Source organism: Balaenoptera ricei, chromosome 14 (genome assembly GCF_028023285.1).
Source record: "Balaenoptera ricei isolate mBalRic1 chromosome 14, mBalRic1.hap2, whole genome shotgun sequence".
Classification (NCBI taxonomy): domain Eukaryota; kingdom Metazoa; phylum Chordata; class Mammalia; order Artiodactyla; family Balaenopteridae; genus Balaenoptera; species Balaenoptera ricei.
Window position 1 is genome coordinate 14,515,513 of NC_082652.1, and position 71,453 is coordinate 14,586,965.

General features: G+C 47.3%; 1 protein-coding gene across 1 annotated transcript; it reads left to right on the plus strand.

The window, feature by feature from the left end:
• The first annotated feature begins 1,303 nt into the window (after window positions 1-1,303).
• On the plus strand, window positions 1,304-43,912 carry TBX5 (T-box transcription factor 5). The gene is made up of 8 exons (XM_059894445.1): window positions 1,304-1,450; window positions 3,084-3,178; window positions 5,297-5,416; window positions 6,256-6,403; window positions 10,005-10,157; window positions 17,905-17,996; window positions 33,912-34,138; window positions 43,335-43,912. Exons 1-8 carry the CDS (start codon window positions 1,304-1,306, stop codon window positions 43,910-43,912), a joined length of 1,560 nt encoding a protein of 519 aa, XP_059750428.1.
• Window positions 43,913-71,453: the final 27,541 nt, after the last annotated feature.

Consider the following 71,453-nt stretch of genomic DNA (forward strand, 5'->3'; position numbering starts at 1 on the left):
CTTCTCCTCGGCACCATTTCTGGGTCTCCTGCCACTGCAGACCCGGGGTGGGATCCAGCCTTTTGCCCAAGCGGCTGCTAAGATTTGGGGGAGGGGGGAGGCATTTCTTGCGCCTCCTTCCCAGTCTTCCCGGGTTTTGAGGGAGGAAATCCCTACTTGGGAACGTAGAGGATGTTGGAAGGAGATCAGAGCAGGAGGCAGGCTCCTCCGGGCTTGAACCGTTCTGCAGCTGTTATTTTGCGTGTTCCAACCTCACATGCTTGTAACCCCGGGCCATTTTGCAAGTTGTGTCGGACCTCAGTGGCCGGTTCAACGCCGGAAGCCCAGGATTTATCCGGGCACCACTTTGGCGTCGCCAACCCCGAGCTTGGGCCTGCAGTTCCAGCGAGCCAGGCCCGACGGAAGCTCGGAGAAGCTCCCCTCGGCCAGGCCGCTCGACAAAATGCCCGTCTCGGGCTGGAGAGCCGAGAAAACGAGGAGAACGCGCCCCCAGCGCTGGCCTCCGGCACCCAGCCGCGCACCGCCCTCCGAACCGCTGCGCCGCCGCTTTCCTGCCCTGTTTGGCTCCTTTTTACTTTTCATGTTGCTTACAGTTGGGGGAAAGGGGAGGACTCAATGTTAAAGGACTTTTAATTTCAAGGCCTGTGACCGATAGAAGATGAACGTGAATTCTCAAGACCTGGTTTCTCGATCAGCAGATCTTTCCTATGTTTTTGGTTTTTGCGAGAGGCGGGTTATTTCAGGCATTTTGCCTGCTGCAGAAAAATATTCCTCTTGTGAGTTTTCATAAACAGGGCTCTGCTGGCCTCTTGTAATTTGACGAAGAAAAAAAAAATCTCAGAAGGGCACCAGGTTTGTGTTTTGTTTTGTTTTTGGTTCGTACCCAATGGCTTCCAAAAATACCCAGGCCTTATCTTTATTGGCTCTTCCAGAAGTCCAGACAAATTTGACGGGCAGCTCGCTTATCGCGGGGGAGCCTGCGAAGGGGAGATGCGGGCCTCGCCTCCTCCCGCTGTGACGCGGGTCTTTCGCAAGAGGTTGTGCGTGGTCTTAAAGTAATAGTAATGATAATCATAACGGGACCTTCTGCAGCCTCCTTCAGCTGGGGACGGAGGTGCTGGTAGCTGGAAACTGCGGCTGGCAGCCTACTCACTACTCACTGTTCCCTCCTGTCACCAGAACTGTGCTTCCAACCTTCTCTTTTTCTTCCTCTGCGCCCACCCCGTCCCCCGCCATCTGTCTTTCTCTTTCCTTCCCGTCCTCAGAGCAGGACCCCGAGCGGTCACAGGGCCCCGGGCTCACCATGGCCGACGCAGACGAGGGCTTTGGCCTGGCTCACACACCCCTGGAACCAGACTCCAAGGATCTACCCTGTGACTCAAAACCCGAGAGCGCGCTAGGGGCCCCCAGCAAGTCCCCGTCGTCCCCGCAGGCCGCCTTCACCCAGCAGGTAAGAAGGGCCTTGGGGACCTTTGCAGAAACCAAAGCCCCTCTTTCGAGTGTTTGGGCAAGGGGGGCGGGCAGTGCCCATGATTTGCCCCTTTTCTTTTTATCCTTGCGCAATTCCACCCTTCTCTGCCGTGCCTCCCTAAATGCCAGTATAGTGCCATCCACTTTATTGTGACGATTATCTTTATGGCCAGAGGATTTTTGAAATACGTTGAAGTTGTTAGGGGAGCCTCAAAGATCCGGCTCTTTGGGGCCAGCGAACAATGGCCCAGATCATTTCTTTCCTGCTGCACTAGGTGTAAACTCGGCTTGGACGCCTCATTAAGGGTCGGGTCAGCGGCCGCTTCAGGCCGGCATGAGCGATGGCTTGACCCCTCTTCAGATCTTTCGTAGCCTTCGCCTCCTCCCGCCTCCTCCGCGTCACCGCGCAGCCGCGCGCGCTGCACCGTTTGTCTGGCGGCCGGGGCCTGGTGGGCTGGCTCCGCGGGGCCGGCGGCGGGGAGCGCGCGCGGCTGGGCCGGGAGGGCGCGGGGAGCCCGGGCTCGCCTGGCTGGAAGCTGGGCCCGAGCCGAGCGTGAAGCCTCGCCTTTCGCTCTGTGCCCTTCACCCCCGGCGCCCTGGGCGCTCAAGGCGTCGTCCGCAGACCTTGATGGTTTTGGAATAGGGTGTCAGAGGGCTGGAAACGGGGTGTCTTGACAAGAAAAGATGTTTGCACACAGCTAAAACCCTTCTTTGGGTTTTCGATGTCCTTCCTGGCTTTTTCATTGTCTCTCTCCTTTGCCCTTCACATCTCAGGAAGATGCGCGTATATTTGTATTGAGACAGTGGGCACGCGTTTTCAGAAACTTAAAGAGGTTTTCTTTCAAGGAAAAACAAATCTACTTGTTAGACGTTTACAAATTATTGCAAAACGAAGACTTTGTATGTAATTTTTTTGTATGGGTTTTGTAAAATAACTTGTAGTTGAAAGTAGAAATGTTAAATCGCTTCGCCCATAACCCAAACAGCTTGAAATGAACGAAGCTGGATGTGAGGAGGGCCTAGGAGGTATGTTAATATAGACATTTGGGAATTAATTTTTGTTTGGGATTGTGGAAACCTATTATATAAATATTTAAAATTTTATATTTCACCTATGTCTACATATGCACCGCCATGGTGAGAATAAACACGCATGTATACAGTGCACATCTGTCTATTTTCGTGTGGACATCTGAGTGTCTACATAAGAATATCCTGGGTGGGTTTTTCAAGATTGAGGGTTTTTTTTTTTTTTTTCCTTTTAGCTGCCCCTTGGCTAAAGCGGATTGGGATTGGTCCCATTTTTTTCTCAGTCCCCCTCCTCCCCATGCACATTCTGGAACACCCTGATGGCTGGGGTTTTTGCTCTAGCCTTGTGTTGGTGGCATTAGAAGGAGACAGCTCTGCACTGTGGGATTAAGACCTGCCCGGGAGAGAGCATTCACAGGGATTCCTGGGCAGGGGCTGCTCCAGAGCCCAGACACTGCTGCAGTGGGCTGGGGGCAGATTTCAGCCTACGAGCCCACTGCCTCGAGGGGGAAGGAAGAGAAAGCTCTGTGTTTTGGGGGAGTTTGGGGAGGCAAGCCTCACTGACTTTTCTCTCCTTCTTATAGGGCATGGAAGGGATCAAGGTGTTTCTCCATGAAAGAGAACTGTGGCTGAAATTCCACGAAGTGGGCACGGAAATGATCATAACCAAGGCTGGCAGGTGAGATGGTCACCTCTGTGGAGGAGGTACAGGGAACTTGTGGGAGAGACTAAGAAAGGTGTGGGAGACCAGAAAAAGGGGAGAATAGAAACAGAGAGGGAGGGAGAGAGACAGAGAGCGAGAGCGAGAGAATATGAATATATCTTATTTGACTCTATTCTGGTTAAAGAGGAGAATGGTGAATTCCTCCAGTGATCTCCACCGGTGTGACGGGAAATACCTGAAAGATTCAACTCAGGGAACTGGGTGTTTCTTCCACCTCGTATATAAGAAGAAGCAAGAGCTTGGGAGGCTGTGCTATCTGGATGGATTAGTAATAAGAGAAGGAGGGATGAGGTGGGAGAGCCAACGGGAGAACAGAGAGTTGCAGAGACACACAGAGATGAGACGGGGTTTGGGTTTCATGGGATCTCAGACTTGATTCCTGGCCCAGACCCTCCTTCCCACCCTCCCTGACCTTGGAGCGGTTCCAGAGTCCCACCCGATCGCCAAACTCGGAATCGTTGAATGTATTCGCTACCTCTTTCATTGTTTATAGAAAGCAGGCGAAGCCTTTGAAAGTGAACCGGGGCTCGGCAGGTCTCTATATACAGACACCGATAAACACGGCCGTTTCATCAAGACACTCACCCCGGAGTTCCTCTTAAAAGCTCACAGTTTTAGCTAGAAATGCGAGACTTCTGGGGGAGGGGGTAGGAGGGTCGTGCAACTCGGTATCTCAGCGTCTGAGTGCGCCCGGGTGCGGGGACAACCCCGCCACGTCCCTACCGGCGCTGGACTGGCCCTCCGCGTCCCTGAGGGCAGAAAGTCCCAGTCTGCGCACAGCAGGCGTGTGAAGCCGAAGATCCGGTAGGCCGAAGCCACCGAGTGTGTGAAAGGGGCGGGTGGAGCCGCCTCGCCAGACGCCCACCGCTTGTGCAGCCCAAGCCTCCCGCAATAAACTGACAACAGTGACATTTATTATTATTTGAAATTAAACAATGTGTGCTCCCCCGCTCGGCCCGAGCGAGCAGGAGGCGAGTTCTGTTTATACCAAAGAACTCAGGTCCTCTTCCCATTCCGCCGAGGAAGGAAAGGGCGGCCGGGGCCTCCTTTTTCCCTCCCAAGCCTGAGCCAACGGGATTTAACTATAAAAGGCCTGCGAAGCCTCCGGCGCCTCCGCCCCCAGGCGCGCTCGCTCGGGCAGATAAACACCGCGAGGCGAGGCTCCAAGGCCAGAGGGAGAGGTCTCCACTCACCCCTTCCCGCCATCCTTGAGCGAGCCAGGTTCCAGCAACTGGTCCTTGCGCCCCGGGCGGCCTTGGGAAGGCTTGCTTTGCGGGGCGCCCTCCTCCCGAGGCCGGATGGAGATGGGGAGCGCGCCCGGCACACGCGGGGCGGCGGAACCTCCTTGCAACCACCCGATCCTCGCGCAGGGCCCGGTTCCGTCCGAAACTAAATTTCTTTGAGGAGGGCCAAAGCGTTTGGACTCTCTAAGGAGGAGTGCCAGGCGCCTCGGAGATGTGGTGGGGACATTTAGGAAGAAGCTCCTGCGCGACACTCGTGTCAGAGGTCACGCACCGAGCTGTACCCTGGGGGCGGAGTGAAGCCAGGACGTGCCGTGGGTATCCACGCGCGGGCAGCCCCAGGGAGCACCCAGGTGGGTGCCCACGTGACGCGCAACGCTGCTCAGAGCGGCCAAAGCACCTGGCTGGGCGGAGGAAGCCAACTTTTTTCTTTTTCTTTTCCTTTTTTTTTTTTAAACAAGTCTTTTCCTGCCCCCAAATAAAAAAGTAGGTGTCTGGTTCTGAAAAGAGTCTTTAGCAAGAGTTGAAATGAGGGGTCCCTTTCAGGGCTTCCTCGAAACCGGTCTCTTGAAGTCCTCGCCGTCTGCTTTCTATTTCCTCCTATAGATAGGTATAGTCCCAGCCTGCTTTCTCATCTCTTGGCCTTTCTCCTCCCCATAACTTGGAGGGAAACCTGGGATGGATCTTGGCAAGAGCGGAGCAGGGGCCGCGTTTCTCGTCCACGTTTCTTAAAAGATCGATTCTTCCATCAAAATTTGTGGACGCGCTCTTCAGAATATTTGCATTAATTCCCTCTGCCTTTGTGTCTCCTCCTCCTCCCCGTCTCTCCTAGGCGGATGTTTCCCAGTTACAAAGTGAAGGTGACCGGCCTTAATCCCAAAACGAAGTACATTCTCCTTATGGACATCGTTCCCGCCGACGACCACAGATACAAGTTCGCAGATAATAAATGGTAGGCACCGTAGCGGCTGGCGGGGGGGGGGGGCGGGGAGGACCGTGCAAACCAAACTTCCCTCTCCCCACGGAACCAATAAACATTGTTTTGAGCTCCTACTGTGTGCTAGAGGTTTTTGCTGCCCCTTCCGCTGCATCCTCCTGACCTCACCCTGAGAAAAAGAAAGAGCAGCCATTAGCCCCCCTTTTATAAACGAGAAAACTGCGGCTCAGAGGAAGTAAAGTGTCGATGTCTGTTGCTGCATCGGAGGGTTGTGGATTTTTAAAAAGGGTATTGTTACCAAGCGTTGGAGCTATTTCTGGGGGCATAAACCATTAACAGTTATTTTTTATGAGTTACCTGCTTTGAACATGCCTCTTTTATGAAATTGCAAAATCAGTCCGGGGTATTTGAGTTAAACAGGCAAGAGAGGAGAGGCCCATTCCTTGGGTACATTGCTCCGGCGGCTGCCAAGAGCGCAGAGGCTTGAAGACGAAGCCCCTTTGGAAAGCCCTCAAGGAGTCTTCCCGAGACTTTTTTACACATCCAGGCTTCCAGAACCCGCCAGTTGTTCATGGGCAGAGAGACGCTTCGAGGCTCCCCACGGCGCCCTTGGTGCTGGGGGAGTAATTAGGTGGAAGGAGAAAGAGCCGGGCGGCGGTGGTGGTGGTGGGAGCGCTCGCCTGGACACCAGCTCCAGGCTTTCTGCGCATCTGGCATTGCAGATGCCCAAGCAAGACCTGAGGGTCAGGCCATTTCCAGATCATTCTCGTATTCAGCAGCCGTTGCTTTGCTCAAGAACCAGCCGGCACCACGGTGCACTAAGTCTAGGGGGGTGGCGCCTCTCCTTGGTCTAGGTCTGTGACGGGCAAAGCGGAGCCCGCCATGCCGGGCCGCCTCTACGTGCACCCGGACTCGCCGGCCACTGGGGCGCATTGGATGCGGCAGCTCGTCTCCTTCCAGAAACTCAAGCTCACCAACAACCACCTGGACCCATTTGGGCATGTGAGTACCTCGTGCAGATCTTCCTTGTATCTTCAGGTTCACACCTTCTCTTCCTCACCTGACTCTCCTCTCCCTCTTCTCCAGGACTTTCTCTCTCTTCTTGGCTCCTCACGCCGCCCACCCACGCTTCTTTCTTTGCTCCAATTTCACCTGCCTTGGTCTTTTACTCTCTCTCCCTTCTTGACCTGGCCTTCCTTTCTCTTCCCCTTTCTCTCCTCCTTCTCATCTCTCTTTCCTTTTCTCTTATTTCTCACACCTTCTAATTCTTCCTGGCTGTGTCCACCTCTCTCCTACCCAGACATCTGCCCCTTGCCGTCCACCCCGTGGTCCACTAGTTCACGGTCTGGGTGTGTCTTTCCTGGGTGGCTGGCGATCGAGCCCCCTAGGTCTCCTGGCCTGGGGCTCTCACCCTGCATCCCTGCTGCCAGCACCCAACCCACCTGCCGTTGCTGAGGGACAGGGGTCATGGGGTGACTAAGGCAGTTCACTCTGGGCCTGGAATTCCTGTTCGTTCAGCCCCATCTGTGATGAGCGGTGGGGAGCGGTGTTTGAGTCCTGCCGAAAACATGGGCCCTCTAGCTCGGCAGGTACTCAGCACAGACTGCAGAGGCTGGACCACGATGGGAGCTGTATACCTTACCTGCTTCCTTCCAAATCCTGCCATATTATGGGGATGTTCCGGCTGAAAGGGAGACCTTAGGCCCCCTGCTTCCTCTTTTACAGATGGGGAAACCAACCCACCAGAGGCGAACTCCCGTACTCGTGCCCCTTTTAGCTCGACACTCTTGGGTTTATCTGTTTTTTTTCCCAACTTCCCAGCTTTCGCCCCTCCTCCCACCATGCCCAGAGTGGGCAAACCAAGATCAGGGCCCTACACCTGGAATCTGGATTGGCCCCGAGACAGAGGGGCCTGATGAACTCCCTGAAATTGCAGGATATTGAGCGTGCAGTCCCCCACCCTCCAAGAGAATGTGTAGCTTCTAGTAGATTCTCTATAGGGTATCATCCTCTCTTCCCCCAAAGAAAAACAAATGAACAGAACACTGATTTGAGGGAAAACATCCCTAAATCTCTTCATTGGAAATAATCACCAGGACAGAACGCAGTCTCTGAATTCAGAGTTTACAACCCTTAGTTTGATGATTCCACCAAACAAGTAGGCTGGTTCGTCTTAGGGCATTTGATCCTCATAGCAGCCTAGAGAGGAGAATGGAAATACACAGCCTTTATATGGAGTCCAGGGGAGGGGAGGTTACCTGCCTGAGGTCACACAGCTTGTATTTGGGAACAGGGATCTGAGGCCAGGTCTCTCTAATTCCAGAAGTGACCTGCATCCTGCCACTTTGGAGAATCAACACACAGGGTTCCCAGTTTGGGGACATGAGGGGATGGGGTACGAATGCATTTGATCCGGAGGGAGGACAGTTTGTGAAGGTCCAAATGAGAAATCCGTTCTTGTGGGGCCTTAGGGCTGAAGCACTGAGTCTGTGTTGGGAAGGGGACCAGGGCCCTCCACTGACGTGCTCAATGCCACTGTACACGTGGTTGGTGTGAGAGCGGACTGTTGACCACTGGAGACGAGAGAAGGAAGGCCTATTCCCCTTCTACGCTGTAGGAAGGGAGAGGAAAGGGGCGGGGGGGGGGCGTTTCTAGGCAAAATGCCGGGTCTCCTTTGCGTTTAAACCAGGGTGTTTTGCCTGCAGCGTCCAGCTTGTGGTGCATCCCAGCGCAGACGTGACCTCCACCTTGCGTGGGTATTGGCTGGCTGACGGTGTACTTGCTGTCCCTGCGGATGCTGAACGGATGCTTTAGGTTAAGCGCTGGGGAGAGAAGGGACCATTTTGTAAAGGTCCTGCGTGCATCTCCCAGGACCGCGTCCTTCTGGAGGCTGGGCCTCCGTGGCACCTTGCTCTGGGCTCCTTAGCTTTCCCTCTGCGGCCCCGGGTGTGCCTTTGGGGTGGCCCCCCGGGGAAGGCGCGCGCACGGTCCCGAGCCCTGGGCGCCCGTGTGAGTTTCAAGTCCTTCCAATTCCGCGGAGGAGGGCGCGGTGCTCTGGGCCTCTTCGGACTCCCCAGTTGCCACGTATTCCCACCCCAAACTCCGGACTTTGAGTCCAGAGCCGCCCTAATGAAATTAAGGGCCATTTAGATTGCCCTCACGCTGATGTCTCCACACTGTCCCCAGCCGTCAAAGCAATTTGGCTAAGCCGGGACGGTGGCCGCGCCGGCCCGCAGGGCCCCGCTGCGTCTCTCTGTCGCCACGCCGCCCCGGCCGGCGTCGCTATCGGCCAGGGAGGCGGCCGGGCCGCGGCGGCCGGAGATTAGAGCCGCGCGGCTCGGGGTCGGGGAGCCGCGGGGTCCCGAGCTTTTCGCCCCTCCCCCGGCCGAGTCGGGCCGCGCTCCCCTCCCCCTCCTCCAGGTCGGTTTCAAGGGTTGGCCCGAGAACCCTGCCCCAGGGTCATCCAATCAAAGACGCTGAGACTACCTCCGCCGCTCAGTTTGCGGTCCTGGGGGAAAAAGCAGGCCAGATTTTTCAGCTGGTGAAACGCGGCAGTTCGCCCATTCGGTGGGTATAGATCAGAACGTTTTGAGCTACCAGCTTCCCGGGAGCATCGAAAGCAGGGCGCCATAAGAACAACAAACTCAGTTTTTTTTTAGTAAAGATGCTCATCTTCTCTGGATAGTTCCGCTCCAGCAAGAGTGTGGTGACTGCAGACCCCCCTCCTAATATTCACAGTGGTGGTTGTAATAAGAGCTGCAACAGTGAGACCCCCCACTAGTCCCTGGGACCCCCCTCCCCAAGACATGGAGAAGATAGAAAGGAAGGAGAAAAATATTCCCCCCAAAGCAGATGCCACAGTGCTGTCCGGGGCCAGGTCTGGGGATAATTCCGGTGGCAGATCCTGAAATATTGTGAAGTTGGAGACAGGGAATCTCAAGGGCAACCAGACCCCTGTTTGATGTTAGGGGTGGGGCCGGTGCTTCCCTCCTGCCCAACTCACATTCTTAGAGTCTCCCCCTCCCCACCGTTTTCCTCTCTTTTTCCTGCGATATTTCTTCCAGTTCTGCAAATGCTTGATCTCTTCCTTTGCATCTCTTTGAGCCTTTTTTTCTTGGGGGGGGGGTAGTTATATATATATATATATATATATATATATATATATATATATATATATATATATATATGTTTGTTTATTTGTTTCTGCTGTCCTTTCATTCCAAAATTGTTGCCCAGGCTTCCTTGAGGGGGGCACCAATTCCTTGCCCCAAACTTGCTTCACTCCCACTGGGGGGGGGGGACATGCCCTACGCAGGGAGTTAATTTATTAAACTAACTTTATTAAGCATTCTGATTTACTGCTGTGTGTGCTTTGGGTAGATTCCTGGAATATTACCCTGGCTTTTTCATATGGAAATTGTCATTTTTGAAATGTTTCTTTTTAATGAAATCACTGGCTTCTTTTCAAAAACAGGAGAAAAGAAATGGGACCTTTTTTCCAAGAACCTATATAAGGAACATAATTTTGGGGTGGAGAGTGGGGTTTTATGGAAACAAAGGGGTTTGATTTTTCTTACAATCTCATTTTCTTTATTATTTTTAGATTATTCTAAATTCCATGCACAAATACCAGCCAAGATTACACATCGTGAAAGCGGACGAAAATAATGGATTTGGCTCAAAAAATACTGCGTTCTGTACCCACGTCTTTCCTGAGACTGCATTTATTGCAGTGACTTCCTACCAGAACCACAAGGTAAGCCCAGTACCCAGGAACCGGCGGGCCTGGGGCCGCCCACTTGTTTGCATGAATCGCAGTGGTCTCCTGCTAAAATCTTTAGCTTTATGGGCACCTTTATTCCTCAGCACAGTGGGCACCAACTTCTACTTCAGTGGGCTGGGGCAGGGACAGAGCTGCAGCCTAAGGATCACAGCTGTTTGTACTACATTCATGCGGTTGGCACGAAAGTCACACATACACACACACACAGCCCAGATAGAAACGAAATTATCAAACCATAGATGACCACGTGGTATCAATGCTCGGTACTCAAATGTAACAGGGAGGCATCTCGCTGCAGTCGTGAAGTGATCAGTGAGAAGAAAGGTCCCCGTATTGGCTGGCTCCGTGCTCTTGGGTGGGGACCTGGTGCCACCCTTCCTGGGACCACCTTTTCTGTGGGGGGTCAGTCTCCTTCCCTCCTCCACTCTGCCTTTTGGATGCATTTCAGTTCCAATCGGGGCAGGTGGCAAAGTTGCCGGAAACCTTGAGCTTGGGTTTTCCCAGATGCTTCCTTAATTGTTTCAGCGATTACTGACCCTGGACCACATACTAAAGCGAGGTTGGCATTGCTAAAACAAAAGCAAAAACTGAGCAACCTGTGTCACCAGCTGCCTGGATCAAAGCTCTGGGGACTTAAATATGATCCTGCAAAAACACAGCTTGGTGAGGGGAGGCATGCACGCGACCAATGCATCATTTGGTGGCCGTAGTGTGGTATAGAGGTGGGATGTCTCAGGTGGATTGTGTCACTGTCAGACCCCCACGCTGTTCGAAATCCAGGCCCCGATTTGGGCCATTCAAGGCTTGACCGTGATGTTGGAACAGGGTGCCCCATAACCGCAGGTTGGGGGGAGTATCTTCTATTCTTGCTCAAGAGAAAGGGCTTGTCTTGACTCGTCATGGTTCATGTCTGTTCTTTAGAAACCTGAGTGCATGTGGATTCACTTTATTGGGAGGGAGGGCAGGACTGAATGATTCCTAAGCCTCGTCATGGAAAGATCTGGAATCGGGAAAGGCAAGATATAGGGTTGGGGAGAGGCAGCTGCTGCTGTGGGACTGTAGACTGTTGGGAGTATTAGGAAGTGATTTGGGGTTAGAGGGCTGTGGGAGGGGAAAGTAGGGGGTCCATATGGGATCAGTGAGGGCGGGTCATGTGGACGACTTACCGAGATGGACATGGGGATGGGGCGCCCCTCCGCCTCTACAGCTCCTATCCCTCCTCAACCTGCAAGGGAAGAGTGGGGTGGGGGGAAGGTGTAGGGACTGTGGAGCCAAGTAGGAGAGGCCAGGGTAGGGTGAGAGATGGGCTTAGCACCCTAAAGCCTCCAGTCACCCCTTGAAGGTCATTTCATGCAGGCTGTGTGTTGGTTAATCCCCCCCCACCCCCTGCCCCCATGAAACCAGGGTAGTAACGAAATGCTGCGGGTAATCTCCAAATTCAGGTTGTCAGTGACCAAGGCAAGCTGTGACGGATGGTCACTTCCAGGCCACACGGCCTGTCTGGGATCCCAGGCCTTGAGAGAGCTTCCTTTCAGCAGAAAACTCACTCCCCCCACCACCCCCATGCAATTACTTTTTAAAGGGAAAGAAGGATTCTTTTTTTTTTTTTTTAAGTTCTTCCCACTCGTTGAACCAATAAGAGCGAAAAAGTAAGGTCAAGTGCCCTGAAAGTTCCAGCACTGTTTCAGGCTTGAGACTGACTGCTAGAAACCTGTTTCCTGGATGGCTGCTGTAAACCTATGTTTAACTTTGTGGTGATGGCCACAGGGCAAAAAAAAAAAAAAAAAAAGGAAAAAATAGCAACCAGGACGCTCAGTTCCCCATATATATGTATGCTTAGAGCCTCCTAGTTCTGACAGAGGATCCAAAAATATGTTGGATTTTTTTTTGTTTTTCTGCCAAGGAAACCCATGTTCATCCACAGAGGAAAGGAAGTGATAGACACATGAAAGTGATCTGTTAAAGAAACACGTGGGTGTTCAGGTCTTTTGGGGGAAATTCCTAAGTTCTGTGTAGTAAAGATCTTAGGGGTCCATCAGGAGTGGGTAGGTCTGGGGGACCACGCATTCTTTCTCTGTTTATAGCTTTATTGAGACATAACTGTCATACAGTAAACTGCACTATTTGAAGTATTCAATTCGCTAAGCTTGACATATGTGTATACCCATGAAACTATCACTGTAGCCACTTAGGGACATACTCAACACCCCTTAGATTTCTATTTAAAAAAAAAAAGTCTTCTCCAATGAATATATTTGGTGATCTGTGTGAGTGGAGTGCCTGTCTAATGGGGTGTGTATGTGTGAGTTTTGAACACAATCTAGGAGACTGTGTATCTAAACACTCACAGATCTCAAAACGTGGGTCTCCAAGTATGCGTTTGGATATATGTATTTTTTTTGTTTTTGTTTTTTCTTCCAGTTTTATTGGGATATAATTGACATACGTACTGTTTGAGTTTCAGGTATACAGCATCATGCTTTGACTTACCTACATCATGAAATGATGACCATGATCAGTTGAGTGATGGATATAGGTATATTTGAGGATCACACAGGAATTACTGATTTTCTTCATTGGTTGGGCCAGGGAGCCTGGTTGTGCTGTACATATAGGTCTTTTTAGCCAGCCTGACATCCAGAAGAGGGATTTCATAGGAGACCACTTTCAATCACTCTCCCCCGTATGAGGTTTTCCCCAGTATTTAGTTACTGAGTACCAAAGACACCTATTTTCTTTGTCAGGAGGAAGTCTAAAGCAATGGATTTTCCCAGTAGAATCCAGGCCCTTATAGACATTCCCCACATGGATATATGATGTGTGACTTAAATAAGCAGGTCAGGTTGAGCGTGATTTGTGGACTCTGTTTTGTTACTTTATTGTCCCACCTGGACGGGATGTTGAGACTCCTGACTTCATGGGTAGAAGCCACCTGAGCTGTTCCTCACCCTCCTGTAGGGTTAGGGTGAGAGTCTGCAGGCAGACTGCCTGGGTTCAAACCCATTTGACTTGGGCAGATTATTTAACTCAGTTTTCCCCATCTGTAAAATGGGGATAAGAAGAGAATTTTTTGGTTGTTGTTGTTATTGTCTTTGTGGGGATTAAAATGAGATAATCTGTGGAATGTGTTTTGTGCAGAACCTGGCACAGAATCAGCACAGTGTTAGTGATGATTCCATTGATCGACTACTTAACTGATCAGTTTATTAACAGGGCAACTCCATCCAAAACGCGCGTGTTGGAAAACTCTTTGCCTATCCTATTTTAGAATCTGAAAGACTGAGATTTTTAAATAAGTTCTCAATACTGTGGTTGAAACACAACTACAAATGTTAATGTTTGTGGTTTAGTTGCTTCATTCCGTGGTTGCATTGTCAATCCAAGGACTGTTTGCCCAGCGTTATGCTTTGGATAAGTGCGCAGGGAAAGAAAAGCAGTCTATGAGATTAAATTGCCAGGACAATTTGGAAAAATGCGAGCCACCAATTTTGGGTCCAAAGGGCTTAGTGCCTCCAGACTGATTTGGAGGCAGGTACCAGGTACCAGGTGGAGGCAGGTACACGGCCGGGTTCTTTTCTTACGCTGCTGTCACACACCTGTATACCACGGGGTTCCAATGACACGACATATTTCCTGATCCCAGCTGTGATCCCAAGCTGGATTTGGGAGTTATTTCCCCAGATGGTTGACAGCTTGAGAAAGATATTTAAACGCTCGACTCTTCCCCAGCGACGTTTACTCTGTGAAACATGTTTTTGTAAGTTTTGCGCTGCAGTTGTCAGCAGCTCCCAGAGCAATTCCTAGAAATATTTAGGTGTTAAAAAAAGGTCACGTGGGCATTTCATTTCCCTGCTTCTGCAACAGTGGCTTTGTATGCAAGCATGTCTCTCCCCCGATATTAACTTACTTTGCCATTAAAAGGCATTTTCCTCCTGCTTAAATCATTGTGTATGGAGCCTGTATTTATGAGCTATGAGCTTTCTGCTTGGGACCAGGAAATGAACGCCTAATAGAGAGACATAATTAAGACTTCTGGCCTTCGCGAGGGTTTTGTGTTTTTTTTTTTCAAAAGTGAGAATTCACAACAATTATTCTCATTAATTTTTACAACCTCTGTCTCACTGGTTGGAGCTGGCATTTATATTTGTTTCCCCCCCCCACCCGTGCCCCTCCTCCGGATATCCGGTTTTATGCTTATTTTGGAGGGAGTATATTTGTATGACGAATGGAAGTCAATTTTAGTGGAGCCTTTGGGTAGAACTCAGACATCCAGGTGTATCGGTTTATGTGCCCGTGAGTGACTAGCTCTGTGTTAGGAAGGGAATATCAGAGACAGGGTTATGGTAAGTGAGGGGCCAAGTATGAAATAAGTATGAAATCAGATGGACATTTTTACCTGCACCTAAGCTTGCATGTTAACGTTTCTCACGGGTAATTCTTATGTCCAATAGGCATCTGCACCAAGACATAGGTAAGATCCACACACCTAAGTGTACATCTAGCAAACTGTGCGTATTTTTGGAAGCTATGGTGATAAGAGCAAGAATTAGGTAGTAGTTAATCTGTTTGAGGTGCAAAGAATGGGTTTGAGGAAAAAAATTTTGTTGATAAAATACCAAAGCCACCCTTTTCTTTTTTTTCTCAGGGTAATTTTTTTTATCCTGAGCTCTTGGTGGAACAGTGACGTCATGGAATAGGCATTAATTCAGCCCTGATGCCACACCCTCATTGTCTTACTGTCCTCAGTATATTCAGGGGCTGCCTTCCGTCACGGGGTGGGTGGGAGGTACAGAAAGCGGGGTAAGGATTCCCTCCACCCCTTTAAAAAATGATCTAATTTTTACTTAACTTTTTGAGAATTCCCCTCTCCCCCTTTAAAAAATGAGTTATGGTCAATTGGGCTGCATTTTATTGTCATAAAACCGGATTGAGAAAGAAAACCCCACTAGGTAATGGGCTTTTGGACTCAGAACTGGCTTGAGGAGTACACATGTTCAAGACTGTTTTCCAAAGAGATTTTTTATTTTTTATTTTTTATTGCAGTATCGTTGATCTACAGTATGTGCCAATCTCTGCTGTTTTCCAAAGAGATTTTACAGACGTTTCTACTCATTCTGAAGAGTTAATTCAAAATCAGAAAGTTGCAGGAATGAGTACAGTTAAAAAAATGAAGGAGGAGGGAATGTGTATACATAGAAATACCCAGACATATTTAAAAAGTTTTAAAATTGATTTTATTTTTTGGAGCAGTTTAAGGTTCATAGTAAAGTTGAGTGGAAAGTACAGAGAGTTCCTGTATACCCTCTGTCCCCCTACATGTACAGCCTCCCCTGCTCCCAGCCTCCCCCCCCACCCAGAGTGGGACATTTATTACTGTTGATGAACCTACATTGACACATCATCACCCAGAGTTCGTAGTTTGCGTCAGGGTTCACTCTTGGAGTTGTAGGCTCTGTGGGTTGTTTTTTTTTTTTTTTTTGGCTGTGCCATGCAGCTTGTGGGATCTTAGTTCCCCGACCAGGGATGGAACCCGTGCCCCCTGCAGTGGAAGCGTGGTGCAGTGGAAGCGTGGAGTCCTAAGCACTGGACTGCCAGGGAAGTCCCAAGACTCTGTGGGTTTAGATAAATGCATAATGACATGTCTTCACCACGATGTATCCTACAGAATCGTTTCACTGCCCTAAAAATCCTCTGCGCTTCTCTCGTTCATCCTTCCCTTCCTCCTAACCCCTGGCAACAACTGATCTTTATGCTGTTTCCATAGTTTTGCCTTTTCCAACATGTCATACGGTTGGAATCACATAACATTTAAAAAATGTTAATTTTACATATATATTTTATTGTGAACACACACACACATATGTAGTAATTTTATGTTCATGGTAGAGCCTTGGAGTTAGAAGGAAACTTTATAAAACCACCTCTGCCAGAAAACTGAACAGACCAGAATGCTTGCCCCCAAATGGACAAATTATGGGTGCGTTCATTAATTACGCCTAGTTTCTCAAAGCAGCTACTTGGTTTCTCAAAGTCTATAACGATACTACTGGGGGTAGAGGAGATGGTTTTGTTGGGTACTTGAAGATGATGGAATCACAGAAAAAATGGTTCTTGTTCCAATTATCTTTCTATTCATTTATCAGAGAGGAGTCTTACTTCAATACCAGTTTATCATAAATACTTCTCTAAAAGTGTCGAATTTCCCCTTGCAACAAAGAGAAGGCAGGCCTTAGGTTTGGAACTTTCCGTGGGTACCAGGAGAGGGAATTTTTTTAAAAATTTAATTAATTAATTAATTTTTGGCTGCATCGGGTCTTAGTTGTGGAATGTGGGATCTTTCGTTGCAGCGCGCGGGCTCTCTAGTTGTGGTGTGCGGGCTTAGTCGCCCCGTGGCATGTGGGATCTTAGTTCCTCGACCAACGATCGAGATAGTTCCCCAACCAGGGATCGAACCCGTGTTCCCTGCATTGGAAGGTGGATTCTTAACCACTGGACCACCAGGGAAGTCCCAGTAGAGGGAATTTGATATACTTATTTTCTTTTTATTGACTAGCAAGTGATTCCACTTTGACATACAGAGAAGTGATATAATTATTTTTATAATATAAATTTAAATCAAAAGTGGTTTGATTTAAATAAAAGTATTAAGCAGACCAGTGAACAGGGACTATATAGATACGATAATGATGGTGAAGGTGACCTTTGAATGACTGGCCTCTGATGAATGCTGCCCGGGTTTCCATAAAGTGATTTGATATGTAAAAATTCAGTTCACACACAGCTTTTAGGAAATACTTCTGGCAAACTCCATAGGGATGCACTCTTTTACTTAGACCTGCTACTTGTACGCTCACGCTAACAGAATATGTGTTGATGGTTTCCATGAAGGTTCTGGACCTTGAACCAAAGACCCTGTTCTATCACTAAGTTTTGTATAGTGCAACAAAAACTTCCAAGAAGAGGGCTCTCTCTTCCTTACTTAGACAATTTTTTTTTTTTTTGCCCTACCGTGGGGCATGCAGGATCTTAGTTCCCCGACCAGGGATCGAACCCCACTGCCCCCTGCAGTGGAAGCGCGGAGTCTTAACCGCTGGACCGCCGGGGAAGTCCCCTTACCTAGACAATTAAAGAGGTTTGAAGCTGTTTGGTAGCTATCGTATATGTTATAATTTTATATGTTGGTCTTTATTTAATTAGACACCATTTTCCACCTGAGCTACAAACTGTATCTGTGAAGCTATGAAATGAACATGAAATGAGGCATAGTAGGATTTTGAGAGCAATAATCAAGACCTTCCCAATGGAGATTGCCACGCTGCAGGAAGTTGACACCGTGTCAACATGGTACAATCTTCCAAGGAGCAGGGGGTGTACCAAGTGTTGAGGCCGAGATTTTGTTTGAAACACAAAATGCTACGATTTAGGAAAAAAAAAAAAAAAAGCCACTCCAGCCGGAATGATGCAGAGTAGGACTCCAATTAATGGGCAAACTGAAACCAGGTTTTCTTCCCCTTTTAAATACAATCTGATCTAGGACATTTTTCAAAGCCTCCTTTCGAATGACATGGTGGGTCCCGTTGATGTGACTGGCTTAACTTGCTTCTTTGGGTTGCCAGAGGTTGCGTTTCCATGACACTTACTATTAGCCGGGTCCCGAGGTAGTCTTGTAATAATCAAGTGAAAACGGAACTCTCTCTCTCTCTCTCCCCCCTTCCTTCAGATCACCCAGTTAAAGATTGAAAATAATCCCTTTGCCAAAGGATTCCGGGGCAGCGATGACATGGAGCTGCACAGAATGTCGAGAATGCAAAGGTAAGAATCGGCTCCCCGCCTCTGCACTCCGCATCCCCACTGATAACCCAGGTGAGCCAGCAGCACCAGAAGAGCAGGCACAGAGAAATGGGGCCCTCTTTGCCATCAAGAAAAAGGAGAAAGAGCCTCTTCAATCCCACTTTCTGGTAACCCTCCGGGTGGTTTCCTCTATCAGGCAACGTGGAGTTGCGTAGCTTTAGGGGAGAGCACGTCGGAGGGAATGTGATGGTCTCCATCTGCCTCGGGGAACAAAAGCTACAATCTTGTCCTCTTTCTCTGTTGTCTCTCTCCCTCAAGTGAAGTCCGCTCTCTCTTTCTTCCCGTAAGTCACAGCCGATGAATGATGTTCTTTTTGGCAACAGCTCTTGATAAATGAAAGGGAAGTTAATGGCTTGAGTGCCTGGGGGTGATATACAGACAAAGTTGACACCACGTGGTGTCCCAGGCATGGGGGGATTGGAAGCTGGTGATAAAAATTGCTCGGTGTTTTTACATATCCTGTGGTCACGGTCGCTGATATGATGAATAGAAGGGGCTGTGGAGAATGGGAATTTGGTCTGATTTGAAAGGATTGTACAAGCGTTGCCAATTTTGTTAAATATTCTCTCTACCTCTTGGTAGAGTTCCAAAATAATTTACCATATGGCAAGAGAATTAGAAATACATCTTGATCCCTTTGACCAAGAAAGTTTTTTTCTTCCCTTTTTGGTGGGTTTAGTATTTCAAAATAAAATGAGGTCATTTAGGAAGCTTTTCCTTATCCCTTCTGGAAGACACGAAAAGGGAGAGTTGGGCAAATGGACAGATGTAGTCATTCAAAGGAGGACAGGAGACCTAAGAAAGAGAAAGAGAGAAAGGCCGCAGCTTTGTGGTTTGAACATTGGGTTTAGAAATACATGCCATGGAAATTGTTTTCAGATAGCGGGCTTACCAGATCTAATTTTGCATGCTCTTAAAAAATAAATATGCCATTATCTTCAGATGGGACACGTACACCACACTCATATGAGTTCCTGCATTCATAACTGGTTTCCTTCACAATTGTGGATTTGTAAAGATGCTTTTTGTGGTGAAAATAACCAAGTTCTTAAATGATTATTTAGAAACATTTTTGGCTTTACGTGTCTACATTTGGGAACTGGAGTTGGGTTTAATCTATAGCCGTTGGAAAAGTTGACAACAAATACCACTTAAAGGTGAAAGAGGCCAAACTATTTTCAGCCGTAGGCTCGGGATGCCAAGTTTTTATTTCTATGGTGTCTAAACCCCCATCCTATCCTGATGGTCGTCTGTCATCACAGCAGCTTCGCCGTTGATGGACAGTGTCATCTTGGTCCTCCTGCAGGTAGGGACTGGTTCCAGCCTGCAACTGAAGACCTTCTTCCCTCCCCCACTTCTTCCCTACTTCCCACAAGGTCAAGAGCAGGTGGGATCATGGGTTTAAGGTGTTGCGAGTCGCCCCCTCAATCTTACCCAGTCACCAGATCCTGTTGATGCTACCTTCTTATCATATCTCTCAAGTCGCCTCCTTTCTCCATCCAGGCTGCCTATTCCAGCCACCACCAACCTCGCCTGCTGCAGCCTCCTAACCTCTTTAGACCTGACGTCAGCTCTGTTCCCCTCCCGGACGTGCTCCAGGCAGCTGCCAAAGACATCTTTGTACAACGCAAATCAGACACGCTTACTGCACAGCCTAGAACACTCCCAGGCCTCCTGTTGCTCTCAGTGTCAGGTCCAGACTCCTTGGTGTAGTTGACCACGCCCTTCCCATCCAGCCTTGCCACGCCCCCTAGCTTTGTTGCTCACCAGCGTCCCCTCTCCCTTTCAATCATGCTGAAGGAGCTGCTCCAAGTCTGTCTTCTTTCCATTATTTTTGGCCCTTTGAACACCACAGTTGGTCTGCCTCTGTCTTTCTCCCCTCCTCTTCCACCTCCTGCCCATCACTAAAGCCTCCTTGTAGCTATTTCTTCCTCCAAGGAGCTTCCCCTGGCCACAGACTGCGTAGTCAGGTTGTGTCTATTCCCAAGAGCCCTCACTGCTTTCCTTTGTCAGGCCCGGGCCCTGTGCTCTGGAAGCTGGTTGGACAGATGATGGACATCAAAGGAAAGGCAGGTGGGGAAGGGCAGGTGTTTGAGAGCTCACACGTCAGCGATCCTGGGGACTCTCTATTACAGCTCTGAACAACACGGCTGGTTAGATGTTTAGGCAGATGACTGTACTTTGGTCTGAACGGGCTGCCCTAACCATCCCCTAGTTACTGCAGATTGGCTGAGGGGTCCTTTCCGGGTAGGCCCTTGGAGATGGAAGGAAGGCAAGGTGGTTGGTCCTCAGGAGTCAGTGATTGACGTGTTGGATCGAAACTGTCAGCCTCCGAGCCACGTGTGTCTTTGTGGCCGCGTTAGGAGTTGTGCTGGGGAACAGGGAGTGGACAGGGTCATGCGCGCAGTTCTCTAGAGATGGCCCCTGGGGAGGAGAGGGAGCAAAGCAGAGAGGCTCCAATAGGCTTTGGAGTCAGACAAACCTGGGTTCAATCCTTGCTCTGCGTTTATCGGCATGTGACCTCAGGCAAGCAATTTCACCCCACGGAGCCTCAGTATCCTCATCTGTAAAATGGGCATAAATAAATATAGCTTCCCCTTTCTGGGGTTCTTGTAAGAATTATATGAGAAAAATACCTGAAGAGTGCTTGGTTCCTAGACCACGCTCCAAAAAATGATCCAAGCTGGGGAAAACTCCTCATGACTCCCAGTTTTGCCCTTGTTCAGAATTTATTCTGGGCTGTGGTCCCAACTCCCAGCTCGCAGTAGGTAGTGACAAGTGGGGAAGATGGCTCTCCGGAGACGGCTGTGATAACAGCCTGGCTGGAACGGCAGGCTCACTGTTGATCTTGTAATCCTGTTTCCTGTCCCCCACACACCCGGTGACAGCTGGCTCAGGGAGCAAAGCGGGAGGAATGAAATTTCCTCTAATTCCAACAATCGGACGAAGGGAGAAGGGTGGGGTTAAGGAGGGTTGAGCCTTCACTCGCAGTGATCCCACATAAATAACGTTTGGATTAGCTTGGCCAATGTCTGGGCACTCACCGCCCCCTCCTCTCTCTTCACCCAGCAGTCTGGGTTTGGAACATGCAGAGGGTGTCTTAGTTTTCCAACATCGATGTACGGTTTCTAGTTACAGAAGTAGTAACTGCTTATTCTGAAAATGGGGGCACGAAGGGAAAGCACAAAGAAGAAAATAAAATCATTCCACAAATCCTGCCTCCAGCCGGCTGATTAAAATACATGCCAAGGTTATTTTGAAAGGTTAGTCTGTGGCTTAAAAACATCTTATCCCTAAAAACCAATATTTCCCAAATTGCAGTGTCCCCTCCCCTGGTGAGAGATGAGATGATTTTAGAGGGTGCCCACAGACACACAGTTGCATCAGGCTGATTTCATAGATAGTATTGCTTAGAATGCGACTAAGTTCATTTTTTTTTTTTTTTTTTGGCCACGCCGTGCGGCATGTAGGATCTTAGTTCCCCGATCAGAGATTGAATCTGCGCCCACTAAGCGCAGAGTCTTAACCACTGGACCGCCAGGGAAGTTCCCGAGACTAAGTTCTAAGGAAGGAAGGGAAGAAGGAAAGGAAAGAGGAAGGGAGGGAGGGAGGGAGGAAGGATGGAAAGTTAAGGCTGATTATTTAAGGAAAATATTAACTAAATGGCAGGACAGCTGGTGAACATTGTCAAGGTGATATGCACATCGCAGAAATCTGGGAGTTGCACCTAAATAAATGCTCACCTTAATGAGAAAGTGTGGGAGCTTCACTGTCAAAGGTGAACAGGAACTTCCTTGGCTTATGGGGCCAAGGCCAGGGCCCTGGGGTTGGGGAGGGCACCTTTATGGAGAGGATGGGATCCCGGCATTGCCCCAGCAATGGGATTTGAAACTGTTGGGAGGAAGGGTTTTCTGGGTTGGATCAGGGAAGGAATGGACCGGGAGCTACCTGTCTTGGGCTCTGGAGGAGGCGTCAGACTCTAAAGATCTCTGAAAGCCGGCTGGCGTGGCACTATGGCAGGGAACACTGTTCCTTAGAAGCGTGGGGTTCTAGAGGTAGAAGGGATCCCGGGAGGTGGCATCTGGTCCCAACTTCTTCCTTTTGTGGAAGGGGAAACTGCGGCCCAGCCACTCTTTTATTCAGTTTTTGATCTGTTGCTTGCTTCTCCAGCTAACACACATTGATTCAGGGCTTACTCTATGCCAGGTCCCGGGGATGCAAAGGTGAATCCATGCATCGAGGGGCAGGGTCCACTGATGGTAAAGCAGGCTCTGGAGCTGGGGTCCAGGCTATCAACGCTGATTAGCCCCGGGGCTCCCCTACTCCATGGAGCTTCTATCTCCTCATCTGTAAAATGGGAGATAATTATAGAACCTACCTCCAGAGCTGTTGCAAGGATGAGATGAGGTAAAGCGGGCGTCCTAATTACTATTGCTACGAAACAAATTACTGCTCAATTTCACATGGACCAGCTGCAAAGCCCTGCGCTCTGAGCTGTGCCGTCAGCTGTGTGTGTGTGAGACTAAATCCGGGACAGCCAGAGCTCTAGCACTTAGCTTCCGACGCCTCCACAGCCCACTCAAGGGGGAGGAGGTACAGGCAGCCTCGGTGCTTCCATGGGGAGCTCAGAGGCCGTCACAGTGCGCCAGATTTCATCCACTTGCAACCCGCTAGCCCTCGGGAATGCTCCCTCCGTGCTACTTATGGTGGAAAGACCAGGCATCGCTTGCTGTCACTATGCATGAGGTGAAGCAGGAAGTCCCAGGGAAACACTTTGGTTTAGTTCAGGATTTGTGGGTCGGGAATTTGGGAAGGGTGCCTCTGGGCAGTTGTTGCTCGCCGTCTGGTGTTGGTGGGGACGGGGCAGGTATCTGAAGGCCAGACAAGGCTGGACATCCAAGCTGGCACACCCCAAGACCCGCAATTGACTCTGGCTTTTGGCTGGGAGCCCATCTGGGTTGTCCACTGGAGCGTGTGCATGTGACCTGTCCAGCATGGTGCACTCAGGGGAATCAGACTCCCCCCGTGGTGTCAGGCTGCCCCTGGAGAACCACAGGGCCTTTGCTCACTAGACCTCGGGAAGCTGTAGTGTCTTTTCTGCTGCGTTCTGTTGGTTGAACGGGACTCACCGAGGCGGACCCAGATTCCAGGAGGAGGGCAGGGATCCTTCCTCTAGATAGAAGGAGGGTCAAGGAGTGTGCCCACATGTTTTAACACTGCCCCAGGGTGCCCAGGGGTGCCTGGCGCGGTCCCTGGCCTGGAGTGACCCTGGATCACGTTAGGTGCTGAGATGGGATCCTTCCCCTCGTGAAGCCAGAGGCCAGGTTGACTGCCAGTTAAGGCGCAGAGGCCTGGCTGTGAGCTTTGTTTCTTTTGGATGGAGAGAATCCCCCCTCCGCCCCGCCAGGCCGCCACTGGTCTTTTTGGAATGACAAACCCCAGAATCTGAACAAACAGCAGCAAAGTGCTTCCTTGGGCACTTCTTGCTTTAATGCACACAGAGTGGCCGTGAGCAATGCCTGGTCTCTGGGGCATACACAGCATTTACTGAGTATTATTGGGAGGCTAGCAGAGTGCAACGGTGGGGGCTTCAGAGCTCTTCGTGGGAGAATTGCGGTTGCCTCTCCTTCCTCACTTTTTTACTGGACTGCCGATACCTTGGCAGGAAGTCATCTCCAGAGCTGGGTTACTTGGAGTCTCTGTTTGGCTGGCCTGGATTTTGAGCCCCTCAACCAGAGAGCAGATAGAAAAGCTTAGAACCCAGGATGTCCCCGGTAGAGCCAGTAGGTTGGTTTTGTCAGCCCCAGGCCGTGGACGTCTCTGCCCACCCACGTGAGAAACCCACTATTGTCCCCCACCTTTGCGGTGCATGTCACCTCCTCCTCTTCTACCTTTAGGGCGGGGCTTCTTAATCAGAATCTAAGATCCCGTTGGAAAATCTGATTAAAGCAAGGAACGCTGAAAAACTCAAAATATATAAATAGAAAAAAATGTCAAAAAATTTCAAGGGATTCACGGGGTCCGGGACCCTTCAAAGTTTAAAAGCTTCTGTTGGAGCTGTCCCTCCTTTTCCAGCCCTTCCTTCCTGATTTCAAATGAACGTTCAGCTCCCTAACCTCAGATGGCCTTTTTCAAATGAAAGGCTCAGCGCTCTTGTATTCTCATGCTTGTGGTTAAAGGTGATGGGGAAGTCCAATTAATGAGGTGTGATTTCCAAGACAGTGTTCTGGAGATGGCGTTAAATCCCCACTTCTTGCTGTACTAGGCACGTGGCTTCTCTCAGGAAATTGTGAAGTTATGTAAAACAAGAGGGGGGTTATGTTTGGGAGGCCAAGCCAGCCTAACTTGTGAATGGAGGTTTGTCCCAAGGGGTCCCATCCTGAGTCCTGGTTGTCCATCATGTCTACCATCGTTTAAGGTTTCCCGTTCATCTGCAACATTGTACCCACCCCTGCCCTCCCCAGCCCCTGCCCCAGTGAACCTTCTCTTCAGGGGTAGTGTCTAAGGGCAAACCACATGAAAGCAGTGCTTCTCAAACTTTTGGCAGACATGACATTAGCTGGGGGTGGGGAGGCTCGTGAAAAAAGCAGATTTCTGGGTCTCACCTCAGAGGTTCTGAATCAGTGGCTCTAGGGAAAGGGTCCGAAACTGCCCTTTAACAAGTTATCTGATGGAAGGGTCCCCTGGTCACACCTGGATAATTTGTTTTGGCCCTACAGAATGAGCAAAGACATGCAGGTAATGTGTGATCTTATTTTCTGGAAATAGAGCTCTTGTGCTGGGCTGTTTTATAAAAAAGAACCCTTTTCTCTACTTGTTGGTCAACTTTGGCTGAACATTAGGAGTTCCTGGAGTGTGTCCCAGTGTTGCATTATGAAGAATGTAAGACATATAGAAAACATGGAAGAATTGTATGGTGACCACCCATATGCCCACTGATTAGGGTCTGCAATGACATTTTGCTATATGTTTGCTCCGTCACACATCCATCCACCAATCTGTCCATCTGTCCATCCATCCATACACCTACCAATCTATCCATTTATCTATCCATCTATCAATTCATACATACATTTATTCTTCCACCAGTCTATCCATTCACCAATCCATCCATCCATCCATCCATCCATATTATTATTTTTTGGATGCATTTCAAACTCAGTTGCAGACATGAGTACCTTCCATCCTTGTATACTTCAGCATGCATACCATTAACTAGGATTCAGTTTTTGTTCGTGATTCTCTATTTCAGGTAAAATTTACATACTGTGAAATGCACAACTAAGTGCACCATTCACTTCCTGACAAATGCCCATACCCGTGAAACCCAAGCCCGTATCATGATATAGAGCATTCCTTCACCCCAGAAAGTTCCCTCACGCCCCTTCCCAGTTAATTCCTCCTCCACTTCCCCACCAGAAACAGTCAATATTCTGATTTTTTCAAACTGTAGTTTAGGTTTGTCTGTTATAGAGTTTTATATAAAAGGAATCATACAGTGTTTACCCTTTTGCTTAAGGCTTTTTCCTCCTGGGCAGCTTTAAAAACTCCCAATGTCCAGGCTGCACCTCGGAACAACGGCATCAGTATTTACATTCCCCAGGGGACTGCAGGATGCAGCCAAGTTTGAAACTCACTTCTCTGGAGAGACTTCCCTATCTCTACCCATCCCCACCTTAAGCCCTGTCTCTCAACTGTCCCATCATAGCGGTTAACGTTCTCACATTAGGAAATTGTTTTCCTAGAGACCCATCCTCCCATAGGTGTTTTTTGGTTGGTTGGTCTTTTTTTACGGGGGAGAGGCAGACTTTTATATTAGCCCACAGAACATTTAGTATTCCTGCAGAAGTGGCTGCTTTGGGGGTGACTTTGTCAAGGTCATCATTTCACTGACGGTCATTCTGCATATGACCAAGGGGCCCCCGTGCTTCCTTTCGGAACACAGGAGGCCTTAACACAACCCCTGAGTACAGGAAGCAGTTTCAGAAAGGTCCCTGTCCCAGGTTAGTCCCGGTCCCTCTGCACTCTGGCTTCCAGAAGGACCGAGGCCCAGCCTCAGAAGGCATCCCTCTACCTTCTCATTCTCCCTCCAAAATCATTAAAAACAAAACAAAACAAAACAAAACTAAAACTAAAATCAGTAAAGTATTGAGCTCTTCAATTTAGTACTAGATACCTGGGAATACTATCTGATGTACTATTACTAAGAGCCCGCCACAGGTTTAGTTTGCTTTGATCTTTCATGACTGTAGCTTCACATCCAGCTTTTACCTTGGGGCTCACAACTCAACTGTGACGGGGGCCTTGTTATCCCCATCTGCAAAGGGAGAAACTGAGACAGAGGGAGATATCCTGAATCATCCACATAACTGGTCCAGGACTTTTTTTTTTTTTTTTTAATTAATTTATTTATTTTTGGCTGTGTTGGGTCTTCATTGCTGTGCGTGGGCTCTCTCTAGGCGTGCAGGCTTCCGTAGTTGTGGTTCACAGGCTCAATAGCTGTGGCACACGGGCCCAGCCGCTCCACGGCATGTGGGATCTTCCCGGACCAGGGCTCGAACCCGTGTCCCCTGCATTGGCAGGCAGATTCTCAACCACTGCGCCACCAGGGAAGCCCCAGGACTTTTCTCTTGATTCTGGAGCTGCTTCTGTAGTGTTACTCAAAACCTTTTTGTGAATCTCAGGCCCCTTCAGAGTAACCGATGCAAGTATGGACCTCTCCCTAGAAAAACTGACAAGCTCTACTCATCTGATATTAGGGGTTGGGGGAGGCGATTCATAGATCAGCTGAAGCCCTTGCAAGGTAAGAACTTCTGCTTCAAAACATAATTGTGTGGTTTATAAGCTCGTGTCTATTGAGCAGTGTGTCCCAAATACATGCTAAGCCTTTCCAAACACTGTATCATTTGACCATCCTGAGAGGCGGTGAATCTGATATTCCCATTTTACAGACAAGAGACTTGAGGCTCAGAGAAAGGAAGAACTTAGCCAGCCCCACAGTGGCCAAGTTGGTGACTGGGTACCAAAGGAAGGCACATCCACACAACCTGACTTCAGAGCTGCAACTTGAAATGACCACCCTGGTATGAACTTACATAGAGATTTAAGAGGTTGCCAACCAAGGTTGTCATAAATGGTGGGTGCTCATGGCTAGAGAGGGCAGTGTCTTTGAGTTTCTTTTTTCTTTTCTTTTCTTTTTTTTTTGGCGTGGCATGCGGCATGCAGGATCTTAGTGCCCCCTGCAGTGGAAGCTCAGAGTCTTAACCACTGGACCGCCAGGGAAGTCGCAGTCTTTGAGTTTCTTGCTGTCCCTTACATCAGACAGCCCTGATTGAATCAATGGTGGGAAATTCACGTTACTTCTTTGTGTCCCCCCTGGCCTTGCCAGCGAGATGGAACAGCCAGCGTTCACTGTGCTTTTCTCCAGCTCACTGGTGTGGTGAGATCTGAGTCATAAAACGGTCGAGAAGCACTTTGTAGACAAGGAGGAGGGAGCGATTCATTATTTGCAGAGCAAAAACCCACTTGGGGTGAGCTGCCTCCTGTCCCTTGAATGTCCACACACGTTAGATCAGAATCGCTTCCCCAAGCCTATCAGAAAGTTAATAAACCGGGAAGGCTCTCATGGGATTTTGGGGCCCCCCCCCCTTTTCATTTTAATAGCAGTGAGTGCTAGTGAGAGGAGGAATTTGCTCTTGGAGAACAGAGATCTTACAGTCCCCAGCCTTGCCCCAGTGCGCGGCTTTAGTCGTTTGAGAAAGGCTGCCAGAAACTGAGTAAGCCTCGCCAGGGGAAAACAACAACCGAAACCTCCCAGCACCCCAGAACCTCTGCCACCTGCTCCCGTGAAAAGGCCAATTCAGTCGGCTGCAGTGGAAAACATTCTCGGGGCCGTTCGTTAGCAGGCTGCGACGCCGTTTGGCCATGGATTTCAATATTCCCTTGTAACGTTTTACAACCCAGACCCGGCGACAATGCTGTCATTCATTGCATCCGCTCACGTGGAACAGAATGTGAGAGGGAGGCGGAGCTGGGGAGAAGCTGGTCTGCAGCCCAGGCACCCAGGGCGAGCTGAAGTACTCAGGACCCTGGTTGGTGTCCAGACTGGACAGAGCGCGTCCGTGTCTGCAGGAGACAGCGGAGAGCGGTGGGATTTGACATTTGGTAAAGCAGGATTGATTGACAGTTTGACCGGTAAAGGTTGGTGGTGCCTGGTGTAGCCAATATCTAACTCTGGCATCATAGAGGAGGATGTCATATGTAACAGAATGGTTGTGTCATCTCAGCAGCGATGGGAAGGCAACAATTCCCTATTATCAAGTATAAGTTGGCAAGAGCTTTGGAATAACCCTGACCTGGAGTGCAGCTCAGCTTTACCTCTTCTTAGCTGGGTGATCCGGGGCAAGTTGCTTAACCTTTCTGAGCCTCATTTTCTCTATCTCTAAAGTAAATCTAATCATACTGATGAAATGGGATTCTTGCCAGGATCAGGTGAGGGAAAGCGTGTCAGTCAACCAGTACAGTGGCTGGGACATTAGGACATACAGAGAGAACAACGTGGATGATGAAGAGGAAGATGAGGATGAGGATGGTGGAAAAACAGTCCCCAGTTGCTGCCCTCTTCCCAGACACACGAGGGCTTTTCAACTTTCACTTTAATTCTCTGGTGTCCTGGATTCTTCAATGATGCTCTCCAACTGTGGAGGAAAATAGTCTATCTTCTCATCACAGGGACTTTAGAGGCTTTTGCTGTGTTGCTACTCACTGAGTTCCTTTGATTGGTCCATTGATGAGCCCAGGAAAAACAATCCCGGGAATTCCCTGGCGGTCCAGTGGTTAGGACTCGGCGCTTTCAATGCCAAGGGCATGGGTTCGATTCCTGGTCAGGGAACTGAGATCCCGAAAGCACTGTGGCCAAAAAAAAAGATGCCAATGTTGTTTGTTGGTACCATTTTCTTCTCTTTGCCTCTGTAACCCCATCCTGATTGAGAAGTCACTCTACTCTTCCATGCCTCAATTTTGACACCTGTCAGATGGATTTGGGTATGTTGCATTTCAGGCATCAAGAAAGATGTGCGTGATTGATGGTGGGAATGATGTTTCAAGTTCTTCAGAGAGGAACAAACTGAGAGGGACAAGTGGTTATTGGGATAATATGCCTTTCCCACTTCTGTGAGTGTTAGTAATCAAAAGCAGAATTTGGCCTTTCCAGAGAGTAATTTTGCAATTTGGCAGTGCTGGAAGGGAGAATTCCACAGAGTCCATTGATACATTCTCTTGTAAATTCCCTCAGCCAACATTTTTTAAGAGTTATTTTCTTTAATTAAAAAAATAACGGTCCCCGTTAAGAATATCAAACTAAAAGAGATTCCCCCCTTCCTGTTGGATCTCTGACAGTCCAGTACTTGAACTAAGCAAGACCTAAATAGAATTGCCAGTGAGATTTGACAACTTCTTTGTTTTTTTATTATTATAATTTTTCTTCCTCTTCTTCTTTTTTTTTTTTTTGTTTCCATTACGTAGCTTCAGCAGCCAAGGGAGAACTATAAAGCTAATTTCATTCCTTTCAGCCTCCTGGCCCCAGAAGGAGAGTCTGAGCAGTGGAGCTGCTCAGGATGGCTCCAGCTTTAGTTCTGAGATGACACAGGCCACGGGAAAGCTGGGCTAGGAGACCCCTGGGTGTCGTGAGGGTGTCTGTAGCCTCATGGAAACTTGGCAGACACTCCATTGTCCCCTGTCTGGTTACTCTGACGTACTTTCAGATGACAAAGGCAGGGGCCCAGGGTGGAGATGGTCATCCCCCTGAGGGATGGGAGAAGTGAGAGAGGAGTCTTGGGCCCCAAACACCCGCACCACCAAAAGCATATTATGTTTTAAAATTGAAAGAAGTCAGTAGGAGATTGGCTAGAAGTAATTCGGGGACAGTTGGGTTAGAAATCTGGTGGTGTCTCTTTGTAGCTCTGTGATCCTGGGCAAGTTATTTAATCTGCCTGGGCCTCGGTTTTCTAATCTGTAAAATGGGAACTAAAGCAGTACCCACTTCATAGGGTCATGGAGAGGATGAAGTGGGCGGATGCAGCATTCTTCAAAATGTGCTAGGTGTAGTGCTCTTTGAATGTAAGATAATTTCAGGTCTACCTTTTGATTTTAATAGGTATTTACTTTAAATTGCATTAGAATAACTATAACTAGTACCACAAACCCCTAATTTCATGGATATTACTACTCAAAGTGAGGCAAAACATATTTAGATAAAGAATTCATTTTAAAAATGGAATAAGTTAAAGAACAGTTGGTTCATGGCAAAAATCACAGCTAAGTTCGGGCTCTCCGGATACATATTTCTTCTAGAGAGGCGTTCTTACTCTGTTTAAGGCCATGGGCCTCTCTGGCAGTCTGGTGAAGCTTAGGGATCACTTCTTAGAATAATCTGATTAAATGTGTAAAATAAGATGCATCGATTGCCAAGGAAGCCAGTTATATTAAAACACAGTTGTCAAAATCTTTTCTAAATGGTGATATAGTAGTATGCGCACTTTATGAATGTCTTAAGTAACAGGATCTAGTGGCAGGTCAAAAACGACTGTATTTTTGTAGTCATCATGAGCATAAATGGTGTCTGGAGACACATACAGCTGCAACGGGATGTGAAGCTATTTTGTTTCTGTTGATGACAGTCGCTAGGGCTGCTAACCGAACCGTGGCTTGTTGCCGACACCCAAACAGAAAGAAATACTAAATTCCAATTCAAGATGAGTGAAAACAAAGACATCATTTTGAAAATCTAAGTTTACACCCCTAAGTTTTTCCCCAAAGTTAAGATCTCCAAGTTAAGGAGACAGGCTTATGGCACTGCTTCCTCCCGAGAAATTTTATGGGCTGAAAGCACGAGTCATTTTGTAACGGCAGTCACGATAGTTTCTACTATGTGCCAGACATTTTCTAGAGTGTACTGTTGGGTAATTTCAACAATCTTGAGAGGTAACTGACGCTCAGAGAGATTGTGTCTTGTCCAAGATCACACAGCTGTTAGATGGTACGTCTGGTATAGAACATATATTTTCCTGAATCTAACACCTTTATTCTTCCCACTATACCCTGATGCTTAGATACTCAAGTAAAAATCACAGCCCAGTGGGTTATCAGGGAAGGGAAGGTGTCCGGGGGACTCAGGGCTGACTGCTGTGGTTTCTCCAAACTATCTCTGTATTTCTCCCATTTTGCAGATGAGGAAACTGAGGCTTAGCTAGGTCACCTGCCAACTCTATGACCTTTAGCTGAGCTCTGTGCTACAGACTTGGTGGATTGGAGAACCCATTTCTGTGGGTTGCGTGAAGAAGGGACGTTTCCTGAGGGGTATTGCTAGCAGCTTTGCTGGATCCACAGATGACCGGAGATCGGATTCAAATCCTGCTCTGCCCCTCTCACGTCTAGGGACCCATCTTGGGGGAAATGCGGGGGAAACTTGGAGTATCTTCAACTTCATTTTCATTTTGCTTTCCAGCCAAGCAGGTCCTCCCCTGGGAGTTTCAGCTCTGTTTCCATTGCGTTTTGCCAGGCGCGGTGGTGCGGTGGGTGGGGATGGGGGGAGGATGGATGGAGAGCCTGGAGGGTCATACGTCGCTCTGGGAGGCTGTACGCGCTTCCTTTATTTGTGTATTCCTCCTAAACTAGTCCTCCCGCTCCACTGTAATAATAATTATTATATTAATAATTCATATAATAATTCTGTTAATAACTGGTAATAGTAATTATTGTTTTCAACATGGAAGTATTCATCTAAACTTCGTAAGCGCTCACTGTAAAAAGAGCCAAGCCGTGCAGACGTGCAGAAAGTAATAAGTTGATCTAAAAGGTCTCCCGTAACCCCAACTTCTGGAGGGAACCTCTGGGATTCATTTCATAATCCAGACCATGTTGTTTCCTCCTTCTTTAACTTAATTCAGCTCACACAGATTTCTGAATTTGTGCATATCCAGCCTTCTCATCCTTTTCAAGGCTGCATAATATTCCATCGTTTAGCTCTATCAAAGTTGACGCTACCATTAATGAGGACATTTAGGTTATTTCTGGTTTTTTCCCTTGTTACAGACAGTGCTGCAGAGAAAATCCTCATACTTACGTCTTTGGGTACTGACCTGATGGCTTCTTGGGAAAATCCTTCGTAATGGGATTGCTCGCTCCATGTCATTGTATATTATTATTATTTTTATTATTATTATTATTGTTTTGGCCACGCCTTGTGACAAACGGAATCTTAGTTTCTTGACCAGGGATGGAACCCATGCCCCCTGCATTGGGAGCGTGGAGTTTTAACCACTGGACCACCAGGGAAGTCCCTGTATATTTTTAAAAATGGATGCTCTCGGGAATTTTCTGGTGGTCCAGTGGTTAGGACTCGGGGAATTTCACCACCGTGGTCCCAGGTTCAATGCCTGGTCGGGGAACTAAGATCCTGCAAGCCACGTGGCGTGGCCCCCCCCCCAAAAAAAAAAAAAGGGTGATATCATAGTGCCTTCCAGAAAAGATGGGCAAATCACCCTTCCATCAGCCTACACACTGTACTAGTTACTCTCCTGAACAAGATTTCCTTTCCCCATCCCAAACGTTGGCAGCCCCCTCCTCTTTGTGCATGTGGGAATATTATGGGTCGGGCCGTTCTCTTCTTATCCCCCCCGGATGTTTCTCTCAATTCTCCCTGTTATCTTTGAGCTGTCCCTCCTCTCAGCTCCTTTGCAAACTTACACTCTGATCCCTCTCCCACCCACCTGGCTTCCTTTGGGACTCTTGTGATGCTCAGCACCACTTTCTTCCTTTCCAGGAGAGGTTTCTGTTGAATTTCCCAAACTCTTAGGAGGAAAAAAATGGTCTGAAAGCTGAAGGGAAGGGAATGTGGAGGACGTATCATAAGAGTGTGAGGGACCAGATTTTGAGCACTTTGGAGGAGGCTCTACCTATGGCATCATCAGCTGAGGCTCAGAAAGGTTGTGGTCCAGAAGTCTGTAAGTGGTGGAGATGGGACCTGAATTTGCATCTGCCTGGTCTTAGTTTCCATGATCTTTTCTCTATCTCCTTTGTCCTCCTTTTTCTTCTCCTTTTCCTTCCCTCTCTCTCTCTCCCTCTACTCTGCCTCCAAAACTGTGACAGTCCTGCTGATGGCTACCATTTGTTGTGCCAAACACCGTTTTAAGCCTTTCACGTGTATTAACTAATTTCCTCTCTCAATAACCCTTTGAACCTGGGGGGTTTTATTATCCCTTTTTTACAGATGGGAAAACCAAGGCACGGAGAAGTTAAGTGTTATGTCATTGGCGACAAGTACAGCAACTCAAAAGGAAAGTCTAAGGCACAAGGAGCAAACTATTCAGATTAGGGTAACCTAGGTTCTTACGTGACTACCCCAGGTGGTCAGCTACCATTCTTTACTAATGTTGGGCAAAGACCGCAGCCCCACTTTAAAGATGGAGACCCAGATGTTAAGTCTCAGTGAGCTCTCAGCTCTTTAGCTTTTGAATTAGGGAATTCAAAGACGTCTAGAATAGGCTAAAATATTTCAACTGCCATGTGTGTTTATTGATTATTGAGAGGGGTTCTCAACTGGGGGGTGCTCATTTACCTTTCTGCATATGTATAGAACTGTTCATAAATCTACTTGCCTAATGTATAAGACATGAAAAGGTGGTGACTAAATATATACATATAGGATAGGATGCATTGGATGCACTTGAGTATAACTGGATCTATTCATTCACCAAAGATCCCTTTGTTTCTTATTCTGTGAGTTTTCTGGTAGAGTCTTTGACCCTGTGGTTCAGCCAGTGGAAGAATCTCTATCAGGCCACTGACCAGTGTTACTTCGCATCTTCTCTCTTTCAGTAAAGAATATCCCGTGGTTCCCAGGAGCACAGTGAGACAGAAAGTGGCCTCCAACCACAGTCCTTTCAGCAGTGAGCCTCGAGCTCTCTCCGCCTCGTCCAACTTGGGGTCCCAGTACCAGTGTGAGAATGGTGTGTCTGGCCCCTCCCAGGACCTCCTGCCCCCACCCAACCCGTACCCGCTGCCCCAGGAGCACGGCCAAATTTACCACTGCACCAAGAGGAAAGGTGAGTGTGACAGCCCTGCCCTCCTGGCCACTGTCTGTACTTCTTCCTTCTTTTCCTTGAAAAAAAAAGTACACATAACTACGTGTATTTATTTTTAAAATGTAAGCAATACAAAACTACATGGAGATTGTAAGAAATTCAAACCATTCAAGTAGAGCTAAAGATTCCTTTGACACGTTCCCCCCCCTTCCTTGGGGAAAACTTATTTGAAATGTTCAGACCCATTTATTTATTTACACTTGCACACACCCACAAATACAAAGAGTTTTGCTTTTAGTTTTAACAGTTGATGTCATACTGCATCTATTTTGCAATTTGCATTTTTTTAAACTTTAGAATGCATCGTAGATATGTTTTCATGAACTTAGAGTGGCCTCATTCTTTTTAGCTGCTGAAGAGAAAGTATTGCCCCAAAAGGATAAAGCTGAGTTTATGTTGCCACTAGTGGTCAGGGAGTGTGCTTCCAGGGAACCTCCTTGGAATTGGATGTGCCCTTTAGTTCACGTGCAGGGTTTCTCCCGGTGGATTCTGAGCTCTTCTTTCCTTTCCAGATTAAATCAATACCGAAAAAGGCAGGGAGGGAGAGAACAAAATCACAATAGATTTTTCTCTCCTGTGCATTCCTTCTTTAAATCTACTAGGCTACTGTCTGAGACACAACCTTGTTTTCTTTGCCAAATGAGACATGGATGATTTTTTCCTAAGGTATCTGAGTCCAGAGGGTAGGTTAAGGAAGGAAATTTCTGGTGGCAGTTTTTCAAGGCAGAATCAAAGGCGTTGATGCGGGCAGTGGGACCAGAGAAACAGATTTGAGTCTCAACTCTGCCACCAGCTTCCTGTGTGACCTCAGGCAGGCGTCCTAGCCCTGCTGTGTGTCAGTTTCTCGCTCTGTAAATGATGCTAAGTTCCGTAGAGCAGTTGGTGCTTGGTAAGCTGGGTGACAGCTATGAAGGAATAAGTGGCAGGTATCCCTCCAGAAAGTGAGTTCTGGGAGGAAATAAAGAGAAGGCTGCTCATCTAGGTGAAGGTTTGGGATAACAGACATAAGGGGAGGGGGCCATGCAGCCTCGTGCTTACGCCCATGGTCTTCAGAGTCAGAAAAGCAAGATGAATCCTACCTTTGCCATTTTCAAATGTTTATGATTAGGGGCGAGTTACTTAGCAAACATCACTAAAAGTTACTCTAAACATCACTAAAAGTCATCTATAGGTTCGGGCCCGTGATTGGACCTGTCTCATAGACTTGGTGTGAAGATGTCATGAAATCATGCTTGTCCTGTATTCAGCACAGGGTTGACTTAATAAACCGGCCCTGTTTCGGTCCGGCAGGCCCACGGCTCTGTCTTTAGAGTGGCCTGTTGGACCTCACAGCCCTAGCAGCCAACACGACGCCTGTCAAAGCCCAGTGCCTGGTGCCTGGACCCTTTTTTTGGGCTGTGCTCGTGGCATGCGGGACCTTACTTCCCCAGCCAGGGATCGAACCCACACCCCATGCAGTGGAAGCATGGAGTCTTAACCACTGGATCGCCAGGGAAGTCCCCCATGGGCTTTCTTTAAAAAAACAAACAAACAAAACCCAACAACTCACTAACCAGAACCTATGGAAAAGGATGCTTTGGCAGCTTTCTCTGGAACAGGGGTGACATGAGGAAAGGAACACGGTTTGGTGATTTGACATTTACGAAACTCACGTTTTGAAAGAGGGAAGAGCTATCATGGGTCCAAGCCTGGGGCTGGGGAGCTGACTTGGGTGAGACTGAGCTTTCCAGACTTACCTGAAGCCCATCCAAGCTCCTTGGATCTGGAAGTCCTGAGCAATATCACCCCATCAGGCCCCCTGGCCCAACTCCCAGCACGACCGCTGCCAGATGGGCTGGAGACCAGATGCCTGCAAACATGCCTCTTCAGGCACAAGCAGGGGTTAAGAATGTCCCATGAAACACAGGTCCCCGCACAGAGATTCTGTTTTATTTTATATTTAAGGGTGCCCTGCCTAGGTTCCAGACCACAGCCTTTTCAAGAACGTTAGTAAGTAGGGACTCTTATTAACCCACTTTACAAACGGGGAAACTGAGGCCCACAGAGGGAAAATTGTGAGCTAATGGTTCTTGAAGGCAGCATTTGAACCCAAGCCTGGTCTGCAGACTCTGCCTGGGCCCTGAACCACCGCCCTATCTGCCTCCATTACCTTTGCTTATGGGCTACGGTCTCCAAATTTCATCGTCCACCAGAGATCTGCTCTTGAGGCTGGGTCAAACATGCTGATTAAGAGCTCACCAGGTTTGAATTAAAGAGTTCTTTCGATTAAATTAATGCCAGACCAGCAGAAGAGGAGGAAGTTACAGAGAATCAGGGCGCTGTTTTGAGTTCAGTATTTACAGCAGCGTCCTTGTAAATCCGCTCCTGGAGGATGCAGGGTGCAGGCTTTGAATGCAAGCCTGATGAACCTCTTTGGGTGATGTGAGCACTTGGTTTGCGTGGGGTGTTGTCCTCGAGTGAACTTGGGATCAACTTGAGGTGGCCCCTGGGGAAGCTCGAGTCAGTGGCTGGTCCGTTGCAGTATGTTCCAGCAGCTCTGACACTTTCCAGCAGTGTGGCCATGGGTCAGTTGCTTCAGCTTTCTCAACTACCTTTTCTGCAGAATGGGGATGACAGTAGCACCTACCCTGCAGGGTTGTTAGGAGATGAAATGAGATAATCCAGGTAGAGCACCTAAAACAGTGCCTGGTACCCGTTAAGTCCTCTGTGGAACGTGAGCTAGCGCTGCCCTTGGGAAACTCACACGGTTGCAGGCAGCTCACACATGAAACGACTCACCATAGATTTGTTTGATGACAGTGGTGATCGAATGCTCGAATGCTATCACGGAGATACGGAAAGTGTTAACAAAAAGCAAAGTGGGGTATCGATTGGACTAGGGTAGGGCGTCAGGGAAGAATTTCAGCTGAGGTCTGCGGAGAGTGGGAGTTGGATAGGAGATTGGGGAGTTGAGTGGGTGTCCAGGTGTTGAGAAGAGCATGCGTGCAGCCCCTCGGAAGATGGGGAGCCCGCTCCCACTGGGGCAGGGGACAGAAGGCCAGGGTGGTTGGAGCACAGAGCAGGGGAAGGTGATGGGAGGGAAGGCTGCCGAGGAAGGCAGAGACTAGCACGGCACCGGCCCTTGTGAGCCATTTTGGGGGGTTCGGATTTTAGCCTAACACCGATGGGCGGCCATTGGAGGGGTTTGAACCCCCGAGTGGCAGGATTCAGGTTATGTTTTGAGGCAGTCACTTTGCTGTGATAGAACTGATGCCAGGGCCCCGTTCAGAGGCTGTTGCAGGCTCTGAGGTGTGAGATGACGGTGGCTCAGGCCAGGGTGTGCGGAGAAGAGCTGGCGATGTCGGGAGAGTCAGGACCTCGTGACTGGTTGAAGATAACAAGGTGAAGAATTGCCCCTCATTCACGGATGCGGGCACTGAGGCTCAGAGAGATTGAGAAACTTGCCCAGAGTCACCCAGCTAGTGAGCCGCTCCGCCCCAAATTCATACATACTGAGGTCTGTGCACTCGGGGTGCAGGGCTCTGTTCACCTCTGCAGAAACCTCTGCCCTTCTCACCTCCCTCCACCCCCCAAAAGGGAGCTCCCAGGGACAGAGAACATTCCAGCCAAGCTCGGTCTGTCCTGCCTGCCTGCCTCGGAGACGACAAAAAGCAATTCATCATCAGCCTCCATTGTAAAGTGATAAGGAATCAGCCGAGGTTTCCTTCCAGTTTGGGACTCCCGTTAAGTGATAACTCCATGGGTGGCTTCCCCCGACCCCGGCCCCTGACTGCCCCACTATCTGACTTCCCCTCATTGTCTGTCTCCTTTCCAACCAGCCCAGGAGGCAGCCCCAATGAAATGTCAAAGGGCCAGGCCGGCCAGAGGGCCCCTTGTGTTTGGACCCAGCTGTCTCCAAACTATCTCTCCCGATGGTTGGAGCCAAAAAAGCTGGGAAGGTCTTTTATCAATGCCACTCAATCAAATCCAGGACCCCAGGGCCTGGGAGAGCACTTGTCTGTCTTTCTTTCCCCCACCCACCCTGACTACCCTCCCCACAATTAGAAACCAAAGGCAACCCAAATAAAGATTTTAGCAAAGCCATTTTCTGCACTGGTATGGAGAGGGAATTGGATATAGTAAAGGGTTTTTGCATCTTCTCAGTCTCCGTAGTTTGTAGAGCGATTCTACCTCCTTTTCTTCACTGGATCCTCACTGCAATCTTTGAGCCATGGGAGATGCCCTCCCATCCCCATTTTGCAGGGGGGAAAATAGAGGACTAGGAGCTTGGATTCCCAAGGTTATGTGGCTGGTGAGTGGCCGATCTGGGATGCGTTCATCAAGTAAATATTAACGGTACACTTACTTTGTACTGGGCACTGTGCTGTGTGCTGAGGACAAGGGGAGAGCAAGATGGAAAAGGTCTCTGATCCCAGGAAACTTATATTCTCACTGGGGGAGACAGGTAGTAAGCAAGTCAGTACATTTCATGGCTTCAGATAGTGGCTGAGATCTGAACTGGAGTCCTCTGATTCCCAATCTAGGATCTTCCCACAGTACCATCCCAGTTCTTTTCACTTCAAAGCTAAGAGCTAACAGCGTGAGGACAAACACACACACAAATCCATCCATCCATCTGTCCATCATCCATCCATCCATCCATAAGTGTCAAGGTTACCACCTTGTCTTACTCTCTGAACACAGTGGGTTGCATGAAGGCTGAAAGGTTGGGGCCGTCTAGCAGAAGGAGCACTGTTTAAGGAGTCCAAAGGCCTGAATTAGAGTCCTACTTCTGACTTGCTGAAGGTCACTCAGCTAAGGAGTGGGTGCTCACTGCTCTACCTCCAGGGTCTCTGTCTGTGAAGACTCCACCACGGTCTTTCGTCTGAATGAACTCCATCAGCAAGGGAAGTGACCCATTTGGGAATGGTGACAATATTTACTCAATGGCATCAGTGATTTGAAAGCAGCTCTGTGAGTTTTCTAGCTCTGGAATCCACCCAAACACCTTCAAGTATTGGATGACCTTCACAGAGCCATCTCTCCAATCTTCCAAGAGGGAAAACAGAGTCGACCCACATTACTTGGGCAGATAGGATTTGAATACTTACTTTAGGTACAAGGAAGATAGAAACTAGATTGCACTGTTACTGTCTCAATTCCTACATGAAATTTAGGTCTTATCCCCACGTACAAACAAGAACTGAGACTGGAATGGTCCAGTGGTTCACCCAAGGTCACGTAGCCAGTGAGTCAGAGACATAACTGTGCCCTGAGATCTGTGTCCTGGATTCATCATTAAAGTCACTTTATCCAGAATCGACAGCCTCTGGAAACACGCAAGGCATCAGGGGTTTTCACACTGCTATGTGGTGACCAGTGGTCAGAATCAGGAAGAGGTTTACTATTGTCCAAGATGCTCCTCGGGGTTCTGGACATTACATCAATATAATTGACCACCCTTACGCAACTTTCTGAAACCAAGCCGTGGACTCATCTGATTGAGGACTTGACCCTTGACTACAGCCCATTCCCCAACCGTGGAAGAGAAACAGGACTCAGCTGGGACAGAGGTCTTTGCTGTTGATCAGCTATCAGGCTCCCAATAAAAAGATAGGAACCAAACCATCACGAAAATAAACACAGAGATTACATCCCAAGCATTTATCACGACCGACGTGAAATTTGGATCCTGGCTTTGGAATTTCTTTACAGTGTGATGCGGACCAAGAGGCACTGGAGAATGCTCACGTCCTGTTTCCATCAATAAGCCAGCATTGAGTTTTTCTTAGGACTCTGCATCAGATCTTCGGGGTATTAAGGATTGGAATGTGTAATTTTACGATTTTCCAAAATGTGCTCTGGCCTTTTTCATATTATTCTTCCTTTTTTACTTGTAACCAGTCTGGAAGGGGATCAGAAACTCGGGAATGGTTAGTTTGCCTTGTTTTTTTTTTTTTTCCTCTTGCCAAGGGTACCCTGCAGCTGTACTTTCTATTATTGAAAAGGGGAACGCCCTGGTTAAATGGAAAACCCAAAGGTTATGATTCCAGCAACAATGGGAACATTCAGATTTATGGATCTTGGGGGGCGGGTGGAAGGAAGAATGGAGGGAAGGAATCAAGGGAGGAGGTGGCCAGGACAAAAAAAAAGAAATAAGTCGAGAGAAGCAGTGTCTTTAAGATGCCCCCAAAACGCCCGGTTGAAAAGTGAAAGAATGTGGACACTTGCTCATCTGGATGTCTTCAAACATCTGGGTGGTTGGCATCATGTAGCTAGAACACCTGGAAGAGTGATGACTGCATTTTTCACTTTTTTTTTTTTTTGGACCAATGTTTGGGCATCCTATGGGTCCCAGATGTGTCCCAGAAAGAGTCTAGCTAAAAATAAGTTAGGTGGGTACAACCTTCGTGTAGATATGTGTTATTTGGGGAGATTTTTGACTTACCTGGGGGTATCACTCGGAGAATGATGCCAGTAGAGGTGTTTGGTGGAACCCACACCTGTTGGTTTATAGTCCACTGTGAAGCCATAGGGCTTCCTGTGGGGAGGATGACTGACTTGGAGCTTTACATCCAAGGACCACCTGCTCTTCACACAGTGTCAGCCTCCTGCCCTTACAGGTCCTGCCCCTGTGCGGGGGAGGATGGAGAGGGGCCAAGGATGTGTGCGTGCCGAGCAGGACCGCAACTACCAGTTGACCAGCACCTGGCACTTGGTAGGGGCTCAGTCAGTATCTGTTGGATGACTTGAGTGAGTGGCGTTGCGTAGTAGAAATCGAGAGAGCTTGGAGGCAAGGTGTGGTCGGCAAGGTGAAGCAGACCCAGCTTTGATTCCAGCCCCTGCTCCTTCCCAGCTGCATGGCCTTGAGCAAGTCACTTCTCTGAGCTTCAGTTTTTGCCTCTAAGAGATGAGAGGGAGAGCAGCCACCTTGAGGAATGACTCTAGGAGATTAGAGTCAGGTCACTTAGTAGGTGCTCAATAAATCATAGCTCTTCTTTCTTCCCTTATTTAGTCCTGCATCCTGCCCACATGCCGTCAACCATCACAGTGGTGACAGTTGTGGGATTGTCCCAGTGTTTCATTTTTCTTCATACTTGCCAAACTCAGGCATATTTCTTTTCTTTTTTTTAAAAAATAAATTTATTTATTTATTTATTTTAGGCCGCATTGGGTCTTCATTGCTGCACGCGAGCTTTCTCTAGTTGCGGCGAGCGGGGGCTACTCTTCGTTGCGGTGCGCAGGCTTCTCATTGTGGTGGCTTCTCTTGTTGTGGAGCATGGGCTCTAGGCACGTGGGCTTCAGTAGTTGTGGTGCAAGGGCTTCAGTAGTTGTGGCTCGTGGGCTCTAGAGCGCAGGCTCAGTAGTTGTGGCGCACGGGCTGAGTTGCTCTGCGGCATGTGGGATTTTCCCGGACTAGGGCTCGAACCCGTGTCCCCTGCATTGGCAGGCGGATTCTTAACCACTGCGCCACCAGGGAAGACCAGGCATATTTCTTAACGTTATTCATTAGAAAGAGATTGGAAGTGAGGAAAGAAAAATCTCCAGTTTGGGGAGTAAAATTCCAGCCAAGGAATGAATCTGTGCGAGGTTTACATCTTGGTAGAAACTCCCAAGTATTGCTTCCCTTGAAGGAAACGCCTGGAGGTGTGTTATTACAGACGAGATCTGCCATGACACAGGTGGTGTTACCCTGGTAACAAGAGCTGCCCTTGGTGATGGATATCAGGAGATTTACATGCTCGATTTTATTCCTTAGCTGCCCAGTGAGGTAAGTATTGCTAACTCTGATTCAAAGGTGATAAAAATGAGTCCCAGAGATGGCAGATGCCTTGCTAGTGTCACACCGACATTAAGTAAAAGAGTTGGATTCAGACTCATGCATGTCTAAGTTTCTTAACCTGAGGTCTGCATTTTAGGGAGTCCTTGAGCCCCCCGAAGTTGTGTGCATCGCTTTGGTCTATACATACACTTCTCAAAACTTCGTGTTTCAGTTTATTTTTCTAGGAGAGAAAAGAACCCAGCTCTTTTGTTCGTCCCCAGAGCGGTCAGTGACCCCAAAGTGGTTAAGGAAGACCCTCTTTCAGAGACAGAACTCTCCCTACTGCTCTCCACTAGGGATTAATGAGTGCTTACAGAAGGGAAGTGACTTGTGCAGCGATGAAACAGCGACACATTAATTGGTACCAACTCAACAGATCGTAACTGGGTCCTTGTTCACATAAGGTATCAGGAAAGGATTTGGGGATTCATTCGGGCTCCCATCCATTTATCCACTTGTCCATCCACTGTTCCATCCGTTGCACAAGTATTTGCTGCGTGTCTTTCTGTCTAGCATGGCATGGAAGAACAGGAATTTTGTCACGAGATTCCTAGGATTCTAACCTTAGCTCCACTGTTTATCAGCCATATAAGACCTTGGGCACGTTTCTTGACCTCTGTGTGTCTCCTTTCATCTGTAAAGTGAGGATACTGAGAGAACCCACCTCATGGGGTTGTTGAGAAGATTAAACGGGTGACCTCATGGAGAGTACTCAGAACAGTGCCAGGCAGAGTAAATGCTGTATGTGTTTTTACTGTTATTGTTGATGCTGTTGTTATTATTTTTGTTACTAGGTACGTCCCAGGTTCTGGGAATACAGTGATGGGTAATCCAGACCATGTCTTGCCTTCATGAAGTTCACATGCTGGGGAGGATGGAAGATAATAATAATAATTGTGATTTATTGAGTGTTCCCTTGTACCAAGCTCTGGACTAAGTATTTAATCTATATTTTCCCATTTCATTGTCAACACTTCCCTTTCTAGAAGGTGCTGTCATGACCCTTTCCATTTTACAGATGAAGAAACTGAGCTCAATTTCCCCAGGTTGCTAGAAACTATACAAAACATCTTTTCTAATGATTGCATTAATGTTCTATTGAGGGAATATACTGAAAATTATTTAAAAAAAAAAAAAAAAGGAAACTGAGCTTGGAAAGGTCAAACTGTTTGCTTAGAACTCTGTAGCCCAAAGTATTAGCCGTGACAGTCCACCCCCTTTTTATCAGAATGGAGGTTGGAGCTAACCATCTTCCGGACTTAATTCTTCCATCCTTGGGCCAAATGGCTGTCTCTGCCTTGAGCTATGGGGTGGCTGATCCTGGCCTCACGGGTGTCTGTCCTCCTGTCTCAGCAGATGAAGAATGTTCCACCACAGACCATCCCTATAAGAAGCCCTACATGGAGACGTCGCCCAGTGAAGAGGACCCGTTCTACCGCTCCGGCTACCCCCAGCAGCAGGGCCTGGGTGCCTCCTATAGGACAGAGTCAGCCCAGCGGCAGGCCTGCATGTATGCCAGCTCTGTGCCGCCCAGCGAGCCCGTGCCCAGCCTGGAGGACATTAGCTGCAACGCCTGGCCCAGCATGTCCTCATACAGCAGCTGCACGGTCACCACCGTGCAGCCCATGGACAGGCTACCCTATCAACACTTCTCTGCCCACTTCACCTCGGGGCCCCTGGTCCCCCGGCTGGCTGGCATGGCGAACCACAGCTCCCCGCAGCTCGGAGAGGGAATGTTCCAGCACCAGACCTCCATGGCCCACCAGCCTGTGGTCAGGCAGTGTGGGCCTCAGACTGGCCTCCAGTCCCCCGGCAGCCTTCAGGCGTCGGAGTTCCTGTACTCTCACGGCGTGCCAAGGACCCTGTCCCCGCATCAGTACCACTCGGCCGTGCACGGAGTCGGCATGGTTCCAGAGTGGAATGACAGCAGCTAAGGCGAGGCCTACTCCTTCACTGCCATTTCCAGAGGGAGGGGAGAGAGGGAGAGGGACAGTCGCAGGGAGAACCCCACGGATGAGATGTCTCATTTCACCCCATGTTCACGTCTGCACTTGAGAACCCCCCACCCTGCCCCAACACTGATGTAATCAGTCGCTTGAAACCACAATTCAAAAAATGTGACTTTGTTTTGTCTCAAAACTTAAAAAACCGACAAGAGGAGATGAGTCTCCGCCCCCCCCCCCCCCACCACACTCATCAACCGGCCACATTCACACCACCTCCAGATGCCCTCCTTGATTTCTTTTCTTTTGGTCTCCAGAAAGTCCTGCCTCCTGGAGTGTTTGATCCTCATGCATAGTTAAGAGTCCTTCCCTGTCTTGGTGTTAATGTTGACGTTGTTATATAATAAATAATAATATATTTTTTTTTCTTTCCATTTTCTTAACGGGACCCAGTCCCTTATTGTGGGGGAGGTCTGAGGCAAGTACGTTTCAAAATATGTATTTGTGGGGTTGCCCTCAAATACTCCTCCACCCCCAAACCTAAATCCGCAACCCTCCGCCTTGACTAAGAAATTACCTACCTCTGCCATGTGGTGTCTCCGATTTTGTCCTCCCTTCCCCATCCTCACGAAGTCCAGTTTCGCCTGCTACCAACCAGTGGAGTCAGGGTAACGCCAGACTCCATCTGGCATCCTATCTTCCTCGGCCCTCCCTGTCTTCCCGGCTCCGTGTTTTTCCCGCCTGCTAAAACGTGGCCTATAGCTTCCCGACCGGAAAGCTTGCTTTGAAAAACTTAAAAAGCCCCGGTTTACATGCGGGCAGAACTGCGATAAGCAAGGCGCAAGCTCTGTGCTGACAAGAGTTGTGAAAAAGCCAAAATAAATATTCGTCCTGATAAGAAAACAAAGCCAGCCCCCAGCTTCCAAACCTCCATCACTGCTGACCCAATCTGGATACAAAGGCAAAAGCCACCATCCTAAAGAAGCAGCCAGACGTGCTTATTGAGGAGTCTTCTCCAGAGACATCACACCAGCACCAAATGCAGGCCAAAACTGTGGTTATTGAAAGCAGAAAACAGTATTAAAAAAAGTGTGTAAGTAAAATGTTATTGCAGGGTTCTTCAGATGTAATATTTTACTGGTACTATTTATTTATAAATAGGAGTTCTAATTAAGTAATAACCTGAAATGAAATCCAGCATGGGAGCTGGCCAAAAGCTTTTAATTTTATTGATACTCAAAACCAAGTTTGCGTTTTTTGTTTTTTGTTTTTTTCTTTCAAATGTGCTTTGCTTTCTTGATTAAAAAAGTTTTGTTTTGTTTTGTTTTTAACTGACCCTAATAAAGAGAACAGGGTAATATGTGAGACTGCGTATGTTCAAGTACGTGAGGGCGTGTGTCTGTCATGTGAGTGTCTATTCGATTATGTCTTTTTATGTTGCTAAGGCGGGGGGCGGGTGAGAATTAAGTACTCGTTTCGTATATTTGTGTGCCAGTTAATGCCTAATAAATACCATGTGCTTACAAAAGTACAGGGACTTGAACACCCATTTTTTCTCCCCTGTTCTTTCGACGGACTGATTTGAGAGGAAATTTGGTGGAGGAAACTGCTTTCTCTGGTTGTTCTCAGGGGTATTTGGAATCCTGTACTTGAGTGTAATGGAGCTGAGTACGTTTACCCACTGGTTTAGGTCTCTGGAATGGAGATATTTGTTTTAACTGAATTTGGGTTGGCATCGGAAAGGAAAAATCATCAGGAATCCCAGCTGATCAAAAAATGATATCGGCCATACTATACGTAACACCTAATCCTTGGTTTCCTGAAGGATCTCCTTCTTTGAGTTAATTTACTGCAATCAAGGGTTTTGGAGGTCCCAATATAGGCAGCTTTACAGACCTTCAATGGATATTTACTTAAAACCCACGAATTTAGGATGTGTGAGTTTGTCCCATCTAACACGTGTAGGGCAGAACAGAGCAGCAAATTGGTAAGTAAATCAGTGCTGCAATTTTTTTCCTATTTTTATAATTTCAGCTCCCACACCTTTCAAATGATCTAGAACCATTGAATATGTCACATCCCCTTAAAACAGGAACAACTGGCTTGTTAATTCCAAATTGTTCACTTCATCAGGTCCCCCTGGACTTTTCCTAGGCAAAGAACTCCCAGGAAGTGTGAATTAATTATACAGAAATGACAATTCAGCTTCTTTCAAGTACAATGGAGAAACTAGGTCAATGGCCTTCCTGTCCCCACAGAGAATGAATGAGGAAAGTTTCACTGGATGAGTTCTGACTATACTCTAAACAGATACATACTTTGATGGGTTAAAAAAAATCTTCGAAAAAATTAACTTCTAAACTAATTTACCAACTCTACAAGATAGGCAGTCTTACTCTTTCTCAAGAGCATCGTAAGAATACAGAATTCACGTCCCCATCCCCAGCACTCAAACAATTGCCTCATAGGAAAAATCATTAAAAGCATGTCCACAGCAAGTTTCATAAATCAAAAAAGGGACACTGTCCTTCCATAACAGATGCAGGTTGACCTCTTTGTGTTCCAGACAGTGGTAATAAAGGAGCTTTTCAGGGAATTGGTAGGTTTAAGGATGTCATATCCAAAGATTCATGTGGTTTTTTCGTCGTTTAGATGTCAAAAGGCACAACACAAATTACTGTATTTCTATAATATGTTTAGTGGATGTTTGCTCTGGACTGGACATGTGATAATTACTGAGGACACAGTGATAGAGGTTGTGTCCTCCTGGAGCTTATGGTTTACTGAGAAAAACAGCCCTTAGGTAATCATCTGCGTAATTAAAGGATTGCAAAGGCGGGGAGAACTATGAAAGCAGCATTCATGATGTCATAAAGAGATAAGACAGGGAGTCCTAACCTGGGTTAGAGGAGCTGAGTCCTGAGTGATGAGTAGGAATTAGCCAGGTGAAAAGTTGGGAGGGAAACATCTCAGGCAGAGGGAACAGCTTGTGCAAAGGTCCTGAGGCAGAAATGGTGATGGAGAAATGAGATAACAGATTCATGAATGGGTAGTAATCACTGAGTCTGCATTCATTCATTTGTTCAACAAGCATGTGTTGGAGTCCAAGCCTGTGTGACAGATAGACACCCTTACTTGTTGAGGACCTACTAATGGTGTTGAGATCTTTCCCAGTTCCCACAGCTGCATATGGCAGACTGGATTTGTGAGCCAGTAGGCTTCTTTGTATAATACTTGGGAGAGGAGTGTTATAGCATTCTTTTGGCTGCGTTGCCCAACACTGAGTATGCAAGTGCAGGACTCAAAATTGTGGGGCAGAGGATCACCAGAGCCATCAGAGACTCTGATCATTAGTATTCTTGAGCTCAGAGAGGTTGGGAACACCCATAACATCACACAGCTGGTGTGTGGCAGAGCTCAGCATGGAACCTAAGTTTGTCCAAGCCTTAGCTTCCTTGGTCACTAAAAGGAGCTATTTCACCTGCTTCAAAGGACTGTTATGAGGTTTAAATGAGATAATATCTCTGGAAATGTCCAGTTAAGTACCTAACACAGTACGTGCTCAATAAACACTTAAAAAGAAAGACATTGATCCATGAAATGCAAGTTACATAAAACTTTTTATTCATTGATTCAGCAAATCCATATTTTAAAAATAATAATACAGGGAATTCCCTGGTGGTCCAGTGATTAGGACATGGAGCTTTCACTGCCGAGGGCCCGGGTTCAATCCCTGGTCGGGGAACTAGGATCCCACAAGCTGCCTGGCATGGCCAAAAAAATAAGAATAATACATGTTGCTAATGAGGAAATAGGAAATTTCATAAACTCCTGGCTGGAATGAAGATAGATAAACTCTTTGGGAGGAGACTTTAGTAAAACAGATCAAAAGCCATAAAAAGGTGCCAATCATTTAATTGGACTATTCTGCTTTAAGGAATCGGTCCTAAGGTCATAATCTGGGGTGTGCATAAATATTTATGTTCTGGGATGTTCATCATGATTGGTTTTTTTATCGTGTTTTTTTAATCATACAAAACTGGAGACAGCCTTATTATACAATATGGAGTTGGGGAAAATAAGTTAACATCTGCCCAGACAGAGCAATATCACTTTGCCATTAAAAACCACATTTGTGAAGACGATTTGAAGAAGATTTCAAGATCCATTATGAGTGAAAGAACAGGTTACAAGAAGCATGCCCACCAGCATCTCAGTTTTACTAAATAACAACAGCATTCATTCATGCTCAGAGGGAAAAAAACCCAGGATGTGTAACACAATAATAATAGTGGTGGGAATTGTGAGCGTTTAAAATTTCTTTGTGTATTTGAATATTTTCCATCTTCTTGTGATGAAGATGAATTCTCTTTATAATTAGGAATAGAATTAGTAGAATAAAATCTAGTTTATTTTTTGGTTGTTGACCAAATCGAGTTTGTGAGGAAGGTGAGGCACCGCTGTCTGCTTTGAGGATGAAAAGTTGGAGATTCCATCAGGGGTGATATTGGCCTTGGCAGTGACAGAGCTGGGTACCAGTACCAGTCGGCTGCCTGCTCAGCGTGGAATGTTCTCCTTGGCAGAAACAAGGAGGCATCTGAATGTATCTCTGGCTCCGTTTTCTGGGATTGATTTTTTGCAGGCTTGGTCCTCTTATTGGGTTAAACTGTTGTCCTGGGAAAACTGTCCTTCTCTTCTTAACAGATACACACCCACACATACACACAAACACACAAGCACACACATACATACACACACAAGCACACACACACACGTATGTTGAATCAGGCAGTTGTAAGAATCTCACCTTTGTTCTCTACCTGACCCAGCTTATAAAATTCACCTTACCACTTAGTGCTTCTGTGACCTTGGGCAAGTCACTTAACCTCTTTGACCCTCCATTTAATCATCTATGAATCGAAGACAATAAGAGTACTTACCTAAAAGAGTTGTTCTTGTAAGGATTCAATGAGACAGGAGTGTAAAGTGCTGAGAACCGTGCCTGGTGTAGAGGAAATATGCAATAACTTTTAGCTAATAAGAGTATTAATTATTATTATCATCATCGTTGTTAGGAGTCCTTCTCCTCCTCCCCTTCTTCCTCCTCTTGCTGGGAAATCTACCCCTATGTTCTTCTTCTATTTTTATAGTAGACTTAAGCTCACTAGGGGGTTAGGAAGGCATCACCACCACCATCAGCATCATCACCATCATCACCTTCAACAATAATTAAAGCATAGCTTTCCCGAGCAGGCTCCACATTGAAGACTATTTAAATAGCTGGCTTTGTAAGTGGCTTATCAACCCTGAATTTTCTATGGCAACAAAGAAGGAACAGAAGTTTCTACATCTTAGAAGGCTGACAAGCCAGCACCTTTTCTGACCTCAGAATGCATTCTTATATACCTCTTCAAAAAGCAGTCAGGCATGTTAATCCTACCGAAGATATGAATTTAAGAATGTTTTGTCCCTGTTCCTGGAACTGTAAGGGCTGAGGGTGAGAGACAGCCTGGAGAGTAGATTGAGGGTTATTCCTGACAGAATTTTAATATCTGACTGACACCCCTGCTACTGTTGATATTAGTACCAGTGATAGTAAGAGTGGCTTTCATTTATTGACCATATACTATGTGCCAGTCCCTGTACCAAGCAGCATACCTATATGGTCCCATAACTGGGATTGTAGGGGCCAATCTGATTCCTGTTTTACAGATGAGAAAGCACCTTAGCAGAGACTTTAGGTGACATGTCCAAGGTCACTCCGCTTACGAGTGACCATTGCATGCTGCCAGACTCCCTTATGTGATGGTTGGATCCAAGCCACCACTGCAGGACCTGCAGGAACAGGAGAAGATGGGCAGCTGGAGTGTGCCAGGGCGTGTGTGCCTTCAGGTGGCGTGTCCTTGGAGACTTCAACCTCAGGGAAAGTAAAGGAGGTTTTGTGACTTGGTGGTTTCCTGGTCTCAGATGCCCAGCTAACCCTCTGGTGTGTGAGCAAGTTGTACTTACTTCCCCAAGCCTCAGTCTACACCTCTGTAAAATGGGGGCAATCAGATCTGCCTCCAGGCTTGGGTAGGGGTTAAATGAGAGAGTTTAATGTGTTTGTAGGAGAGACACACTAAGAGAGACTTCTTTCTTTAACTTTCATCACAGTTTACCCTTCTTCCTTCGTTCACTGCAGGCTTTCTCTCCTGGGGTCAGGAGAGCTTTGTGAGGGCAGGAATATTCCAGTCTCGTCTGATTGTATTTTCATTTAGAAGGTGTTCGCCGTCTATGTCCTGAGTGAATTAATGAATGACTCACCAGATGTGCATCTCGGAGGACAGCAAGTCAAGGACTCTGTGGCTGGTGATTCTCGTGCCCGCTTTTGCATCCTCTCCGCCCACCTCAAATTTCCGATGCAGTGAAGGGGGACAGTTGAGTGCATGCTGACAGCATGCCACCTCAAACATCCCCTGAGATCTTTAGCCACAATCAAGGCAGCAGGACAATCAACCACAAAACCTCAGAGGCATGTGTGGAAAAACATTTATTTTTGCTCATGAACTGAGTGAGCAACTGAGTTGTTCTGTTGAATCAGCTGAGCGGTTCTGTGGATCATGGCCAAGTTCCGCTAGTCTTGGCTGGGCTTGTGTGCCGTGATCAGCCGATGGTTCGGCGGAGGGCAGGTTGGTCTAGGATGTCCTTGGATGGGTGACTCGGTTCTGCTCCACGTGACTTCTCATCCTCACATTTACGTTCAAAGCCAGGAGTGTGTATGCTGTGCCTATAAGTCATTTACAGGTCTTCCCTTAATAGTTCTATAGCCGGGCTTCAACCAGAGAAGCAGAACCAGTAAGAGATGTACAGATATGTATTAAGAACCTTATTGAATTGGCTTACGTTTGTGGGAGCTGGTAGGTAAGTCTGAAATCCATAGGGCAGGCCATTAGGAAGGGCAGTGTATTAGTCAGCTCAGGCTGTTGTAACTGAGTGGCTTAAATGACAGAAATTTATTTTCTCACGCTTCTGGTGGCTGGGAAGTCCAAGAACATGGTGTGCTTTGTATTATAACCCCAGCTCACTACCCGGAGAACCCCATTTTAAAAAATCTTATTTATTTGTTTTTAATTGAAGTAGAGTTGGTTTACAATGTTGTGTTAGTTTCAGGTGTACAGCAAAGTGATTCTATATATACAGACTATATATTCTCTCTATATAATCATATATATATATAGTATTTTTCATATTCTTTTCCAGAGGAGCCCCATTTTTTTTTTAAACATCTTTTCTGGAGTATAATTGCTTTACCATGGTGTGTTTGTTAGTTTCTGCTGTACAACAAAGTGAATCAGCTATACATATACACATATCCCCATATCTCCTCCCTCTTGCATCTCCCTCCCACCCTCCCTATCCCACCCCTCTAGGTGGTCACAAAACACTGAGATGATCTCCCTGTGCTATGCGGCTGCTTCCCACTAGCTATCTATTTTACGTTTGGTAGTGTATATATGTCCATGCCACTCTCTCACTTCGTCCCAGCTTACCCTTCCCTCTCCCTGTGTCCTCAAGTCCATTCTCTATGTCTGTGTCTTTATTCCTGTCCTGCCCCAAGGTTCTTCAGAACCATTTTTTTAAAAAACATCTTTATTGGTGTATAATTGCTTTACAATGGTCTGTTAGTTTCTGCTGTATAACAAAGTGAATCAACCATACATATACATATATCCCCATATCTCCTCCCTCTTGCGTCTCCCTCCCACCCTCCCTATCCCACCCCCTCTAGGTGGTCACAAAGCACCGAGGAGCCCCATTTTTACCCTGAGTTTTAGGGTTCTGGAAATGTCAGATATTAATACTCTACAGACCTTTAGAGAAGAGGAAAGTGAGGCCTTGTAACTCCAAAGTGGAGGCGGATGTCTAAACTATGGGCATGAGATAGTTGAAACACCATTCAGGTATTCTTCAGGCTAAAGTTTGTCTCTAAAACAAGAGTCCAGAGGAGAAAGAACCAGGTATCACAAGGGAAACTGGGGATAGAAGATTTGACTTTGCTTTCCCAATACCAACTGTATTCAGGGAGTGAGCCTTATTTCTGTTACTTTCATGAAGTTGAAATAACCAGCCCAAAGCCCAGCTATTGCCAGCAGACTTTCCCAACTCTGTCTGGTATCTGCTTCCTTTCTCTGGAAAAAACATTTGAAGGAAAAGAAGGGGAGAGAGAGAGAATGACAGAGAGACAGAGAGACAGACAGAGACAGAGAGAGGTAAAGGAACCTGACAAAAGATTTTACATAACTCTAATTTCTGAAACATAAAAACTATTCTTTTAGAGTAAATCCATTTTTTTTCCCTGTGGCATTGAGGATAGAGAAATTCCTGGGAAAATAATTTGTCAAGTCCTGACTGATCAAAGATACATATGAAAGGAGCTCACCTTTTTTCCTTCCCAAGGAAAAAACCAGCCCCATCTAAGCTCAGAATGAATTGGCAATTCATTTACTGACTGTCAGATAAAGTAGCACAATCTCCATCACATCTTTAACTGGGACAGGACCAGAAGGAAGCAATTCTGTGCCCACCGAATGTACAAGCTGGGGGTATGTTAGTGATTAAGGACTCCTGGCCTAGGGGGAGGCAGAGAGATATGACTCAGATTCGAAAATGCACCATAAATCTCTCTCTTTTATTCAAAATGTGTGTTTTATAGTCGTTTCCTGGCCAATTGCTGCCTTGAATAAATATATAACATATCTGGATTTAGCTTTTAGGCCCAGAGCTGGGGTTTGTCTTGAGGGCCAAGTATTCTTGATATTTCCAAGAACTTAGCAAAGAGCAAATAATGAAGCTCTCCTTTCTTTCAGCCACATCCTACACGGAAAATAAAAATAAGAGGTCGGTGCTAATTGGGCAGAGACAGATAAAGCAACACCTGGCCAGCTGAGCTAATTTCTTGTATTCTCCAAACAGGCTGCCACTTTACCCTCTTGACACTCCTCAGCCAGGTACACCCCAATGAAGTTGCCAGCTCCGAGCCATTGACAGCATTTGGTTAGATCGATACATACTAACTCTGACATTTGGTCAAGAACTTTGGTTTGGAGGATTAAGGTTTATAAAAAGGTTTTCAGGAGATTTCCATTTGATTTCATCCATTCTCTTTTTCCCTCTTGCTATCAACTTCGGTTGAGTTTGGAGTTCAAGCCCCAGAGTGCTTTACAGTCCCGATTATTGAGGGTCCATTGTATGCTAAGCACTTTATATGATTATCATGCATAGGCTCCAAACTTGCTATTGAGTGTTTTAGAAGTCAAGGCCAAAAGGGAGATCTACTCAGTTACAAGATTCCCAATATAGCCCTGGGAGGTGTGCAGGGACCATTCTTAGCCCCATTTTACAGGTGAGCAAATAGAGGCTCAGAGGGGCTGTCACTTGCCCAAGTTTTCATAGCTGGACTAGACAAACACTTCTACTTCCTCCAGCCCTGACGCCAGGCACTTGCAGTGTACCTACTGCAAAGCCCAAATGGCACAGTCCCTGCCCTACAAGAGATCTCAGTCGAGTGTGACATTAAATGTCTTGTGCCTAGATTCCTGAGAGTTAGCTCAGAGCCTGGCAAGAAGTGGGTGCTTAGACTTCCTGCCAAATTCCCCAATTCCCGACAGCCTGGCTGATCTAACTTGGAGAGAATGTTAATCTTGATATATATGCAGAAGTCACTGAATACTCTCTTATTTCTCAGAGAAAGCTGCACTTGAGAACGCTCGGTGGTCAGAGGAGACATTTGAGGGAGGACAGAGCTGAATCTCGTAGAGCCTTCATGTTACAATACCATGTCAGGATCTTGTTGTGGAATGAGGTTCAAAAGGTTGAGAATGGAGGCACGTGGGGTGACTCTACCTGCGACAGCTGAGTCAGACTGCCCAGAATGGAACCCCGCCTCTGCCACTTCTCCACGATGCCAGGTCTGGTAAACCTCTTTAATTGCCTGCGCTCTGGTTTCTCTACTTGTAAAATATTGATAAGAGGATTGTTTGTGAATTAAAGCAGTGAAGGCATAAGGAAGGATCTGTTTACACGGCTCTCAGCATAGAACAAACACTCAGAAAACGGCATTGATGACAGGCACTGTCTATCTCCTGCCTATTTCCATCAAGAATCTTTGACTGCAAAAATGCATGCAATCCACAGGTGGCAAATAATAAAATAATGAGGCCAAGAGTGATTAGTATATGTCTGTGAATTCCGTTTGGTCGCGTGTGATAGGCTATATTTTCCAAAAGTGGCCACCACAATATTTTTGTCCCGCGCTGTCTTCCAGGGCCATGACGCTTCTCCCATCAAGAGATGGAGTCTGGGCTGATTCATTTTGTTGCACGGTGGAGACTAACACACATTTGAAAGCAACCATACTCCAATAAAAATTAATTAAAAAAAAAAAAAAAAAGAGATGGAGTCTGATTCTCCCCTTGACTTTGGGCTGGACTTACTTCTGGCAAATAGAATGTGATGCTGGTGGGGTAATGCTCCCCAGCACTAAGGACTGAGCTAGACACAGGCCAGGCCCAGGGTAGGCGACAGGTGGTGGCCCCTTCAGTTGGAAGACCTCCCAAGGCTAGGTCATAAAAGGTGATACAATTTCTGCCTAACTTGCCCCTGCGCTGGGATACTCACTCTTGAAACCCAGCTGCCATGCTGTGAGGAAGCCCAAATGAGCTTACCGGGAGAGCCCATGAGGAGCAGCCCGTGTGGAGAAGAGCTGAAGCCCCAAGCCCACGGCTAGCACCCAGCCCCAGACGTGCGAGCGAACAGCCTTCAGATCATTCTGCCCTCGGCTCCCAGCATCGCGGTACAGAGACTGCCCCGTGCCATGCCCTGTCTGAATCACTGACCCGCGGGATCCAGGAACGTAAGAAAAGGTTGTTTTACATCACTAAGTTTTAGGATATGTCGCTTCTCAGCCTTCGGAACTGGAACATCCTGTGTAGTTAATAGAAATATATTTGGGGCTTCCCTGGTGGCGCAGTGCTTGAGAATCTGCCTGCCAATGCAGGGGACACGGGTTCGAGCCCTGGTCTGGGAAGATCCCACATGCCGCGGAGCAACTAGGCCCGTGAGCCACAATTACTGAGCCTGCGCGTCTGGGGCCTGTGCTCCGCAACAAGAGAGGCCGCGATAGTGAGAGGCCCACACACCGCGATGAAGAGTGGCCCCCGCTCGCTGCAACTAGAAAAAAGCCCTCGCACAGAAACGAAGACCCAACACAGCCATAAATAAATAAATAAATAAAGGAGTTCCTTTAAAAAAATAAAAAATAAAAATAAAAGAAATATATTTGGCTCTGAGTTTTCGAGCTGCCAAAACGAGGAGAGAATTATAGTTAGTTACAAGAGCCCTAAGCGTTCATAAAAGACAAATACATCGAGATGTTTGCTAAACACCAGGAGGGAGATTGTCCTTGGATTCTTATAAAGATCATGTAGTGCTGTGTAGTGTTTTGGTGATTTTCTTGAGGGTACCATGGTGTTAATGAAGCCCAATAGCAAATATTACAGGACTGTCTCTCTTGGGTTCCCTGGATGTGCTACCACCCTAAGTCACAAAAGTTGGACAAAATCAAGTGGCACAGAGGCCAAAATGATAAAATCCGGTTCTTAAGTTCTCTGCAGGTCTGGCTTAACGTAGGGCATATGTTGCAGAGATCAGTAAGCAGTTGGGGTCAACTCTTTATTGTCAGTACCCAGAGCAGAATCTGGCACCAAGGCGATAAAAGTATTTGTTGAATGAATACAGAACAAATCCTTCATCCAGAGGAGTTGCAAGAAAATACCCTGGTTAAAGAGGTAAGAAGTCAGTTCTGGAGCTGAGAGAAATCCACGTTCAAATTCCCCCGACACCTCTGATTGGCGGTGTGGCCCTCGGTGAGTTACTTAATGTCTCTGAGCCTGGCTTCCTTATCTCTGAGACAGGGAGAATCAGAGCCCCCGTTTCACAGGGTAGTAAGAGCCACAGCTGGTTGTTAAAGGATCATGGGGCCGGATGGCTGAGGTCCGTTTGAACAGCAGCAGAAAGCGTTTCTCTTTTGCTCACTCTCTCTTTCCTGCGTTTCACACTCTCCCCCAGCCACTTGAGAAAGACAAGTTTCAGTTTCAAGTGGTTCCCCTGGGAACGGGGCCCAGGTAGGGAGCCAGTGCTGAGCTAAAAACAGGCCTGGCCTAGGGTGGGGTGACCTTCCCCCTCTGCAAGCTGTGTCTTGCTCTTGGGGGAAGCTCGCCGCCAGGGTGCCCGGTCCTAAATGCCTCACTCACTTCCTCCCCTCCCCCAGCATTGCCTGGTTAGGACTCCTCTCCAGGAGGGGCTGTAAGTACTTTAGACAACAGGCTGATAGTGTCCAAGAGATGGATGGGGCCGCCGCTTATCTTGCTTAAAGAGACACAGCTGGCTGGGTCTGTTGCTTCTCCCCCTCCTCTTCCTTCCCAGCCTGTGAATTTAATTTTCTTTCACACACACACACACACACACACACACAGACACAGACACACGCACACACAGGCAAGCACACGCAAGCGCACATGCACACAGCCTCTGGGAATCTTCTTTCTGTTTCTTAGGACCGCTTACCTCGCCTTCCTCCCTCTTGTCCATCCTTTTCATGAGCTATAAAACTCAGAGAGCCACCGAGACACAGACTGTGGTCTTAAAAAGCCTGAAAAGTGTAGGCTGGAAATTTGAGGTGGGGACGGGGATGAGCGAAGTATCCTCCCCTCCCCTCAGCAGAACTACCTTAAAGGAGAAAAGGAGAAAGAAGGAGGGAAGGAAGGAGGGAGGGAGGGAGGGAGGGAAGGGGGAAGGAAGGAAGGAAAGAAGGAAGGAAGGAAGGGAGGGAAGGAGGGGGGAAGGAAGGAATGGAGGGAAGGAGGGAAGGAAGGAGGAAAGGAGGGAGGGAAGGAGGGAGGGAGGAAAGAAGGAAGGAAGGAAGGGAGGGGGAGGGAAGGAGAGAGAGAAGGAGGGAGGGAGGGGGGAAGGAGGGAAGGAAGGGAGGGAGGGATGAGGGAGGAAGGGAGGGAGGGAGGAAGGAAGGAAAGAAGGGAGGGAGGAAGGAAGGAAGGAGGTAGGGAAGGAGGGAAGGAAGGAGGGAAGGAGGGAGGGAAGGAGGGAGGGAGGGGGAAGGAAGGAAGGAGGAAGAAGGAAGGAAAGATGTAAAGAAAATAAAGAAATCGGTTCCTTCTCACCCTTATTTGATAGTCCCTTCTACTCCAGACCTCTGGGCTCATATTCTAGATTCTAGAATTGTGTTCCAAACATGATAGGATTCCTGGGCTTCGGGGCTGCAGGAGGTATTTGAAGGGAGAGATGCTCAGGGTTCAAGCCCAAATTCTAAGTCCAGACTCACAGAGACAAAGGGACAGGCTGTTGGCTCAGGATATTCCTGGAAAATTAGACATTGTGAATTAGTGCAGGAACTTTAGAGCCATGTGGACTCCAAGAAAAAGTATATATCCTCTGTAACCCTTCCCTTCTGGGTTCCCACCCCAGAGAAGTTGTTCTCAGCCAGGGGTGATCTGGCTCCCCAAGGGATATTTAGCAGTATCTGGAGACGATTTTGATTGGCGTGATTTCCCGGTGTCTAGGGGGTGGGGGCCAGGGATACTGCTCAACATCCTACAGTACACAGGACAGCAACCCACCCCAACCAAGAATTACCCAGCCCAAATGTCAACCGTGCAGAGGCTGAGAAACCCTGCCCTGGAAAAATACCAGCACAGATGCGTAAGAGAGGATGTACAAAGAAGTGCCCAGCAGGCTTTTTTTTTTTTTTTAAATCAGCAAGGACTTGGAAATAGCTTAAATATGCATGAATAGGGGACTAGCTAAATGAATCAATCTTGACTTTGGTTGCAAGTTAAACTCGCTGGAATTGTAATATTCTGATACCTAGTTCCTGCCTTCACATCTCATTCAATTTGTCTGGGGAGGGGCCCCAGCATTCATATTGTAAAAGACTCCCCCCCCACACACACCTTGGTATTTCAACATGCAGCTAGCGTTGAATAAACTAGGTTCTCTCCACCTTCAGGAGTACTATGCAGCAGTGAAAAAGAATGAGGTTGATGTGTATGCAGCTCTATGGCAAGATTCCCAGACACGTCACTAAATGAAAAAAAACCAGTTAGAGAATCGTAGATTCAACGTGGTGCCTTTCAGAAAAAAACAAAACACAGCAAATCAACACACCCCACTGGAAAAGTCTACATACCAGTAATATATACACATGCAAAATAAGGCTACCTATTGTATGGCGTACAGGGTATAACAAGCATCAAATGGGTTCTAGAAAGATACATACATCCTGAAATGCGGTCCAAGGTTACTTCCTGGGAGATGCTGAATGGACCAAGATGAGGGTGAGGTCCATGTGACCTGATCTGCAAGGTTAATTTTTTTCAACAAGGAGAATGTATTCATGATTGTGTAAGTAAAACTTCATTATAAGAGGAAATCAGAGGAGAAAATTGGGTTTATAGTCACTTAAGACCATCGAAATTGAGAGAGGTCCGATATTGCCAAGGGCATCGGGCCTTTCTCAGTTGTGGCCTGGGCTTATTTATGTATTTAATATCTGGAGGCAGCGGCTTCTCCCCAGCTCGCCTTCCTCTACCCCCAGCTTTGCGGCTGCCCCGAGCCTCCGCATCTGCCCCAAGCAACGGACAGCTGATTGGAGCAGAGGCTGAGAGTCGCTCGTTTTATTAATAAGTGTCATGTCCAGGGAGCTTAAATTGCCGGATTTCTCTCTCTCTCTCTCTTCCTAGAAGGCTTCTGTCAGTGATCAAAGCTGTTCTTCGTCTCTGGGCAAAGTGGGAAAGATCAGAGGGGGCTGGGGAGGCTGCCCTACCGCAAGGAGCGGAAGAGCTCCACCTGCATTCGAGAAGGAAGAAGGGAAGTGCTTGAGGCGGCAGTGGCAGGCAGTGGGGATGACTAGGAATTTCTTGCACACCTACTAAGTGCCAGGTCCCGTGCAGAGTGATGAAGATTAAAAAAATGAAAAGGCATATAATCATCTCTGCCTTTTGGGAGATGAATAAACATTCATTTCTCTCCTTAACAAGTATTTGTTGTGCACCTACTATGTGCCAGCCTTTGCTAGGTACTAGGGATCCACATTCCCATTACTCTAATAGCAATACTTACATAACACAATACTTAATACATAATATGCCAGGCACTGTGCTCAGCTTTATATGTTATATGTTAATAATATATGTTATCATTTAATCTTTAAGACAACCTTATGAAGCAGATTTTATTCTTATCCTTATATACATGAAGAAAAGGAGGCACAGAGAGGTTAAGGAACTTGCTCAAGGTCACACAGCTGATATGTGGAATAGCTGAGATTTAAATCCATGTAGCTTGGCTCCTCACTCCATTATGATTTTGGTAAGGAATGTGGACACCATCCCTCGCCCTCTTGGAGCTAAAAGACAAGTGTATGTGTGCTGGGAAGTGGGAAAGTTAGACAGACTCAGATTAACCACCTGGAAAAAAGGTTAATTTATGTCATGGTGTGGGGACCGGAGCAAAGGCTGCTCTGAGGAAGTTTGTTCAGCTGCAATCTGAAAGGTAAGTAGGAGTTAACTAGCAAAATAGGGGGACAATTGTTCTCTAGGCAGAGGGAACAACAGCATGTGCAAAGGTCCTGAGGTGGGACTGAGCTTAATCAATTATTAGAAGAGAAAGAAAAAGTCAGTGCAGCTGGAGTACAGGGGGCCTGGAGGCAGTGGGTAGAGAATCCCAGGGGATTGGCAGGGGCCAGGTCACAGGGGACTTTGGAGATGGGGGTAAGGAATTTGGTCTTTACTCTTCAGAACATGGAGAAACATGGCAGGGTTTCCAACAAGGGAGCTTTGTGAAAAGCTCACTCTGGCTCTAGTGAGGAGGGCGTGGGGCATTTCAGTACAGTAAATGAGAAGGTGGCTACAGAAGGAGGGGACCCTTCACCCATCGGGGTCTCCTTTCTCTTCCTGCTCCTTCCTTTCCAGCTGCCACCTCTGACTCCCCCCCATTCCCCAAATGCTGCTGGAATATCTACACCCACTCAGCACTCAGGTGTTCTGTTTTTGCCCTGTTTACTGATATGTGCCCACATGTGGCCTCAAATTGTTTCATGCATGGCAGGCTTGTCTCTCTGAGTAGACTGGGGTATGGATGACCGGATACCCACCTTTGAGGCCTCTCAGGCAAACACTGTCATTCCTTGCCTTTTTTTTTTTTTACCCTGATCAAGGCAGCAATATGCCCATGGCAATCCCCTTCTTTTTTTGCTCAAGTACTAGCTTTCCCAGCTTCCCTTGCTGCAAGAAGTGGCCATGTGATTCAGTCCTGGCCAAAAAATCATGGAGGAATCCTGTTGGGGGTGCTTCTAGGGAAAAATTTCCTTCTTTTTAAAAGGAAACACCTTGCTGTTGGCCCGTTCCTCTCTGAGTCAGACACTGGAGTGAAGTGTGATATTTGGTGCTCTGGCAGCTATCATGTGACCACGAGACAACAAGGATGAGATTGAAAGCCAACATGTTAAATACGGTGAAGAGAAAGGATTGAAAAAGTCTGTAGCTTTGTAAAATTATTGAGCAGCTGCAACAGCTCTGGAAATTTTTACCTTCAGATTTCTTGTTAAGTGACATTGTAATATACAATATATTTTAATGCTGTTATGGTTTATTTGTCTCTTACTTGCAGCTGAACATATCCCGAATGACAGAGCATGATAGGAAGGATAGGAGCTTCAGAGACCATCTCATTCAATTCTCTTCTTGGACACAGGAGAAAACTAAGGTTCAGAGAGGGGGAGGGGCTGGTACAGGTCACATAGCAAATCACTGGCAGAGATGAAGGCCAGAACTTCTGCCTCACTGGTCCAAACGGAAACCTAAGATATCCCAGCCTGGCACTCTTGTTTGTGATTCCATGGGAAGGTGGATGACAGGAACACTCAGGAAATGTACATTCTCACTCCATTTCCCATTTACAGAGACGTCGGGTACATTAGGGAAGAAGCCAGAGATGTCTCAGGTTTCTTGTTGTCATTGACACAGGGGAAATAAAAAGTCTTTAAAACAACCATGTATATTAGCTTAAGCCTATGGGCCAGGGTTTGAGAAACATCAGATGTGGGTGTAAAGACATGAGGCAGTAAGGAAGGAAGTGTTGTCAGTCATCCATCTAAGTAGATACACATTCATCCATGCCTCCAGTGACGTTCTGAGCAAGGTTCAGCAAAGTCAGTGGGGAGTCTGTGAATGAAAGCCATTCATCAGAGGAATCCCACATCTCCCAGGAACACATCTGCCTTAGTATCTCTGCTGTGCTCAGTCCTTGGAGAAGCAGCTCAAGGGAAGTGTCGCTTTGGTGCAAATCTGGTGATGGATTTCAAAGTGCAGCAGCTGGAACCCTTGGTCAATTACTCCCCCTGTAGTTTGGGGTCTATGTGAGGTATATTCTCATGGCTACCACAGCATCATTTCATTCAGTTCTCCAATCTCCCCCGTGAAGTGGCAACCTAAACTGATTTAGTCAGAATGCATTAGGCTGTCCTAAAGAAAACTTGTCCCATAACAGTCTCAAGGCAGGGCAGCACCGGGGCCGATTAACTCAGTGATGTCAAGCCAACGGAGGATCCATTGTCTTGCTCTGCTCTCCTGAGCCTTCTGACCAGCTCTTTGCATGGGTGCCAGCTGACTTCAGCAGTTACAGTTTCTACAGTGAGTTAACAACGTCCAGGGTAAGCAGAGCAGGAGCCGCCCCTCCTGTGTGTATTTCCTAGAAGCCCTGACACACACCTCAAATCTCACTGGTCAGAATTGGCTCAGGGGTCTCTTCCTAAAAGGATCACTGGCAAGAAGAGGATTTTCATAATGGGCTTAGTCTAAGCAGGATGCAGCCCAGGGGCTGAGATCTGTCTCCCCGTTAGCATAGGGTCCCTTGGAGGAGGATCAAGTCAACAAAATCAGGGTTTTGTCAACAAAGTGGAAAAGGGAACGCATGGGTATTGGATGGATGTCACAGGTTGGATTCCCAGAAGCAGGCCCTGAGATGGCGTTTAGTGTGCAAGAAGTTTATCAGGGAGGGCTCTTGGGATGGACTATTGTGGAAAGGAAGGAGAGGAAGCAGGACGAGCAGAAGGAGGAAGTGGGAGCTTCCCTGGTGGCGCAGTGGTTGAGAATCCGCCTGACAATGCAGGGGACACGGGTTCGAGCCCTGGTCTGGGAAGATCCCACATACCGCAGAGCAACTAGGCCCGTGAGCCACAACTACTGAGCCTGCCCGTCTGGAGCCTGTGCTCCGCAACAGGAGAGGCCGCGATAGTGAGAGGCCCGCGCACCGCGATGAAGAGTGGCCCCCACTCGCCGCAACTAGAGAAAGCCCTCGCACAGAAACGAAGACCCAGCACAGCCAAAAATAAATAAATAAATATATTTAAAAAAGAAAAAAGAAGGAGGAGTTGGGCTGTGGTGCTGTCTTAATGAAAGTTTTAGCTGACCCTACAGAGAACCTCGTATTAGTTATAAACTTAGCAGCTTAGAGTAGCTCACATTTAGTATCTCACCATTTCCGTGGGTCAGGAGTCCAAACACAGCTTCACTTGTCCTCTGATTCGACGTCTCTTGCATGGTCATAATCACGATGCTGGATAGGGTTGGGGTCTCATCTCAAGGCTCAACTGGGGAAGGATCTACTTCTAAGGTCACATGGCTGTTGGCAGAATTTGGTTTCTTGCAGGTTGTAGGACTGAGGGCCTCAGTTTCTCGTTGGTTGTTGGCAGGAGGACACCTTTGGTTCTTTGCCGTGTGGGGCCCCCCCCACCATGGCCATTTGCTTCATCGAAGCCAACAAGGGAGAGAGTCTGCTAGCAAAACAGATATTGCAATCTTATGTGAGGTAATTGAACAAGTGACATTATGTCACCTTTGCTACGTTCTATTGTTAGAAGCAAGTTACGGGTTCTACCCATGCTCGTGGAGAGGGGATTGTACAAGAACGTGAGGACCCAGAGGCAGGAATGATGGGAAAACCATCTCAGAGTCTGTCCACCACAAACTCTGAAGCTGGGATGGCCCTTCAGAGTTGTCCTGAGTTGGGTCAAGGGGGTCAGGTCTTTCTGTTTCCCCACGGACCTGTCATTGGATGTGGGCTGTCCCAGGAAAAGGTCGTGACCTCGGATGAGATGCTTTTCTGCTGACGAGGCAATTTCTGACAGCTGAGGGCTATCAGCTGGCAATCTTTCCAGAGCGGAGTCCTGAAGGGGGCATGGAGAAGCAACAGCAACCACGACAGCACACAGCCAACAGGATGTGCTGCAGACATTATCACTATTTACAAGTGAGGAGGTGAAAGTTAAGACTTGACCAGGTCCCCACGTTAGCATGTAATTAAACCACATTCTAACTCAAGTCTGCCTGCCTTGAGAGCCCATATGCTAACCCGTTTTATGGTTTATTCCCTGATGGAATTTAAAATCTAGTTGTGGAGCAAACTGATAGCCTGATTTGCAATTACCTAGGTATAATCCCAATAGTTGATGTTCCTTGCCACCAGGTATAGTGTACCGCTAATCACAGCATCTGTGGCATTTACAAGTAAAAGTGAGCTAGGGAAGGTGATACATAAGTGGGTTGCAGTTATATTTCGAAAGCTAATAGACTTTTCTGAATCTAATTGCATTAGTCAGGGTAGGCTAAGTAATGCTGCAGTAACAAACTCTCCAAATTCAGTGGCTTAATACTCTCACCTGCATCAGAGTCTACTATGGGTTGAGGATTTTTGGCTGTTCTCCTCCAAGTGGTCTTTCAGGGATCCAGGTTCCTTCCATCTTAAATACATAGTCTCCTAGGTGACCAAAGAAAGAGCAAAAGGTTATAGATGTGCAGGAAGTGTCGTGGCTGAACCTGGAAGCAGTAGATATGCATCTACCTCCCTCCCATTGGTCTGGACCTAGTCACATGTCTTTAACCTAACAAGGGATCCTGGGAAATAAAAGATTGAAATGGCATTTTCTGAATACATAGCATTATCCCTGCCACACCCATCTATGTGTCCAAAAAGGAGGCAGACAACGTGAAATGTGAACTCTCTAAAACTACCTAATATTTACAATTGTGTTTGGAAGGCCCATCCCTTTAAGCCTCAAGCTCCAGCTTTGGACTTTAGATTCCCCATATGGAATATTTGCTGGTGGAAAAAAATCAAATGGCCTATATTTACCAAGCCTTTGGGCATTGATAAAGACCATCGTCTCAGGCCTTCTGAGTCGGTTTGACCCTCTCCCGGGTTTCTTGACGCTCTCTGCAGTCTGTGGATCCTGAGGGCCTCAGGTCGGAACCAAGAGACCCCGGGGAGGAAGATAAGCTACCTGGCTTTAAACTATTTCCAGACGAAGGGGCTCTCAGCACCTAAGCCTCGAGGGGAGAGACACTCGCCTTGAGAGACTGTCTGAACCAACACCTGGAAGAGATTGATTGAGAGACAGTTACCACGGCTGCATGATTTATGAGGAGGAGACATTGTAGCCAAGGTGCGCGGGCAGGGGGCTGGGCAGGGTGAGCACAAGGGATGTTGGGTACTTACTGCTGGGTCAGGAAACACTTGATAGTGTTCCACAGTGGGAGTGGGGCTCGTGGCTGAGGGAGGGAGAAGGGCCAGACAGCTGGCTCCAAAGCCAAGTGCGGAGGGGGCTGTGGGATGCACTTCTCCCAGGGATGCTGGTTTCGGTGGGACCCAGGGCTCAGCCTTGCTGCCTCAACATTCATCATGTGGATGAATGGTCCCGCGTGAAATAGCACATCTGTCAGGAGCCCTCCGCACTTGCTGGCATCCATCGCTCCAGCTCCAGCTCACGTCCATCCAATGTCTACTTACTGCCAAGTACTCATTCACACAGTGTCTGAAACTACACATCTCCGGGAGAAGGAGTGTTCCTCCGGCTTGCTGCCCTCTGAACCTCGCTCTCTTTTTCTGAATTCGTAAGAGTGTTCTCTTCCAGGAGCTTAGCTGATCCTTGTGGCCTTTGGACGAATTGGTGACTTCTTGTGAATTTCCTAGTAATTGTCCACCTTGAGTTCCCATCTGGAAAGTGGGGAGGAGTGAGTCTTCTTTGCTTGCATCACTTGCAAGAATATAAGCATAATATTAGTTTAATGCTTAAGGGCAAGGGTTTTAGACATGAGTTGGAGTGCTGGCTCCACTACCTGCTAGCTGTGTAGCCCTGAGAAAGTTACTTGACCCCTCTGAGAGAGTCTCAGCTTACTCGCCTATGAAATAAGTGACAGCTACCTCTTAATGTCCTACAGAATTAATATGATGATATAGGTAAGTTGCTTACCTCAGGAGCTGGTCCACAGCATGAAGTCAACAAATGAGACATCAAATAATGACTACTGATAATATTAATATTAAGGATGGCTAAAGGGCATGCACAAGAAAGTGTTTACAAACACATTGTTACCGTTGATTACACACCCAAGGATCGTGCCCAGCTCTGTCAAAGAGGTAAGTTCTAGGATCTCTGCAAACGTTGGTATGGCTTCCTTTAGCAGGTTTCACACATTTCGGCCAAACTCCTATCAGCCAGTTGGAGAACTGAGCCTGAATAAATCCATATTGAATTTCTATTGTCTAGAGCATAGTCTTCGGGAAAGTTCCATTGTATATGTCTTTATAGGTCAGTGGAGGAGAGGTTTAAATAAACAAATGAACAAAAATATAGTCTGATAAGGGCTCCTCATGGACTCAGTACAATGAGGAATGGAGGTAACCCTGAAAAGAGTGATCAGTGAGTCATTTTCTGGAATGATCCAGGAAAAAATTCCAGAAGGTTGTGACATTAGAGCTGGGTTTGCAAGGATAATAGGAGCTTGCCAGGCACTTTTTTGTTTTTAGGTTTCTGCTTATTGAATCTTTTCTGTCAGTGGATGAATAGGATGCCTTTAAAATCTCTTGGCTGATAGCATCATTTATACCTTCAGGGAAGACGAAAGGGTCCCCAGAGAAGCCCAAGTGCTGGCAAGCATGGGTGATGGAAAGAAGGTAACTAAATTACTAAAGTTGTGAGCTGGACATTTTTTGTACAATCTCTTTGTAGTAGCTCTCTTATGGTTTCTGCTGTCCCACATTCCTTCTGTCTTTTTCTGGCAGAATCATCATCTCCCTTTCCCTTTGTAGAACCACTTATCCTCTGATCCCATTGTGACTGAGGTGGTTGATCGTGTTCTCTGGTTCCCAGGGTGTAGACATGTCCCAACCCTGAGCAGTCAGAGAACTCCATTCCTAACAGTGATTGGTTTAGGGATGGTCATGTGACTTTTAGCCAGGCCAATAAGAGTCAGCCTTGGCACCTTTGTTGATACTGTTGGGAAATCGAGGCCCTCTGTTTCTTCAGGTCTGGAACTTGGGTGGATGTCAGACTGGAGTTCTAGGAGGCCACTCTGGGAAGAAGGTTGGACTGGGAAGAAAGCTAATAGGGAAGAGAACAGAGCTGAGCAAAGGAGTGAGAGACCAAGTTCTGACGGCATCAACATGCTTTGGCTTTTTGCATACTTGAGTTATACGTCTCTTATGTTGCTTTGGCCAGTTTGAATGGGGTTTCTGTTGCTTGCAATCACAGCAATCCTAATACATCATTTATTCTGCAACTATTGATTGACCTTGACTACATGCTAGGCACTGCATGATTACTATGATTATTCAAATAGCTAAATAATAACACATCTAAAACATTTATATAACACTTATACCTACTAAAACACTTAGTGATAATAATTATTGTTATAATTACTGAGCTTGGCCTAGACTATACATAGCTGCCTCATTTACTCCTCACATTGATTCTACAAGGAAAGTTCTACTCTGATCCTCGTTTACTGATGAGGACGCTGAGCTTTAGAGAGCACGAGTCAATGGTCAAATACCTTACTTGCTTATCCTAGGCTAGAAAGTCAGGGCATCCAAGGCATGAGGAAGTGGGATTTAAATCCAGAAAGTCTGTGGCTCCAGCTCTGCTCTTACCCCACGAGGTGCCCGGCCCAGTTCTGGCACTGGGGATAAAAGCCAAAGGGATTAACATATACACACTACTGATATGTGTATATGTATAACTGATTCACTTTGCTGTATACCTGAAACCAACACAACACTGTAAATCAACTATACTCCAATAAAAAATTTTTTTAAAAAGCTATATTTGGAAAAAGTTCAAAGAGGAAAAAAAAGACATATACACACTACTATATATAAAATAGATAACCAACAAGGACCTACTGTATAGCACAGGGAACTACACTCAATATTTTGTGATAACTTATAAGGGAGAAGAATCTGAAAAAAATAGATATATATGTATGTATAACTGAATCACCTTGCTGTACACCTGAAACTAACACAACATTGTAAATCAACTATACTTCAATAAAAAAATAATATATATATTCCTTTTAAAAAAAGCCAGGGGGGGCTTCCCTGGTGGCGCAGTGGTTGAGAATCTGCCTGCCAGTGCAGGGGACACGGGTTCAAGCCCTGGTCTGGGAAGATCCCACATGCCGCGGAGCGACTAGGCCCGTGAGCCACAACTACTGAGCCTGTGCGTCTGGAGCCTGTGCTGCGCAACAAGAGAGGCCACGATAGTGAGAGGCCCGCGCACCGCGATGAAGAGTGGCCCCCGCTTGCCACAACTAGAGGAAGCCCTCACACAGAAACGAAGACCCAACACAGCCATAAATAAATAAATAAATAAAATTTAAAAAAATAAAAAAAGCCAGAGGAAACAATGGCTCTTGTTTACAGAAGCTCTGCGTCTGCAGGACTGACTGCCCCACAGAGACAGAGAAAAGGGCCAGATGGTATGTAAAGAAGCAAGGAAGGTTCTGGAAGCTCGCAAGACTGCTGGCCTGTCTATTTTGCTTTGCCTTCACCAGCCCAATGGCAGCAGGTACTCATCTCCCATCTCTCATTTAGGCAGTTTTTCATTTGTTGAATTCATTCATTCAACAAATCTTGTTTACAAGCCAAGCGTTGTTCTAGATTCTGGAACCACAGAAGTCAACGAGACTGAAAAGGAATCTGCCCTCTTGTGGCTTTTATTCTAGTGGGGGGACACTGGCAATAAGCCAGCAAACAACTAAACAAAGAAGGTAATTTCTCATGGTGAAAAGGAAATAAACTGGTTGATGTAATAGAGCATACCTGGGGACAGCCTCCTTTAGGTCGGATGGTCAGGGACGGCTTCTCAGAGGAGGTGACAACTGGGTTGAGATTTGATGGTTGAGAAGGAGGCACCTGTGTGAAGGTCTGGTGGAGCCTTCTGGCTGCAAGACCACCCATTTGCCATGTCTTCCTTGCGGGAGGGAAAGATGAAAGAATCGTGCTCCTAGCTTCAAGCTGAGCACACTAAGGGGAGAGACTTTATTGACTAGCCCAAGAGCACAGGGAATTGGATCTGCCTAGTTGGGACCCCAGGGAGCTCTTTCCAGCTGGGCATTTGAACCTCTGTCCACTGGTTCTTCCAGAGGTCAGTCTACAGATGCTCAGAGGACCTTGGGGGACATGCCAGCCCTGGAGCCAAGGCTGGAGGCGGCCCATGCCCACCCTCCACTGGCCTTAAGAGAATTCACTTGTCAGTCACCCATCCCGGAGTCTTTCACAGAGGAACAGCCAAACCAGGCTGGATCCCAAGGGGGTTACCGTAAGCTTTTCCTCGCCTCCATATAATAAAGACAGCTGCTTTAAAACCAATTTGGCTTCTGTGTTTTTATAGAGGAATGAGCTTGCTCATAGCTGCAAGGGATTAGAATGTCATGGAAAGGCACAGATGCTGTATTATTAGTTCTTGGGTGAGGCTGATGATAATACACACTGACCCCTGGTTACCGCCTGTTTGGGCTGCGGGGGCTGGTAGTTACTAGGGTAATCTAATCTTATAATAAAAATAATAGAAGGAAAGGACAAACCCCATCCAGCCCAATGGTACTGTTCATGCTCTATGGGTTTTTTTTTATTGGATCCTTGGTCACTATGGCTACAGCTCTGCATGGTGGTTTGTTGCAGTGATTAAGGTTTTGAGTCCCGTTGACTTAGGTTCAAGTCCTGGCTCCAGCTCTTACTACTATATAACCTTGATTAGGTTTATGCAACCTGTCTGAACCTCAGTTTCTTCATCTGAGAAATGGGGATGTTAATGATGCCCTGCATCTCAGAGGGTTGTTGGAGGTGGATGAAGCAAAGCGCTTGGAATGTAATAACTAAGATTTGTTACTCTTACTATAATTATTAATGGTTATAATTGTCTTATCATTAGTACTCAGAATTAGTAACAGTAGGCTATGTCATATTTCCCCATGAGGAAACTGAGGCACTGAGTGATATGGTAACTTGTTTTAGTCAAACCTTCCCATCTTTCATGTCAATAATGGACTTTACAGACCCGAAGAATAGGATTTTAAAAGTCTTCCCCATAAATAAATGGGAAAAAAGCAATCTCTTGGCCCTGGAGACAACTATCTAGCCTAGGATAAGCAAGTAAGATATTTACAACACAGCCTCAATAGAGGGGGTATTGTTCTGGGTGGGTCAGAGGGCACATCTAAAACTCTTCCACTTTTTTTTTTTTTTTGCTGAGGTTGTCTTTTTCCTAAAGAAAGATCTTATTGCCTCACATAGGGGCCACTGGGATAATTCCAGGTGGTAGCTCTGGGGAAATCCCAGGAGAATATTCAAGCGAGGAAGGATTTGGGAGGGGAGCAAGATGAATTACCTACTCTGGTTTGCAAGGAAAGGAGAGGAAAACATAAAAATGGAATTAAGCTTAGTAAGGGAAATCAGCCAAGGGCCTTTTGGGGAGCTATTAATAACAGGAACAGCAATAAAGTTTGGCAATTATGAAGCACCTACTGTGTGCTATGCCGTCATTGGCCCTTGATTTTCATTTTCTCATTTGGTCCTTCAAAACATCAGGCAAGAAAGATAGTAATTTCCTATTCTACGGATGATCAAAGTGAGTCCTAGAGAAGTTATTTTCTACTGAGCCCTAGATTCCAGTTTAATCCTGGTTAGCTGTTTTCAAAGCCCACTCCCACTCCTCATCCCTGCAGCAGCTATCAAATTGCCAAGCCAGGATGAAGAATGCAGACCGTCAAGATCTATCCTAAGGAAAGGGAGGCCCAGCCCCGTGGGGGGTAGATGGTGCGTACTTGACTTATCCTGATGTCTTGGCCCCCTTGCTGGATGGAGGAATTCTGGCCTCTGCAATAGCCCTCCTCTCTCGCCAAGAGGCCACAGGCTGCAGCCTTGCTTCTTCTCCCTCCTCCTGCCACCCACATACCCACGAGTCACGTCCAAGGGTGGAGAAGCCTTGTTAAGTCAGTGGTGGCGCTGTGGAAGGTGAGAGCATTGGGGAACCGTGGAAGAGGTGAACACGGGGCCAGCAGATAAGCAACCTAAACAACCACGAGCGCCCTCCCAGTCTCAGAATGAGGAATTTCCGACAGCGGGTCCTGGCCTGGGTTTTGCTTAGTCTAGTTTTTAGAGCTATGAGGGGTGATGTTCCCAAACCCAGCTGAGCCAGAAACGGAAGGCAGCATGGGCTCAGCAGTTGTCGAGGAGCTTTCCTCAGGGCTAGAGCTCTGGTTTGCTTGTCCCCGTGGCTGACTTGCCATGGCTTCCTCTTTCTCTGTCTCCACGTTGAGTAAATCAACCTGGGGCCCACAGAGTCCTGGAAGGTGCAATTTATGTGAACATACATTTCTCTCTTGAGAGTATCCAGAGCTTGCATCAGAGCCTCAGTGATCCCTTTCTGGAAAAGGTAACAATTTTTTGGAATAGATGAATGAAAAAATGTAAGCTGTTAGCAAGTTGGTGGAGAATGCAAACTATATTTTTGTTATTAACATTCTTCTATTGTCTTAGGTGGAGAGGCCCCAGAAGTAGACCCTGAGATAAGGATCTGAGTGTCAGCAATTTTTGTTTTGCTTTTGGAGGCGATCCCAGTAAACACCAGTAAGGGTGTAGAGAAGTTTGAAGGAAAGCGGTCAATACAGAATGTATTCATGAGCAGGTTACTGCTGTGGGAAACTGAGGTTCAGTCCTGCTGGGGATCTCTGAGAAATAATGCAGAAGTTGCCTCATCGGGGGGAAAAGAAGCTGGCATGTATAACTTCCAACTCCAGCCTGTCCTTGTCTGAGGGCTACTCCTAGACTTCTGGTCTACCCTGTGAGCTAAGGCCAGGGGATACTGTCAGGTGGAGAGTTGCAAATTCTTGCTCTAGGAAGCCATCAGCTTGCATAGGAAGGGTGTGGGCTGAGAGCATATGGGTGAACTCCCCACGGGCGTCTACTACATCCATAAATTCACATTTACTTGTTTCATTGCTCAGTGCAATTTTCTACTTGGGGGAGATACAGCTCTGAAGATGATGAGCTTGGATTTTGTAGTAAATTAGGAACGGGGCTCATGTAATATTAATGATATAAGTATTTACATAAATGCTGTGGGCTTATAGGTGAGCCT

Excerpts from the sequence above, each read along its gene's own strand:
- TBX5 (XM_059894445.1), top strand. The coding sequence starts at position 1,304 with ATGGCCGACGCAGACGAGGGCTTTGGCCTGGCTCACACACCCCTGGAA. Across the intron at positions 3,179-5,296 it reads ATCATAACCAAGGCTGGCAG|GCGGATGTTTCCCAGTTACA; the intron begins GTGAGATGGTCA and ends CGTCTCTCCTAG. Across the intron at positions 10,158-17,904 it reads CTTCCTACCAGAACCACAAG|ATCACCCAGTTAAAGATTGA; the intron begins GTAAGCCCAGTA and ends CCCTTCCTTCAG.